This window comes from Candoia aspera, chromosome 10 (genome assembly GCF_035149785.1).
Source record: "Candoia aspera isolate rCanAsp1 chromosome 10, rCanAsp1.hap2, whole genome shotgun sequence".
Lineage (NCBI taxonomy): Eukaryota > Metazoa > Chordata > Lepidosauria > Squamata > Boidae > Candoia > Candoia aspera.
This window is the reverse complement of record NC_086162.1, coordinates 18,879,196-18,951,284: the sequence shown is the minus strand read 5'-3', so window position 1 is coordinate 18,951,284 and position 72,089 is coordinate 18,879,196. Positions and strand designations below refer to the sequence as shown.

The 72,089-nt window shown below is 45.7% G+C and overlaps 1 protein-coding gene across 2 annotated transcripts; it reads right to left on the bottom strand.

The window, feature by feature from the left end:
- Positions 1-21,690: 21,690 nt before the first annotated feature.
- On the bottom strand, positions 21,691-36,809 carry LOC134503254 (uncharacterized). 2 transcript variants are annotated; one of them, XM_063312007.1, is made up of 4 exons: positions 36,678-36,809; positions 34,637-34,672; positions 33,517-33,543; positions 21,691-21,795 (listed from the first exon to the last, which is right to left on the bottom strand). In XM_063312007.1, exons 1-4 carry the CDS (start codon positions 36,750-36,752, stop codon positions 21,706-21,708), a joined length of 228 nt encoding a protein of 75 aa, XP_063168077.1. In that variant the 5' UTR covers positions 36,753-36,809; the 3' UTR covers positions 21,691-21,705. The 2 variants fall into 2 exon arrangements, with proteins under 2 accessions (XP_063168077.1, XP_063168076.1); XM_063312006.1 differs by lacking the exon at positions 21,691-21,795 and adding an exon at positions 32,945-33,049.
- Between the last annotated feature and the right edge of the window lie 35,280 nt (positions 36,810-72,089).

Below are 72,089 nucleotides of genomic sequence, written 5' to 3'. Positions count from 1 at the left end.
TACATCTGGCAATTCTCGCTCCATGAACTGCTGAAGTCTACCTTGCAGGATCTTGAGCATTACCTTACTGGCATGTGAAATGAGTGCCACTGTTCGATAGTTTGAACATTCTTTAGTGTTTCCCTTTTTTGGTATGGGGATATAAGTTGATTTTTTCCAATCTGATGGCCATTCTTGTGTTTTCCAAATTTGCTGGCATATAGCATGCATTACCTGGACAGCATCATCTTGCAAGATTTTGAACAGTTCAGCTAGGATGCCGTTGTCTCCTGTTGCCTTGTTATTAGCAATGCTTCTTAAGGCCCACTCAACCTCACTCTTCAGGATGTCTGGCTCTAGCTCACCGACCACACCATCAAAGCTATCCCCGATATTGTTATCCTTCCTATATAGGTCTTCTGTATATTCTTGCCACCTTTTCTTGATCTCTTCTTCTTCTGTTAGGTCCTTGCCATCTTTGTTTTTGATCATACCCATTTTGGCCTGGAATTTACCTCCGATGTTTCTAATTTTCTGGAAGAGGTCTCGTGTCCTTCCTATTCTATTGTCTTCTTCCACTTCCACACATTGCTTGTTTAAAAATAATTCCTTATCTCTTCTGGCTAACCTCTGGAATTTTGCATTTAATTGGGCATATCTCCCCCTATCACTGTTGCCTTTTGCTTTCCTTCTTTCTTGGGCTACTTCTAGTGTCTCAGCAGACAGCCATTTTGCCTTCTTGGTTTTCTCTTTCTTTGGGATGTATTTTGTTGCCACCTCCTGAACAATGCTGCCAACTTCTGTCCAGAGTTCTTCCGGGACCCTATCTACTAAGTCCAGTCCCTTAAATCGATTCTTCACCTCCACTGCATATTCCTTAGGAATATTAGTGAGCTCATATCTAGCTGATCTGTGGGTCGTCCCTAATCTCTTTAGTCTGATCCTAAATTGTGCAAGAAGAAGTTCGTGATCTGAACTACAGTCAGCTCCAGGTCTTGTTTTTACCGACTGTATAGATGTCCGCCACCTTTGGCTGCAAAGGATGTAATCAATCTGATTTCGGTGTTGTCCATCTGGTGAAGTCCATGTATAAAGCCATCTCTTAGGTTGTTGGAAGAGAGTGTTTGTGATGCAGAGTGAGTTGTCTTGGCAAAATTCTATCAGCCTATGTCCTGCTTCATTTTGTTCACCCAGGCCATACTTACCTGTAATTCGAGGTGTCATTTGACTGCCCACCTTAGCATTCCAGTCTCCTGTGATGAAAATGACATCTCTTTTAGGCGTGTTGTCCAGTAGGTGCTGCAGATCCTCATAGAACTGCTCTACTTCAGCTTCCTCAGCATTTGTGGTTGGGGCGTATATTTGGATCACTGTGATGTTAGATGGCTTGCCCTGAATTCGAATTGAGATCATTCTGTCGTTTTTTGGGTTGTATCCAAGCACTGCTTTAGCCACTTTACGATTAATTATGAAGGCTACTCCATTTCTTCTGTGGTCCTCTTGTCCACAGTAGTAGATCTGGTGGTCATTTGATGTGAAGTGGCCCATTCCAGTCCATTTCAGTTCACTGATGCCCAGAATGTCTATCTTTAATCTTGACATCTCACCAATAACCACATCCAATTTGCCCTGGCTCATAGATCTTACATTCCAGGTTCCAATGGTGTGTTGATCCTTAGAACATCGGATTCGTCGTTCACCACCAGCACCGTCGGCCGCTAGCCATCCTTTCAGCTTTGAGCTAGCTGCGTCATCACGTCTGGGGCTAGTTGAGCTCATCCTCTGTTCTTCCCCAGTAGCATTTTGACCATCTTCCGACCTGGGGGTCTCATCTTCCGATGGTATACCGACATATCTCTGGTTATACTGATCCATTTAGTTTTCATGGCAAGAATACTGGGGTGAGTTGCCATTACCTTCCCCAGGGATCGCATTTAGTCTGACCTCTCTGTCATGACCTTCCTGTCTTGGGTGGCCCTTCACGGTTTAGCTCATGGCATCATTGAAGTGCTCAAGCTCCAGCACCACGACAAGGTAACGATCCTTTGCTGAAGCTGGACCCTGTAGCTCTAATATTTCAGGCCTTTTTTATAATTCCCACCCAAAAGATAATTGGGAGCAGTGAGAAGCCAAACAACCAGAGAGCCAAAATATGTCCAGGGACTCCACTTTCACGGAATCTCTTTAGGACTACTGCAGACCAGCTTGGAGGAATATCGACTTCACTTTAACATACATTTCACTAGAGAGGAGCAAAGAGGAATAGGGCCATCATTGGGTAACTTTCAGAACTGCCAAAATAGAGGCACCCAGCAGAACTCATTGTAGATGCTGATTCTGCCCTCCCCAACTGGTTAAGAGTGGGCAGTTGAGCATCCTGCAATGTTGAACTCCATGTTGTCCTCTCCTGCAACCTCCTCTCCAAGGAAAGCTTCCCTCAGGAGGAATAGATGTGTCATCTCCCATATTCTCAAAATGTTGAATGTTTCTGGAATCCTAGGGCTGAATTTTGACATCTGCTCAAAACTTGGCAGAACATCTGTACATTTGCTGACACATATCCCTAAAAAACCTCCAGAATTCTCATTGTCCTGAAATATAAAATGGACCAAAAACGATGTGAAATTAAGAGTAACCTTGAAGGTTCAATCTTATGTCAGTGAACCCTAGTCCCAATGTCTCTCGAAACTTACTGTAATGGTTGCCTAATCCCACATACTCAGTCTCACAAGCTCGGGCTTAAAGATAACTGATTTATTAAAGGAATAGTTTGCAAATACAGAGAAAGCTGAGAATGAGCAAAAGTGTGCCAAATACAAACTTAAAGCTTTGCCTGTGAGCCAGTCCCGCCCCAATCACCCATCAGTGCGCACCCCCTCCCAGGTGCTAGAAACCGTTACACGCGCCTGGGAAAGTAACCTTGAACAGGAGCACAAACCCAAACACACATTCCAAAGCTTCAAAACATCGGAAAGCAGATGAGTGGAAAAAGCCTGAAAGGGCGAAGGAACACGGGAAAGAAATTGACATGTGAAATGTTACAATGTTAACAGAACATTGAAATGGTGAACATGACATATCCCCCCCCCCCAAAACAAGGTTAGGGAGCTGGTTTGTCAGGATAGGATGAGTGAAAGCGTTGCAGCAGAATAGGTGCGTGCACAACAGGGGCAGCCACCCATTCGGGATGAGAGAAATGTTTCCACTGAATGAGGTATTGTAGAGTAGAGCGCTGGCGGCGAGAGTCCAGGACATCTGTCACCTCAAAATGTTGCTGGTTATCAATGAGGAGAGGAAGTGGTGGAATGGGTTGGGGATGCCAGCGGTCCGATGGCAGGTAGGGCTTGAGTAAACTGCAATGGAAAACAGGATGCAAACGTTTGAGATTGTGAGGCAAATCAAGTTTAAAAGTAACAGGGTTAATTTGAGCAACAATAGGAAAAGGACCCACGAATTTAGGGCCAAGTTTCTTGGAAGGTTGTGGAGACTTGAGAAATTTGGTGGATAGGTAGACCTTATCCCCCACTGCAAAAGAGGGTTCAGGTGAGCGCTTTGCATCCGCGTGACGTTTGTAAGTGGTTTGAGAATGGTGCAGAGCTTGTTGAATGTTGAGCCATGAGTGGTTAAGGGAGTCAGCCCAAGCAGAGAGGGAAGCTGGTAGGGGCTGCGGATGGGGAAGAGGCGTGCCAGCTGTTGCGCGGTGGGTGGTAGATCAACGATAATGTCCATGGAAATGTCCTGCCAGGGCACAGTTGGGGTGGCGACAGGTTGAAGGAGCCCCTGAGGTTTGCCCACTTTGCGCTTTGTGGTTGCACAAACAGGACAAGATGTAACATAGGTTTTTAAGTCTTTGAGCAAAGTTGGCCACCAGAATTGTCGGCGAACAAGGTGAAGCGTTTTTACATATCCAAAATGACCCGCAAGCTTATCATCGTGGCAGCGCTGAAGGATCGTTTTTCGCAAAGCGTCAGGCACGTAGAGACGATCGTTGCGCCAGGCCAAACCATCCATAAAGGTTACAATGTGTTGATTAGATTGCAACCAAGTGTCTGTTTTAAGGTGGAGGAGCAACTGTTGTTGCAAGTCGGATGGAATTGGCAAGCGCGGCGAGCGGGCGGGAGGTGGGGCGGCTGGAGCCGGTGTTTGGAGAGCCCGGGTTTGGCTGCGTGTTACCGCTGCCAAACTCATCTGCCGTTCAGTCCAAACTGTACCTTGGACAATGGGCCCTGGACCCGCATCTTGGGGTCGACGGGAGAGTGCGTCAGCCAAGAAGTTTTTCTTGCCTGGGATAAATTTAGGGGTGAAATCAAAGCGACTGAAGAACTCTGCCCAGCGGAGCTGTTTGGGGCTGAGTTTTCGGGTGGTGCTTAGAGCCTCTAGGTTTTTGTGGTCAGTCCAGACTTCAAAAGGGTTGGAAGTTCCTTCCAATAAGTGTCGCCATGTTTCTAAAGCAGTTTTTACAGCAAAAGCCTCCTTCTCCCAAACATGCCATCGCCTCTCAGTGTCGGTGAATTTGCGTGAGAGGTAAGCACAGGGTTTTAAGGTACCAGAGTTGTCCGATTGAAGCAAGAGTGCTCCGATTGAGAAATCAGAGGCATCCACTTGCACAACGAATGGTTTGGAGGGATCTGGATGCTGTAAAATTGGCTCAGTGGTGAAGATTTGTTTGAGCGCTTCGAACGCCTGTTGACAGGTTGGAGTCCATTTAAGGAGCGCTCCTGGGTTTTTTGAACGGCGGGTATCGCCCTGCGCTTTAGTTTTTAAAAGTTCAGTAAGGGGAAGGGCAATTTCAGCAAAATTTTGGGCAAATGCCTGATAGAAATGTGCGAACCCAAGGAAACTTTGTAATTGCCTCCTGGTACATGGAGGCTCCCACGCTACAATAGCTTCAACTTTTGCAGGGTCCATTTCAATGCCCTTAGCCGAAATTCTGTATCCAAGATAATCAATTTGTGATTGATGGAAGGCACATTTAGACAGTTTAGCATATAACTGGGCTTTTTTCAATTTTGCCAGTACCTGACACACCAATTGAATATGTTCTGACATGTTTTCTGTATAAATCAATACATCATCCAAATACACCAATACTCCTTTAAATAGGTGGTCATGCAAGACCTCATTGATTAGTTGCATAAAGACTCCAGGTGCCCCCGATAAACCAAAGGGTAAGACTTTGTATTGAAAAGCCCCGAGAGGACAGTTAAAAGCTGTTTTCCATTCATCCCCCTCCCTTATGCGTATACGAAAATAGGCTTCTCTCAAATCCAGTTTTGAGAAGATTTTTCCCCTGGCCAGATGTGATAACATGTCTTTGATCAGGGGCAAAGGATATTTATTTAATATTGAGACCGCATTGAGCCCGCGGAAATCGGTACAAAGCCTCAATGACCCATCCTTTTTTGGCCGGAATAGGACAGGAGCTCCCACCGGGGAGTTAGCAGGTTCAATGAAACCTCTGGCTAGGTTTTTGTCAATGAACTCCCTTAGCGTGGCAAGCTCTTTGGGAGACATAGGGTATATTTTCGGTTGGGGTAACTTGACGTTAGGCAAGAATTCAATGGCACAATCTGTTTTGCGGTGGGGTGGCAAGCGATCTGCTTCTTTTTCCCCAAACACCTCCGCTAGATCCTGATATTGACTGGGCAGTCCCTCAAGGGGTTGGAGGGTTTGTATAGTGGTGTGTGCCACCCCTCCACCCTCCATTTCCTCCAGCAGGTCCTTTTCAGGCACCTTGTAAAACCCATCTGCAAAAGTAACAGTTCTGTGTAACCAGTTAATGAAAGGATTTTGTTGTACAAACCAGGGCATGCCTAAAATCACCAAAGGACCCCCCACTGGAGCTACAATGAAAGGTAGTTTTTCCCGATGGGAACCCATTTGTAAGGCAACCAGTCCTGTGGAATGAGTGACTGCTTTTCCCCCCGCCATGGTTCCATCCAATTGGGTGAAAATCATAGGTCTTGGTAAAGGAAAAGTGGGCAGTTCTAGAGCTGCTACAACATCAGGGTGGATAAGGGAACGGGAGCAGCCCGAGTCCAGCATGGCCCAGACTTCCACAGTTTTGGTTTTTGATCCCAGTTTAAGTTTTACAGTCAGTGTAGGAAAATTCCCACTCACCGAATCGTGGTCATGCCCGGTTTCTTCCACCTGCCCAACGGCGCCCTTTAGGGCAGGTGGTAGGCATTTCCCACCAGCTGTTCAAATTGTAAATCCTCGTCCTCGTCTCCAAATGGTAGTTCTTGAGGGTCGAGCTCTGCGATGGCAGCTTTCATTTTCCGTGGTGGGGTGGACGGCTTTACTGGAGGTTTCGCCTGTCGTTCCTCTGGTCGACGTCTAGGGCACGACGTGGCACGATGTCCTTCTTTTCCACATCTGAGGCATTGGCCTTTGGAAAATCGTCATTCCTTTCCTTCTTCCCAGGTTTTGGGTTTGGGGCGGCTGGCAGGTCCGGTCATCCATGCTCCTCTGGCCAGTCTGGATTGTCTAAGTTCTTTAGTATGGGCATAGGTTTGCAGGGCATTTTCTGCGCTGCCTGCCAACTGAATCCATCCGTGTAAGGTTTTAGGGTCGTCTCTTCCCAACGCCCAACGGAGGATTTCTGGTTCTAGCCCTTGCTTGAACATCTCAATGAACGTTGGCTCGGACCAATCTTCCACCTTTCCTGATACGGCTTTAAATTCCAGCGCGTAATTTGCAACGGAAAGGGACCCTTGATAGAGTTTTCTTAGGGCATTTTTCACTGTCTCTTGGGCTAACGGCTCCTCAAAGTGTTGTTTAAGAGCCCATAGAAAGTCATCAAAGTCTTCTAACTCGGTTGCCTCGGCTTGGCATAGTTGCACATACCAATCAGCTGCCCTCCCTCTCAGTTTGTTGGAAATAAAGTTGATTTTGCCATGTTCCAAACGGAAACTTCAGCCCCAATCCTCCATGTAATGCTTGGCATTAGTGATAAAGAAGGAGAGTGTGGTGGGATCCCCATCGAACTTCACCCCAAATGGTGGGAAGTTTCTTACCGGTTCGGCTGGTTGTGGTGGTTCCGTAAACGTCAACGTACGCCGAGCCCCCAGGGGTGGTCGATCTCTGGGCAGCCTTGGCTCTCGTCCTCCCCCCTGGCGGGATGTTCGAGTCCTGCTCCTTCCCCTGGGTGGTAGGGTGCTGGGTCTTGGGTAAGCCAGCTGTGGCAGCTCTTCTTCCCAATCCTCCTGAGTTGGCTCTGCACCCCTGGGGAGATCCTTAAGTATTTTCACTATCAGGTTCATTTTGTCCTCGAGTGCTTTCATGCGCGCCGGTGTGACCGGTTCTTCCATGGGTTGGTTAGTTACCACCACCCTCGGTGACAAGGGGATTTCGGGTTCCCAGGATAGCTGTGGGGACTCCCTCTCCGTGACTCTCTCCACTACAGATTTGTGTTCACTCCGAAGGCTCTCCTGCATGGAGAGCAATAACTCATCTAATTGGACATCCCGCATTTCTCGACGTGCTGCTCTTTGTGCTCTCGAAGTTAGAGCGGGCCAAGCTCTTGCCAACTCCTGCTCTTCCTCACTCCCTTCACTCACGCGAAGCTGTTGGTCAGTCATCGCTAGCGTTCCCTCTTACCCAACGAATAGATGGGGCTAGCGGAAGATGATAAAAATGATTCTCAGCTTTATGTAATGGTTGCCTAATCCCAAATACTCAGTCTCACAAGCTCGGGCTTAAAGATAACTGATTTATTAAAGGAATAGTTTGCAAATACAGAGAAAGCTGAGAATGAGCAAAAGCGCGCCAAATACAAACTTAAAGCTTTGCCTGTGAGCCAGTCCCGCCCCAATCACCCGTCAGTGCGCACCCCCTCCCAGGTGCTAGGAACCGTTACACGCGCCTGGGAAAGTAACCTTGAACAGGAGCGCAAACCCAAACACACATTCCAAAGCTTCAAAACATCGGAAAGCAGATGAGTGGAAAAAGCCTGAAAGGGCGAAGGAACACGGGAAAGAAATTGACATGTGAAACGTTACAATGTTAACAGAACATTGAAATGGTGAACATGACACTTACAAAGCCCCTCGCAACAATGCCCCTTTTGTGGGTAACACTACGAACTGTTTCTGGGACTATAGGGAATCTGCTATCTTGAATCCCAGGACAGTCCCATGATCTAGCTTTGGATTTCAATTTGTGGATATACTGCATACAAAATTTTGCCCCTTCATGTATAGCACATGTACCTTAGGGGCCTTTGTTCCAGCTGTCAGTATACAGCCCTCATCCCATCTTTCTGGGTGGCACCACAACTGCCCTTTCTGCCCTCTCCATTCTGTACGTGATCCTTTGTTGGAATGGCAATCGCCTTTGCCTTCTTCGCTTCACGGGTTTTTGCCCTCTGTTGGTGTGGCTGAACTGGAATTTGCCCTCCATAATATTTCAGCATCCCTTGAAATTTATGCAAATGCCACAGCAGATGCCCTTAGCTGAATACAAGCAGAGGTTACCCCCATTTTTTATTAGCAAGTCAGGGGAGAATTTGTGCTCATGTCAACTCTAGCTGCTGTCCGTACGTTGACCAGCAGAGTAAAATTCTTACTGATGTACAGATAATCCCTGAACAGTCTGCAGATTTTCATATAACTGCACATGCTGATGATGCTTTTTTTTTAAAGTTCTGGCATACTCTTGCTTCCTGGTTACCACATTCTGGGTGGTTAAAAGCTTTATTTGTTATTATATTGTTTTTATTAGTGATTGGCCTCATGTTATGCTGTTGTATTCCACTCCTTCCCACCCTGATGTCTTTTTATACCCAAAGTTTTGCTAATTGTTTTAAGACAAACCATGAGGTTATGTTGATTGATCAACAATCCTCTATTAAGACTTACTTTTTGTCTTTCCGTAATCAGGCTGCTGAACCTCACTGTTCTTCCCAACAGTCTAACCCTTAAAAACACAGCCTCAACAAATCTGTCTGTGACGTATGTGCCCTATATGTTTTGACACTGGGTCACCTATTCTTGCAGGATGATGCTGTCAAGGTAATGTATTGGAAAACACAAGAATGGCCATCAGACTGGAAAAAATCACCTTATATCCCCATACCAAAAAAAGAAAACACTAAAGAATGTTCAAACTATCGAACAGTGGCACTCATTTCACATGCCAGTAAGGTAATGCTCAAGATCCTGCAAGGCAGACTTCAGCAATTCATGGAGCGGGAATTGCCAGATGTACAGGCTGGGTTTAGAAAATGCAGAGGAACTAGGGACCAAATTGCCAATATCCGCTGGATAATGGAAAAAGCCAGGGAGTTTCAGAAAAAAATCTATTTCTGTTTTATTGACTATTCTAAAGCCTTTGACTGTGTGGACCATAACAAATTGTGGCAAGTTCTTAGCGGTATGGGGATACCAAGTCATCTTGTCTGCCTCCTGAGGAATCTGTATAACGACCAAGTAGCGACAGTAAGAACAGACCATGGAACAACGGACTGGTTTAAGATTGGGAAAGGAGTACGGCAGGGCTGTCTACTCTCACCCTACCTATTCAACTTGTACACAGAACACATCATGCGATGTGCTGGGCTTGAGGAATCCACGGCTAGAGTTAAAATCACTGGAAGAAACATTAACAATCTCAGATATGCAGATGATACCACTTTGATGGCTGAAAGCAAAGAGGAACTGAGGAACCTTATGATGAAGGTGAAAGAAAAAAGTGCAAAAGTGTAATGTTTGCCTACTCCAACATACTCAGTCTCACAAGCCCGGGCTTAAAGATAACTGATTTATTAAGGGAATAGTGCGCAGATACAGACAAAGCTGAGAATAAAGCAAAAGCGCGCGAAATACAAATCAAATACTGTTGCTTCAGTCCAACTCCGCCCCACGCCCCATCGTAGCAACCACCCCATGCCAGATGCCACCCAGCGTCATAAACCGGCCTGGGAAAGTAACCTTGAAGAAAGACACCAACCCAAACATGCATTCCAGAGATTACAGCCTCGCAGGGCTGGAAATTTCCAACAGGGAAACACGGAGCAAGAGAGTGACATGTGAAGCGTTACGATGTATGCAGAACATTGAAACGGAGAACATGACATACCGCCCCCCTTAAAAAAAAATTGCTAAGGTTCAGGTTTGGTGGGATAGGCAGCATGAAATTTAGTGACGAGGGTCGGGGACCGCACATCAGGAGTGGCCACCCACTCAGGATGCGCGAAGTGCTTCCATCGGATGAGATACTGCAAAGCAGAGCGTTTGCGACGAGAATCAAGGATGTCCGTAACCTCAAAGTGTTGCTGAGCATCAATCATAATGGGTGGAGGGGGTACTTGTTGAGGATGCCAGCGATCCGACAGGATGAGCGGCTTGAGTAAGCTGCAATGAAAAACAGGATGCAAATGTTTAAGATTATGTGGTAGCTCCAATTTAAAAGTTACAGGATTGATTTGAGCAACAATAGGGAATGGACCAACGAACTTAGGACCAAGCTTCTTGGAAGGTTGGGGGGATTTGATAAATTTCGTGGAAAGGTAGACTTTATCTCCGACTTTAAAGGCAGGTTGGGAGGAACGCTTTGCATTGGTATGTTTCTTATAAGAGGCTTGCGAATGGTGTAAGGCTTGTTGGAATTTCTGCCAAGAGTCGGCCAAGGTTTGAGCCCAATCAGAGAGGGAGGAAGGCAGAGATTGCGGCTGCGGGAGTTCTGGAATTGGGACGAAATCATGGCCGAACACAGCCTTAAAAGGAACCTGCCCAGTGCTCTGATGGACAGCGTTGTTATAAGCCACTTCAGCAAAGGGTAGGAGATCAACCCAATTGTCCTGTTGATAATTTACAAATGCACGGAGATATTGCTCCAAGGTGGAATTGACAGCTTCAGTAGAGCCGTCCGTTTCCGGATGCCACGCCATAGAAAGGGCTTGCTTGGTGCCCACTAGTTTCAAAAAAGCCCGCCAAAACTGTGACGTAAATTGTGAACCTCTGTCACTCACCAAACGGGAGGGGCTCCCGTGGAGGCGGTACACGTGTATGAGGAAGAGTCGTGCCAGCTGCTGCGCGGTGGGAATGGACGCGCAGGGGATGAAATGAGCCTGTTTAGAAAAGAAGTTCTTGACCATCCAAATCACAGTTTTACGTTGACTGGGAGGTAAGTCCACTATAAAGTCCATGGATATTTCCTGCCAAGGGTAGGTTGGGCTAGGCACCGGTTGGAGCAAGCCTTGTGGCTTTCTGACTTTGCGCTTAGTTGCTGCGCAAACTGGGCAGGAAGCTACATAGTCTTTAACATCCTTGAGAAGCGCTGGCCACCAGAATTGCTGTCGGATGAGGTGGAGGGTTTTAAGGTAGCCAAAGTGTCCAGCTAGCTTATCATTGTGGCAGCGCAGAAGGATGGTTTTTCGCAAAGCTGCAGGGACATACAGCCGATTATTCTTCCATGCAAAATCCCCACGAAGGGTAACAGAGTTTAAGTTAGCTTGCAACCATGTATCAGATTTGAGATGGAGAAGAAACTGTTGTTGCAAATCTGAAGAAATTGGCAAGTGTCCCGGAGCGGGAGAGGGAGGAGTGGCTGACTGCTGAGTCGCACGGGTGCGTGTTTGACTGCGCGTCACGGCCGCCAACCCTAATTGTTTTTCGGTCCACACTGTGCCCTGGACAGTTGGCGCAGGGCCAGAATCTTGAGGCCTGCGGGAAAGGGCATCAGCCAGAAAGTTTTTCCTCCCTGGGATAAACTTGAGAGAGAAGTCAAAACGGCTGAAAAATTCGGCCCATCGGAGTTGCTTGGCGCTGAGTTTGCGACTGGTGGTTAAGGCTTCGAGATTTTTATGATCAGTCCAAACCTCAAAAGGGTGAGAAGCTCCCTCCAACAGATGCTGCCAAGTGTCCAAGGCTGCTTTTACAGCAAAAGCCTCTTTTTCCCAAACATGCCATCGCCTCTCTGTGTCAGTGAACTTACGGGACAAATATGCGCAGGGCTTCAAAGTGCCTGACTGATCAGCTTGGAGCAAAAGGGCTCCGATAGAGAAGTCGGAAGCATCGACCTGAACCACAAACGGTTTAGTTGGGTCGGGATGCTTGAGGATGGGTTCAGTGGTGAACAGCTGTTTCAACGTGTCAAAAGCCTGCTGGCAGGCTGGAGTCCATTTAAGGAGCGCGCCTGGATTCTTTGATCGCCGTGTGTCCCCCTGAGCTTTGGTTTTTAATAGGTCAGTGAGGGGGAGGGTGATTTCCGCAAAATTTTGGGCAAATGCCCGATAGAAATTGGCGAAGCCAAGGAAACTTTGTAATTGGCGTCGCGTGCATGGGAGTTCCCAGGTGACAATGGCCTCAACCTTTGCTGGGTCCATTTCAATCCCCCCTTCTGAAATTCGGTAGCCCAGATAATCAATTTGGGACGGATGAAAAGCACATTTAGACAATTTAGCATACAACTCAGCCTTTTGGAGTTTAGCAAGCACTTGATGCACCAAGTGCACATGCTCCACCATGGTTTCAGTATAAATCAATACATCATCCAAATATACTAAAACCCCCTTGAACAGGTGGCCATGCAAGACCTCATTTATAAGCTGCATAAATACCCCAGGTGCTCCTGACAACCCAAAAGGCAACACCTTGTATTGAAACGCTCCCAGAGGACAGTTAAATGCTGTTTTCCACTCGTCCCCTTCCCTTATGCGAATGCGAAAATAGGCCTCCCTTAAATCCAACTTTGAGAAAATCTTGCCTCTGGCCAGATGTGCTAACATGTCTTTTAGGAGGGGCAAAGGATATTTATTTAATATTGACACTGCATTGAGCCCCCGGAAATCTGTACATAGCCTCAAAGAACCATCCTTTTTTGGTCTAAATAAGACTGGTGCCCCTACCGGGGAGTTGGCTGGCTCAATAAAACCCCTGGCCAGATTCTTGTCAATGAACTCCCGCAAGGTGGCCAACTCTTTCGGGGACATGGCATAGATTTTTGGGTTAGGCAACTTTACATTGGGTAACAATTCAATAGCACAATCAGTCTTTCGATGAGGAGGCAGGCGATCTGCCTCCTTTTCGCCAAACACATCTGCGAAGTCTTGGTATTGCGGAGGCAGTCCCTCTAGCGGTTCCAGCGTTTGTACCATGGTGGTGGCTGCCCGCCCCCCTTCATTGTCCTCCAACAAATCCTTTTCTGGCACCTTATAAAATCCATCAGCAAATGTCACAGTTCTATGTAGCCAGTTGATAGCCGGATTTTGCTTGACAAACCAGGGCATCCCCAGGATGACCAATGGGCCCCCCACCGGTGCTATTACAAAGGGCAATTTCTCCCAATGACTCCCCATTTGCAATGCTACCAGTCCCGTGGAGTGGGTTACTGGTTTCCCCCCAGCCATAGTCCCGTCCAGTTGGGTAAAAATCATTGGCCGCTTCAGCGGGAACTTAGGAAGCTCCAGTGCGGCTACGAGATCGGGGTGCATCAGAGATCGTGAGCAACCCAAGTCCAGCATTGCCCAGACTTCCACAGTTCTGGTACTGGAACCTAATTTTACCTTGACCGTCAGGGTAGAAAAATTCCCACTCACTGAATCGTGGTCGCGCCCATCTCCTTCCACCTGCCCTAGGGCGCTGCTCAGGGCAGGTGGCTGGCTTTTCCCGCCGGTTGTTCGAAGTCCAGCTGCTCCTCCTCTCCTCCGAATCAATGCTCGTCAGGGTTGTCCTTCACCCGGGCAGCTCTCATCTTCCTTGGTACGGAAGGGGACTTGCCAGACGACTTTCCAGGTCGCTCCTCTGATCTCTTCCTGGGGCATGCCGCTGCCCAATGTCCTTCTTTCCCACATCGCAAGCATTGCCCCTTCGCAAAACGCCGTTCTTTCTCCTCCTCCCAGCTTTTTGACTTGGGGCGGCTTGGGAATCCCGGGGTTCGGCCACCTTTACTGAACTTTCCTTGCTTCAACTCTTTATTATGGGCGAACGTCTCTAAGGCGTCTTCAGCATTACTGGCCAGTTGAATCCACCCGTACAACGTCTTCGGATCGTCCCGTCCCAATGCCCATCGGAGGACCTCCGTTTCCAGTCCCTGTTTGAACATTTCCACCAGGGTTGACTGGGACCAGTCCTCCACCTTTCCGGCCAGGGCTTTAAACTCCATGGCATAGTCCGCCACGGAGAGGGATCCCTGGGCAAGTTTCCTCAACGCCCGCTTCGCCCGTTCCTGAGCCAAGGGGTCTTCGAAGTGTTGTTTTAATGCCCACAGGAACTCCTCAAACTCCTCTAGCTCTGGCGCTTCGGCTTGGCATAATTGCACATACCAATCTGCTGCCCTCCCCTTTAGCTTATTGGCGATGGCATTGATTTTGCCTGGCTCGGAGCGAAAGCTTTGGCCCCAATCAGCCATATAATTTCTAGCATTGGTAAGGAAGAAGGACAGCTTCGTAGGGTCGCCATCGAACTTTACCATGAAAGGCGGAGGGGCTCTTGCCGCCTCTCTCAGCTCAGTTTGTTCCACAAAAGCCAATGACCGTCTGGCCGCCGCCTGTGACCCTTCCCTGGTCACTCCCGACTCTCTGCCCCTCGCTTGCCAGAAAACCCCAGTCCTACTTCTCCCCCTCGGTGGGGATGGGGACCTTGCTCCCGGATTGGGCCGTCGGGGGGGAATTTCCTCCAGACCCTCCGGCCGGGGCTCCGACCCTCTGGGGTTGCCCCTTAATAGGGCAACGATAATGTCCATCTTTTCCTCCAATGCCCTCATGCGCACAGGGGTGACCGGGGCTTCCAATGGACCCGTAGTCACCACCACCATAGGCGACAACGGGATCTCCGGTTCCCAAGACGCTTGGGGTGATTCGACCTCGAAGTCTCCCTCTTCCCCGGTCCGATAGTCATCCCCTGTAGCGCCGCTCACTTCAGACGGTAAGCCTCGCTCTTCCACCAAGGCACCCCGCTTATCCCATCGGGCTGCCCTCTGAGCTCGGGAGCTCGGGACCGCAAGCACTCTTGTGGTGTCGGGTTGTTCCTCGCCCTCCTCGTACTCTTGCAGTCCGGGTTCTGACAAGGCTAGCGTCCCTTTTCACCAAACGCTTGGATGGGGCTAGCGGAAAGGTTAAAAGTATGATTCTCAGCTTTATGTAATGTTTGCCTACTCCAACATACTCAGTCTCACAAGTCCGGGCTTAAAGATAACTGATTTATTAAGGGAATAGTGCGCAGATACAGACAAAGCTGAGAATAAAGCAAAAGCGCGCGAAATACAAATCAAATACTGTTGCTTCAGTCCAACTCCGCCCCGCACCCCATCGTAGCAACCACCCCATGCCAGATGCCAGCCAGCGTCATAAACTGGCCTGGGAAAGTAACCTTGAAGAAAGACACCAACCCAAACATGCATTCCAGAGATTACAGCCTCGCAGGGCTGGAAATTTCCAACAGGGAAACACGGAGCAAGAGAGTGACATGTGAAGCGTTACGATGTACGCAGAACATTAAAACGGAGAACATCACAAAAAGCTGGCTTGCAGCTAAACCGCAAAAAAACCAAGATTATGGCAACCAGCTTGATTGATAACTGGCAAATAGAGGGAGAAAATGTAGAAGCAGTGAAAGACTTTGTATTCCTAGGTGCGAAGATTACTGCAGATGCTGACTGCAGTCAGGAAATCAGAAGACGCTTAATCCTTGGGAGAAGAGCAATGACAAATCTCGATAAAATAGTTAAGAGCAGAGACATCACACTGACAACAAAGGTCCGCATAGTTAAAGCAATGGTGTTCCCCGTAGTAACATATGGCTGCGAGAGCTGGACCATAAGGAAGGCTGAGCGAAGGAAGATCGATGCTTTTGAACTGTGGTGTTGGAGGAAAATTCTGAGAGTGCCTTGGACTGCAAGAAGATCAAACCAGTCCATCCTCCAGGAAATAAAGCCAGACTGCTCACTTGAGGGAATGATATTAAAGGCAAAACGGAAATACTTTGGCCACCTAATGAGAAGACAGGACACCCTGGAGAAGATGCTGATGCTAGGGAGAGTGGAAGGCAAAAGGAAGAGGGGCCGACCAAGGGCAAGGTGGATGGATGATATTCTAGAGGTGACGGACTCGTCCCTGGGGGAGCTGGGGGTGTTGACGGCTGACAGGAAGCTCTGGCGTGGGCTGGTCCATGAAGTCATGAAGAGGCGGAAGCAACTAAACGAATAAACAACAACAACACCCTCAAAAGGAGGAGTGATAAGACTATTTTAACCAGTTTAATTCATGTATTGATAAACCATTTTTAATCATGTACTGGTTATCACTGAGCACATAGAAATAGCCATGATGTTTTGTCCCTATTGCAAGTGCCTTCACAAGTGGTTGACCTGTTTATTAGGCAGAGGTGGCAGCAAGAGATGAAAACCAGATCATCCGCCTTTTCCTCTCCTTGGAATGTGCTCCCTCCTTCCTGAGAGCCAGCTGCATTACTGTAATCCAGCTTTTCTCAACTTGTTGACCCTGGAGGAACCCTTGAAATATTTTTCAGGCCTCAGGGAACCCCTGCACATTCAGGTTCAAATGTAGGTGAGATGTCACAAAATTATTGTATTCGTTTCACGGGTAGGCCTGGATATATGCATGAACAGTGTTCTTAAACTAAAAATAAAGAATGAAACTGACATCTTTAATGTGAAGTTGCCCACATTTGAAATAATTTTTTAAGTAAATAGTGATCTCCCAAGGAACCCCCAGTGACCTCTCGTGGTACCCTAGGGTTCAATGGAAGACTGGTTGAGAAACCCTGCTGTAGTCTAACACATCACCTGCCCCTTCATAGGCACATTCCATCACAATAATCTGATTTTTGAAACCCTAGAGTCTACTGGCCCATTTCTTTACCAAAGTTTCCTTTGCAATGGTGACCAATATGAGTGGCTTCAGGTTGGCATGTTCCATCTTTCAGAGAGGAACAACATCTTGCCCTCAGGGCTCACTGGAAGACTCAGGATTAAGCTTTGTGTTCAGGTGGACCTGAACTTTTCTTTCTCAACAGAGAGAATCTGCATATTTTTGAGTCACAAATCTAGTAACCAACAGTGCAGGTAAATTGCTTTGCTTGTCTCATGCTATTTCTAACTTTTTTTGATGAAGGAAGGAAGGAATTGAATAGTAATTGATGGGGTGGAGGGAATCTGTGTTTGGTACTTTTTAGAGAGTGTTCTTCCATATGTCTTCATTTCCCTTCCTTTCCTTCAACGTTTCTCTCAGCCCCACAAGGTAGACTAGATCAGGAAACTGACCCCACCCAAAGATGAGAATGGCACTTTAACAGAATCTGGCCAGTCTGCCTGGGTCTCCCCTTCCCTCCCTCTTATGCCCCAGGGAGTGGGGGAGAATGTGGAGGGGGGGAGAGCCCGACTGAGTCATTCTTTAAGGACTTCCCACCGCCCTCGGCTTATCACACCCTTCTTCTGCCTTGTGGTGGTCTTAATGGCTTAATGGCTTCTCCAAGGTCATGGCCTTCAATTTTTGTTTTCTAGATAAACACATTCCTTCAGGAATAGACAGGTTTGGGCCAAAAAACAGTGTTTGATTCAATTTAATTGATTTAGACACTGCCCAACTCCAAGCGACTTGTGACTCTATCAGCATTTGTCCCCAGTCAAATTTTCAGCACTGCCTTGAATAATTTGATGATGATACAAATCCAGTAAATAAATAGATCAAACACATTAAAACCTAAAAATAAATATCAGCTTTCCCTTTCTGTATCTTGGCTTCCTAATATTCAACAGCCAAATGTGGATTTCAGGAAGGGTTCTTTATATTCTTTCCTGCCCCACGATTACTCCTCCTCTTTACCCTTGGTGTTCAATGTAGTTCATCTTGATTTGTGACCCTGCTGCGTGTGTGTGCGCGTCTGTGTGTATGTGTGTGTGTGCATGCAACAAATCCTCTTGTAGAATGTGAAAATGTGAGCAAAAAGGAGTATTTTAGTACTATTATTGTAGGGTTGGTTAGGGAGCAAGTGTGAGGGAATAGTTCTTCTGAACCAAGAAAACATTTCACCTATTTTTAATTAGCACAAGGATAAATAAACATATAAAGCTTGGATAAGTGACTCAATTTTCTTTGTTAAAAAAAATGGAGGGAGGGGAAGAAATCTTAATTTCTCCACTTTGCAAATACAGTCAGTGAGGGAAGATGTTTTTTTAAACATGTAAAACTGATTCTATATAGGCAAGTTATAATTGGTTGTTTAAAAACTAAGCCACTGTTATGTATCTGCTGTGTTATGTGTAGCTGAGGGTTGCTGGTATTTTCAGGTTTTTCTTTGCATCCTTTTTTTATTTCCAGTTTTTTTGCATTTTGCATTTAATTCATTTTTCCAGTTGTTTCTACATTATAGTAATTAAAACAAATTTACAAGAGATGTCACAGACTCAGCGTTCTTGGACTTCTTGCTTGGCCCCACCAAATATCATGCCACTGGAAACATATCAGGTGCATAGAAAGAAAAAAAAATAGGCTGCCATTTGACTTACAGAGGTAGTCCTCGATCAGTGACCTTTTGATGTTATCATGGCGCTGAATGAGGAAATGTATGGCCAGTCCTTGCAGTGTACCATTGTTGCCTAGAAACTCAGGCGCCCCGGGTTTGGCGTGCAGCTGATAGAACCTTGGTCCCTGAATTTGGGAGAGAGACTTACTTTGAACAGTGGTTTCTTGCCTACCCAAAACACGAATCACGCAGCAATTCAGGCAAAAGGGAAAGCATTTATTAAGGGTGGGGGGGAGTCAAGTCCTTTTGTAGGGTACAGAGACAAATGATACACACATGTGGTACATGTGATATGTCAGAAAGCAGCTAAGACCTGGCTCTGCCAGCTGGCCTGGGGTGGGGAGGAGAGGTGTCTTGCCTGGGGTTGGCTGGTGCCTTGAAGCACCCCTTCCATGTGAAGACTGAATGAGATACAGCCATCTGGACTTTCTTTTTATTTATATTATTAATAATACGTAATTTTATAATGTATTTTATATATGTATTGTTTTGCTGTAAACCGCCCAGAGTCCCTCCGGTGGGAGGAGATGGGCGGTGACAAATTTGACAAATAAATAAATAAAATAACCAAACACTGATTGCATGTGAGAATTGAACAATAGAAAACACTGATGCTAGATAACCTTCCACAAGTGGCAAATTTATGGTTTACATCACTCCCTTTCCCAGCCGGGTTTGTATCATCTTAAAACGTCTGAGTATTCAAGGACTTTCAGAATACACTCTCTATTGCTTAGCTGCTGAAAAGGCTAGTTTTTGTGGGTAAAAGAAAGCAAGGGTTTGGGGTAAAAGGAAAACATGGTTTCCTGAACTTCTGTTGAAAGCATGCTAAAATATGGATATCACCTTGATTAAAATGAATGAATACTAAAAATTCCAGGTAACACTGTCATCATGTGGTCATCATTTGAGACCTTCACTGCCAGCGTCCAACAAGCAAAGTGAATGGGGAAGATGGCAGGAGGTCACAAATGGTGATCATCTGATGTTGCACCTAACAACTCTTCAGGATTCACCTAGCAACCACAACTGCAACTGCCAGAACTGCCGTTGTAAGTCAGCATGGTCATGTGACATCATGCTTTATGACTGTGTCACTTGGAAACAGAGTTCCCATGGCAAATTACCGTTTTTAACCAAGGACGACCTGTATTTAAATGTATTTTGATAGTTCTCTGCTGGGTACGCTTTTAATCAAGTAACCCATAACAGGGGTGGAAAGTCTTTGGATCCTGTAGCTCTAATATTTCAGGCCTTTTTTTCCCCAATTCCTACCCAAAGGATAACTGGGACCATTGAGAACCCAAACAACCGGAGAGACTTTTTTTTTTTTACATATACTGTAGATTTTAATTTTGTAAACTGCCCGGAGTCAGCCTGTGTTTGCTGAGTGGCCATATAAATTGGTTAAATAAATAAATAAATATAAATAAATATCTCCAGAGACTCCATTTTCACCTAATCACTTTAGGACTTGGACTTGCTCTCAGATATAAGGACAGAGTTAGTTTAATTCCAAACAAAAGAGAGTCTATTTCAGATTAAAACTAATCCTCTCGGGGTTAATAGATTGAGCCAATTGACACAGTTTCCTCCCCCCTCTAACCCAGCCAAGGCCTAGGAGTTCCCCAAATCTTTGACGGATGGCTTTGTGCCCAGTTCTTTTGGGAAGAAAGCTATGGGTTTAGCTTTTGGATTGATCCACAGGACCCTTTCAATCCACCGGGTTGTAGATGGATTAAGGAGGTAATAAAGTTCACTCTGAGGCACAGCTGTTCTGCAAGGTCATGTCCCTTTATTTGCCAGAAGAAAGCTCTTGTATAGTCAGTATCAGGGAAAGGTTCAACAGCAAGTAAAAAGAACCACCTGAGTCAGCAATGGTATCCTTGGTGAAATCTCTGAGCAGAGGGCATCTGGAACTCTGCTGGTAGGATTTTTCTTGTTTTTACTGTAAAGAAGAAAATAAACATTGTTAACAATTTAAATATCGTCTATTAATAAGCAATCATCACCATCACTCTCAAGAAGAATATCTATACACAAGGGTTACTGGATTCATTTCTCATTGCAACAGTTTGAAGCTGTTGATGCTGGGGACAGATGACCAAGGCTCTTGACTCCACATCTAGAATAAGAATCTATCTATCTATCTAAAGACATATAAATAGAATTTAGAATCTTAATCAGGGAGACTCCTGACCTGTTTCAACATGGAAGTTGTTATATTCTTTGATGTTGTTTCCTGCTCCCTATAAGGGATCTCAGCAGTAGAAAGCAGAATTAAGTCCTTAAGAGAGAGGTTCAGAATATTTTTTTTAATATCTTCAATCATGTCTCATTCTTGGAGACTGCCTGGACAACTCCCTGCACTTTTCTTGGAAAGATTTTTGGAAGTGGTTTGCCATTGCTTTCTTCCTAGGACTGAGAGAATGTGACTGGCCCAAGGTCACCCAGTTGTCTTTCTGCCTAACGCAGGACTAGAACTCACGGTCTCCCGGTTTCTAGCCCAGTGCCTTAACCACTTCACCAAACTGGCTCCCTCAGAATTATACAAGCTTACAAAACCTTCAAAGATAAAACAATGCAGAAGTGGGGGACTTACAGGTGTTCCTCATAGTTGCTGCTGTCCCATCTCTGTGGTCATGTAATCACGACTTGGGTGCTTGGCAACCAGCTCACAATTATGATGTCACAGCATCCCAGGGTCATGTGATCACTTTTTCCAACCTTCATAGCCAGATTCCAACAAGCAAAGACAATGGGGAAGCCAGCAGGAGGCAGGAAATGGTGATCACATGACCTTGTGCCAAACGGCCATGCAGAGTTTGCTTGATGATGGCAACCAGAATTGCTGCAACTGTAATGTGGCATGGTGGTATGATGTCACACTTTATCACTGGGGCACACTTCTCTTTAAAACAAAGCACTGTCTATTAACCATCCACACTCTATTGATCACTAGGAGGAACAGGATTTAGATAGAGACTCGGGTCCCTCAGTGTGCCCTGTTTCTCTTATTCCCCTATCTAGTCTCCAATTACATGACAGGTATGCTGAGACTCTGTTCCTTCCTGCCTTTGTCCCCTAGGCAAGCACACCTTGGCACACCTTCCTCTTGAATCTCCTTGCTCGGATGCAGCCACAGATACCAGGCTTTCTTCCCCCTTCCTATCAATAAGCCTTCCTTCTATTAAAATTACACAACCTGTCTTTTTACTCTGACAGGTTAGATCCTACTTTCTCTCTAGGAAGACCAAACGCATTCTCCAACACTTACGTTATAGTTATTGAAGCTGTTGCCTCCAAACTGGTTGTTATCGAATCCTCCGCTATTCTGAAAATAGAGCAGAAGAGGACGTGTTAGTGATTTGTGGTTCCCAGGGGTCAGTTGTCTTTGAGAAACCACTCTGGACCGGCTTAGAGGAATACCCACTTCATTTACACATGCATTTCGGGAGAGAGGATCACAGAGGAATAGGGCCATCCCTTGGTACCTTTCTGAACTGCCAAAACATAGGCACACAGAAGAACGCATTGTACATGCTGATTCTGCCCTCCCAGCCCAATTAAGAGGGGGCAGTGAAGATGCCATTTATTCGGATCCACTAAAGTGAGCATCTTGCAACTTTGAACTCCATGTTGTCCCCTCTTGCTACTTTCTCTCCAAGGAAAGTTTCACTCAGGAGGAACAGACATGTCATCTCCCATATTCTCGAAACGTTGAACATTTTTTGAATCCTAGCAATGAAATTTGAGTTCTTCTCAAAACTGGTCAGAGCATCTGTACATTTGCACATACATACCCCTCCAAAAGCTCCAGAATTAATGTTCTGAAACAAAAAATGGAAAGAACACAAAGTGAAATCAGAGCCACCTAGAGGTTCAATCTTATGTGGGCAAAAAGTGGTCCCAATGTCTGTCGAATCTTTCAAAGCTACAATGGCTTAATTCCTTGAATAAAGTTGGGGAACACAACAGGAGGGGAAAATGCAATTTGGAATTTTTAAAATAAAACCTGAACTATAATAACAAGAGAGATTGTTTACTTGGGAGTAAATCTAAACCTTTTGTGGTTAATTGACTGAGTTGATTAACCCAGTTTTATTGTTCACATGAGACATACAGGTAGTGCTGGACTTTAACTACAACTGGGATGTTGTGAATTCAGCTTCCCGAGTGGGCATTTTTGCTGGAAAACAGCAAAAACCCTTACAAAACATGGTCACGTGACCTCAGGATGCTGCAACCAGTGATAAATGCAAGCTGGTTGCCAAGTGCCTGAAATGCAATCATGTGACCGTGGGGGGGGGGGGTATGACATTTTGCAATGCTCGGAACCGATTTACAGGCCATAAAGCACCCATTCCAAGGCCGTCATATCTTCAGACCATTGTTAAACAAACAGTCGTATATTGAGGACTACCTGTCTATCATTCCCCGCCATAACTCAGGGAAGCATGTCCTGTGAATGAGTTTCTTCAGTCTATGATAGATCTATTTATCTACCTATTGATTTATATATTTATTTATGAAGTTTATGCCCCGCCCCTCTCAGTACTGAAGTAGCTCTGGGAGGATTACAAATAAAAGTCATAAAAACCATTATAAAACAACAAAAAGCAGGAGAAAATGACGGTAAAAGATAGATGGATTTTTACCTGGTCTTTTTGAGAAAAAAGGAACTGGTTTAGCTTCTGGATTAATCAAAACTAAGGAAATAAACTTAAGGGTTTTTACCCAGCCTTTTGAAAATGTTTTTACCTCCTACAGAGGAATGAATAACACAAATTAGCTCTGGGCTCAGGGACTGGAAACCTCTTAAGGATTTTTGGGTAAAAATGGGGAAAAAATGAACTTGTGATTCATGGTTCCGATTATTATATAGGATTGATTATAAAAAGAAGAGTATAAAAATAATAAAGGCGGGATAGAAAATAAAATTAAATAAATAAGTAAAATAATAAATAAATAAGTAAAATTATGAAGTAACTTGAGAGAGAGAGATGAAAATATGTTTGTACTTATAACTGCTGTAAAGAATATTGGAAGCCACTGCTCTCTGTCTTTTTTCTTTCTTTTCTATTTTTCTTTAACTCTTTTATTTTTAAAGAAGTTTAAATAAATAAACGAATAAACAAAGCATACAATTAGTCTGCGTACTTACTCCATGTACATAACCCTGGCTTCTCTGCCTCCATTCTGCAAAGTAGAATAAACAGCTTTTAGTTTCTTTACCTGAAGAATGGGAAAAAGCACTAACACGATACTCATCTTTTGTGAATATCAGAGAATTTGAAAGGCATGAGAAATGACAGCCTAGGTTGAGCAGGATCCTGCCTGGTTAATCTTTGGAGGGAAATCCCAGATGTAGGCACTGATAAACCATTTCTATATCACATACATTTTAATATCTATTTCTCCTAATTGTATATGAATGCAGTTCTCCTAATAAACATACTTTTTTCCCCATCAATTCCCCAAATGTTTGTGTACATTTCAGTTGCTCATTTTTATATATTTCAGGGGAAAGTCCACTGGCAAAGTGGAGAAAGAGAATCATAGAAGGTAAATGGACTCCAGGTATCTGTTCAGAAATTGTGCATTGGGTTAATTTTCATCATTATTTTTTGGCATTTCCAATAAAAAGGGTTTACATATCAAGAAAGAAGAAAGCCAATCAGGAAAGGTGCTGCACAGCTAGATGAACAAACACCTAAGCCAGAGCAAGGATCATTACTTGGGTCACTGTCAGACATCTTCCTGAGCACGTTTTATTTATTTATTTACAATATTTATCTGACCACCCATATGAAAACCAGAACTCTGGGCAGCTGACACTCATAATATAAAAACAATATCATATCAAAAAAAAAAAAAGGAGAGAAAAGCAAAAGAACGATGAAAACAGAAGCAGAATAACCAATGCTATGACAGATGTGCTACTCAAATCACTCCAGCACCCCTGGTCCTTCTCATCCTTCTTCTTCCTCCCTCTTCTTAGAGCAGTTGACAATTCCTCTCTCCATCCCAAGCACGTCAACACTCCGAGAAGGATTAAGGGGGATGGCATCTTGTGGCTCATTTTCTCTGGCCATTGAGGTAGACAGTCATGCCATCATAGGGGACATCAGGGCAATTATCTTGGGCCTAGTTTAGTAGGATAAATAAGAGCACTTCAAAACCTGAACTAGGCTTTAGTCCCACAAAGTATGAGTGAACCTAATATGATCATCTATTAGTTACTTCAAACTTCTAGGAAAGGAACAGATTACCACCAGTCTATTGCCATGCTGCAAACTCTTAGAAACAGTGGAGCTCAGTAGTAAGGTAAAGGTAAAGGTTTCCCTTGACGTAAAGTCCAGTCGTGTCCGACCCTAGGGGGCGGTGCTCATCTCCGTTTCTAAGCCTTAGAGCTGGCGTTGTCATAGACACTTCCGGGTCATGTGGCAAGCATGACGACTCGGAACGCTGTTACCTTCCCGCCGAAGCGGTACCTATTGATCTACTCACATTTGCATGTTTTCGAACTGCTAGGTGAGCAGGAGCTGGGACGAGCAATGGGAGCTCACCACGCCGCGCGGTTTTGAACTGCCGACCTTCCGATCGGCAGCTCAGCGGTTTAACCCGCAGCGCCACCGCGTCCCTCGGAGCTCAGTAGAGTTGGTTGTAAATGTCAGAATGTTAGTCCTGGAATATTTAATGATAGATCAGTGAAGGTAGAGCTCCAAAGACCTGATTTCTTCAACAAGGGTGTCAATATCGATAACACTCAGTAGACCACAGTTACAGAAAGAGCAGATCAGGTGATCCTTTCTAGTCTGTACTATTTCTATGTGATACGCATGTGATTTCAAGGCTTCCAATGTGTCCAAATATCCAACGTTCTTGTGCCACGTTCCATACACTAATATCTCTGCTGTGAAACACATTGCTCACAAATCTCTCCAAAAGTGTCAACTAGTTCAGCCTATTGATCAAGGGCCATGTTTATGTGGATGGTAGATCACCATCCCCATCACGTTCATACAATGCCTTCTGCCCTTCAGTCAGCCAAGTCCCTCCTTACCTCAGGTGCAGCTCTGGTGCCTCCCAAGCTGAGCAGGCAGAGGGCCAGGAAAATAGCCACCACCTTGACTTGCATCTTGGTGTTGCTTCAGTCTCCCTTTCCGTCTGAAGAAGGGTTGGGGATACGGCCACCTGAAGCCTCTACTTGTACTGGAAGCTATTGTGGGCAGAGCCCACTTTGGTAAACAGTCAATTCCTGGTAATCTCAAGCAATCTGCTTTTGTCAGCTGAACCCAATCATTGATACAAAAAAGGACCAAGCCCTTTCTCCTTTCTTTTCCATCCAACAACCAAGATCCACAAATGTTTTTTACATTATTGCTGACCACACACCCGTTTCCCCTTCATTTATCACCCTGGATTTCTTCTCTAATCATATTTGTACCCTCAGATTATTATGTGTTTCCTGGAGAAACATTGATTTTAAAAGAAATATTAACATATTAAAGATCCCGTTCCTCTTCCTGAAATATCAATATTAAACATCCTGTTCCTGTACCTGAAACAGCAAGGCTGCATCCATTGATTTGAGTTTCGTTCAGTTTCTTCTTTTCCCAATCTTAAGTTTTTTATCCTCCTTCTACCTATATTGGCAGTGGGTTGGGAGTGGGGGGAGGTAGTGGGTTGTTGTTGTTTTTGAGTGAGTAGATATTTGTATTATGTACATGCCAAGCCATACCCCAGAAAGCAGATAAGGGTCAAGACTGAAAGATAGACAGGGTCGGATTTCAAATGGAATAACCTGACCTTTGAAACTCTAGAATTTACTGGCCCTCTTCTTTACCAAAGATTCCGGTGCCAATCTGAATGTTGCATTGTGGGAGTTCCCCACTTTTGGTTTTGGAGTTGGAGATGTTTCATTAATATATTCGGTAACACCGTCAGGTCAGGAGTTTTACAGAGCTGTACTTTGTGGATTGCTGTGGGTTAAATATCCTTCTGCCTTGTCTGCTTATCATATGCTTCTATAGGATGGTTCTTTATTTACTTGCGGTTCCCTTTATTTACCTAAGGTGGGAGGGAAGTTGGTTAGCACACACTGGCAAGGACCCAGCAAGGATTCAAGGGAACCACTTGGAGATAAAGTCCGATGAGAGGTAGGGAAATAACCTTTCAGGAGAATGTCTTGGGCAATGTTGGTCTGAATGTCAACAAAATGAATTGGGAACCTGGAAGGAGATGAAGACCTTGCTGGAGTGCGAGAACAAAGTAGCACTTTCACAATTTATTTATTCTTTCTCTTTATTCCCTCCAGAATAATCATCCCATTTTTCTTGGGTCTGGTACTTTGTTATATGGAGTATTGATTTATTGTAGGTTGTTTTTTAATTCTGTGTATGCCACTCTGACTCATGGTTGAACTGGGTGGCCATAAAAAATTATACTCCAAAGATACTACAGTGCAGGGTCTCCCAACCTGGGTTCCATGGGACCCTAGGTTTCCGCAAAAGGTCACTAGGGCTTCCCTGGGAGACCACAATTTATTTTAAAAATTATATGAAATTCGCGCAAGTTCACGTTACACAGTGCAGGTGAATTGCTTTGCTTTGCTTGTCTCCTGCCTTTTCTAATTTGTATCTTGATGAAGGAAGGGAGGAATTTAATTGTAATTGAGAGGATGCGGGGGGAACTGTCTTTGCTATTTTCCAGAAAGTTTTCCTCCATTTGTCTACATTTCCCCTCCTTTTCTTCACACCTTTCTATCAGCCCCACAAGGCAGACCAGATCAGGAAACCGACTCCAGCCGAAGACGAGAATCGCACTTTCACACAATCTGGCAGGTCTGCCTGGGCTTCCCCTTCCCTCCCTCTTGTGCCCCAGGGAGTGGGGGAGAATGTGGGGGGTGGAGGGGTGGAGAGCCAGACTGAGTCATTCTCTAAGGACTTCCCACCGCCCTTGGCTTCTCACACGCTTCCTCGGCACTTGTGGTTGTCTTCAGGGCTTCTGGATGGCTTCTCCAAGGTCAGGTCCATAGTTCCCTAAACCTTCAATTTTTGTTTTCTAGATAATGGCATTCCTTCAGGAGTAGACAGGTTTGGGTCAAAAAATAGTGTTCAATTCAATCTAATTGAATTAGAGAGCATGCAACACCAACCGACTTGTGACTCTGTCAGCATTTGTCTGCCACCAGTTTTTCAACGGTGCCTTGAATCATTTGATGGCCATACAAATCGAGTAAATAAATGAATCAAACAAATTAAAAAATAAAAATAAACATCAGCTTCCCCTTTCTGTATCTTGGCTTCCTAATATGCAACAGGCAGCTTGGTCTAGTGGTTAAGGAGCTGGGCTAGAAACCAGGAGTCTGGGAGTTCTAGTCTCACCTTAGGCAGGAAAGCCGGCTGGGTGACCTTGGGCCAGTTCCTCTCTCTCAGCCCAGCCCACCTCACAGGGACGTTGTTGTTGTGGGGAAAATAGGAGGGGGAAGCAGTATTAGGTATGTTCGCCGCCATGAGTTATTTATAAAAATAATAATGGTGGGATAAAAAATAAATAAAATAAAAAAATGTAGATTTCAGGAAGGGTTCTTTAAGTTCTCTCATGGCCCAGGATTTCTCCTTCTCTTAACCATTGGTCTTCAGTGTTGTTCTCTCAATGTGTGCCCCTGCACAAATCCTCTCGTGCAATGGGAAAATTTTAGCAAGGAGGGATATTTCAATGCTGATACTGTCGGGTTGGTTAGGGATCAGGTGTGATGGAATCGTTCTTCTGAACCAAGATTTGAACTTTTTTAAGTTAGCACAGGGATAACTGAACATATAAAGCTTGGATTAATGCCTTGATTGTCTTTGTTAAAAAAAATGGAGGGAGGGGAATAAACCTTCGTTTCTCTTCCTTGCAAATACAGTCAGTGTGGGAAGAATTTTTTTTAAGCATTGTAAAACTAATTCTACAGTATATTGGCAAGTTTTAATTTGTTGTTTAAAAACGAAGCCACTGTTATGTATCTATTGTATTATGTGTAGTTGAGGGGAGCTGTTTTTTACAGATTTTTCTTTGCATCCTTTTTTTCTTTCCAGTTTTTTAGCATATATTATTTTGCATTTTATATTTAATTTGTGTTTTCAGTTGTTTCTACATTACAGTAATCAAAACAAATTAGCAAGAGATTTAATGGACTCGGCATCCCTGGACTCCTTTCCTGGCCCCACCAGATATCATGTCTCTGGAAGCATATTAGGTGCAGGGAGGGATAAAAAATATGTAGGCTGTTGTTTGGATTATACAGGTAGTCCTCGACCAGCGACCCTTCGAAGTTATGACAGCCCTGAACGAGGAGACTGACAGCTCGTCCTCGCAGTGTGCCACCATCATGTGATTGTCTTTTGTGACCTTCACTGCTGGCTTCAGACAAGCAAAGTCAATGGGGATGCCAGCCGGAGGTGGCAAATAACGATCATTGGATGTCATTCCTAACGACCGTGCAGGATTTGCATCATAAGCACAACTGCAACTGCCCGGACTGCTGTTGTAAGTCGACATGGTCCTGTGATGTCATGGTTTATGACCACACTGCTTAGCAATGGAGGTCCCGTGCCCAATTACGGTTGTTAAGCGAGGACTACCTGTATTAAATGTTCTCTGATGGTTCTCTGCTGGCTACTCTTTTCTCAAACAACCCATAATTAGGGGTGGAAAGTCTTTGCACCCTGTAGCCCTAATATTTCAGGCCTTTTTTTCAACCCCAACCCACAGGGTAACTGGGAGCAGTGCGAACCCAAACAACCAGAGAGCCACAATATCCCCAGAGACTCCATTTTCACAGAATCACTTTAGGACTTGGACTTGCTCTCAGATGTCAGAATGTCAGGGAAGCACTTGGCATGATAGAATAGACTGGGAGGAGTTAGTTTAATCCCAAACAAAAGAGAGTCTATTTCAGATTAAACCTAATCCTCTCAGGGTTAACTGAGTGAGTCAATTGACACCTGTCAGATCCCCCCGATCAAAGGTTTTACCAAACCCCCTATCGAAGCATCTACCATCATGTTCTTCTGCAAGGAATAGACTCTGCCCTGCCAGATGGGTTGTGTGTGAAGTTGGAGTGTGAAGTGGTTTATTATGGCTATGGCAGACATCAAGGACACGGGGTGGAGATATAGCAGCCAGGTAGGCGCCAGGCTTCGGGGACCTGCGGCGGAATGGTTTGTGCAACTGCACGATGCCACGGCCCCAGAGCTGAACAGCCTGCGAGACTTCGTGAGGGCACTGAGGGAGTGGTTCAAGGACCCACTCGACAAGATGAGGGTGAAGACGGGTATCTAGCAACTTAGGCAAGGGGGAAGAACCATGCCAGAGTATGCCATGGAGTTCAAAGCTCTTGCCGGAAAAGTTATGGACTGCTCAGAAACCACTAAGATTGACTACTTCAAAGGGGGCTTGCAGCCAGAAATCCTCAGATGGGAGCTCTGCCACGGAGACCCCCCCCCACTTTAGAAGAATGGATCTGCCTAGCAGGGGAGGTGGAGAATACCCAATACCAATTCCGTCAGCAACTCTGAGTGCAAACGATGGGAAAGAATACCGTAGCCCCAGGTCAATTTCCCCTCACTCAGCGAAAACTGTTCCTTGACAAGGAGGACCCGAAAGACTGCACAGGGAAAAGTGGCAGCTGTTTCCAATGTGGGAAGGACACCCACAGAGCAGCAGAATGCCCACACGGGGAGTCTGATGCAGCAAAAGGAGGATCCAAACCGGCTAAGACCCCGCCAACCAGACTCAAGGCGGCCACTGCAACAGCGCTAGCCCGAAAGGATCCAGAAGTAAAGTCCCTGATGGACTCCAGCCAAGACTCCGAGCAGGAGGAACTGGAGCTGGTGGGAAACGAATTTCACCTGTTCTAAATCGTGCTGGTGAGCAGGTGTGAATGATTGAATGATCAGGTGCTGACAACACCATTTTCTTCCCGCTCTAACCCAATTAAAGCCTATTAGTTCCCCAAATCTTTGATGGATGGTTTTCTGCCCAATTCTGTTGGGGGGGGGGAAGGTATTCCTTTAGCTTTTAGACTGATCCACAGGACCCTTTTAATCCACTGGGTTGTAGATGGATTAAGGAGGTAACAAAGTTCACTTTGTGGCACAACTGTTCTGCAAGGTCATGTTTATTATTTGTAAGAAGAAGCTTTTATATGTAGTCAGTATCAGGGAAAGGTTCAACACCAAATAAAAAGAATCATTTGGGTCAGCAATGGTATCCTTGGTGAAATCTCTGAGCAGAAGGCATCCTTGAACTCAGTTGGTAGGGGTTTTTTTTACTGTAAAGAAGAAAATAAACATCCTTAACAATTTAAATATCATGAGACTCTCAAGAAGAAATCCTCACCATCACTATCAAGAAGAAGATCTCTGCAGAAGGATTACTGGATTCATTTCTCCTTCATGGAGAAGGAAGCACTTGGCAACATCTGGAGTATCTCATTGATAAGAATAAGAATATGGTGGTTGTGCAGGTGGAAGGGCGTGAAGCTGTTGATGACCAAGGCTCTTGAGTCCATATCGGCTTGGGAACTTCCCATTAGAAGCAGAATTCTAAATCAGGTAGACCCCTGATCTGCTTCAACAAGGAGGTTGTCACATTCCTCTATGCTGCTTCCTGCTCCCCAGCCCGGGTTTCATAACAAAATGAACTCCTTCCTTTTAGGCAAAATCTAAGTTTAGGCTTTCTAAGTTATGACTGATCACAGAGCAGAAAGGGACTTTGTCCAGAATTGGACATTGGCATCTCAGCAGTAGGAAGCTACTTAACAGAATTAAGTCCTTAACAGAGAGGTTTAATTTTGTTTTCATCTGTTCAATTGTGTCTGATTCTTGGAGACTGCCTGGACAAGCCCCTGCACTTGGCAAGATTTTTGAAAATGCTTTGCCATTCCCTTCTTCCGAAGGCTGAGAGACAGCAACTGGCCCAAGGTCACCCAGCTGTCTTTGTGCCTAAGGCAGGACTGGAACTCACGGTCTCCCGGTTTTTAACTGGCTGCCTTAACCGCTACAACAAACTGACTCTCTCATAATTATGCAAGCTTACAAAACCTTCGGAGTTCCAACAGTGCTGAATGTGGGGGATGTACGAGCGTTCCTCGTAGTTGGGGCCCTCACAGCATCTTCTCGGAAAGTGACAGTTTACCACTAGTCTATCTCCATGCTGCAAACTCTTGGAAACAGTGGAGCTCAGCAGAGTTGATTGTGAAGGCAGGAACCGCAGTCCTGGAATATCTAATGTCAGGTCAAGGAAGCTAGGGCTGCAAAGACCTGTTTTCTTCAAAGTGGGTGTCATGTGATCATGATTTGGAAGCTTGGCATACCAGCCTACAAATACAATGGCACAGCATCCCAGCTTTTCTGACCTTCATAGCCAGATTCCAACGATCAAAGCTAATGGGCAAGCCAGCAGGAGGCAGCAAATGTGAATCAAAAGACATTACGCCTAACAACCATGAGGGGTTCACTTGACGACGGCAACCGGAACTGCTGTAACTGTGATCGTCATTTGGCATGGTGACATGATGTCAAACTTTATGACCACGTCGCTTAGCAATGGAGTTGCTGATCCCAATTACCGACAGTAAGCAAGGGCTACCTGTAATATGGCTTATTCTTTGGGAGGAGTGTTTTCTGAAAACACAGTTATTACTGTTGCTTAAACCATATTTATCATGCTCTGTAAACCAAGCCACAGTTTTCAGTCTCTTGTAGGAAAGAAGGGGAAAGTGTGGTTAGTGTGCATTTGGAGAATAAAAGATGTCCTAGAAGTAGTAAAAGAAATGTCCAAACAATTACAAACATGTTAATATAAAGGGGACAATTTTGTGACTGGGGAACACTTTTCTTTCAAACATTGGTCATCCAGAGACCACTGGGGTGTGATCGTGGCCTAGTGACATCACCTGAACAGGCAGGGCTGAAAACAGAGAGTTAACTGACATTCTAGCTGGCAATTATAGTAGCTGACGTCCGCTGCATGTGGAAGGCAACCGCTTGGGGAGTTGTTCTGAATAGTGATTCTCAGCTTTTGAGAGACGAAGAGTTGAAAAAAGGGCTCACAATCAGTTCTGGGACTACAGAAAAGGGCATATTCTGCAGATCTCTGATACCTACTGTTGAAGCTGGGACTTTGCAACACTCTCTCCTAACCATTGACACTCTACTGACCACAAGTAAGAACAGGATCGAGATAGAGACTCGGGTCCCTCTGAGTTTTTTCCCTGTCTATTTCTTACCCTGCCTAGTCTCCATTTATGTGATAGTAATCTGAGAGTCACTTCCTTCCTTTCCTAGACAGGCACACCTAGGCACACGTTCCTCTCAAACCTCCTTGCTTTGAGGTAGCCACAGATACCAGGCTTTTCTTCCCCCTTCCTATCAATAAGCCTTCTTCCTATTAAAATTACACAACCTGTCTTTTTACTCTCTGACAGGTTGGATCCTACTCTCTTTCTAGGAAGACCAAACGCATTCTCCAACACTTACCCCCTTGTTATTGAAGCTGTTGCCTCCAAATTGGTTGCCACCAAATGCTCCGCTATTCTGAAAATAGAGCAGAAGAAGGCATGTTAGTGATTTGTGGTTCCCAGGGGTCAGCTGTCTTTGAGAAATCACTGTAGACCGGCTTTGAGGAATATCCAGTTCATTTACAAACACATTTCAGCAGAGGGGAGCAAGGAGGAATAGGGCCATCACTTGGTACCTAGGAGAACTGCCAAAATAGAGGCACCCAGCAGAACCGACTGTAGATGGTAACTCTGCCCTCCCCACCCAGTTAAAAGTGGGAGTTGAGATGCCATTTTAGCATGTAGACTCGAGTGAGCATCTTGCAACTTTGAACTCCATGTTGTCCTCTCTTGCAACCTCCTGTCCAAGGAAAGTTTCACTCAGGAGGAACAGACGTGTCATCTCCCATATTCTTGAAATGTTGAATGTTTTTGGAATCCTAGCACTGAATTTTGACTTCTGCTCAAACTGGTCAGAGCATCTGTACATTTGCACATACATACCCCTCCAAAAGCTCCAGAATTAACGTTCTGAAACAAAAAAATGGAAAGAACACAAAGTTACAAAACACAGTCACGTGACCTCAGGATGCTGCAACCAGTGATAAATGCAAGCTGGTTGCCAAGTGCCTGAAATGCGATCATGTGACCGTGGGGGGGCGGGGTGGTATGACATTTCGCAATGCTCGGAACTGCTTTACAGGCCATAAAGCACCCATTCCAAGGCCGTCATATCTTCAGACCATTGTTAAACGAACAGTCGTATATTGAGGACTACCTGTCTATCATTCCCCACCATAACTCAGGGAAGCATGTCCTGCGAATGAGTTTCTTCAGTCTTTGATAGATCTATTTATCTACCTATTTATTTATATATTTATTTATGAAGTTTATGCCCCGCCCCTCTCAGTACAGAAGTAGCTCTGGGAGGATTACAAATAGAAGTCATAAAAACCATTATAAAACAACAAAAAGCAGGAGGAATGAAGGTAAAAGATAGATGGATTTTTACCTGGTCTTTTTGAGAAAAAAGGAACCGGTTTAGCTTCTAGATTAATCAAAACTAAGGAAATAAACTTAAGGGTTTTTACTCAGCCTTTTGAGAATGTTTTTACCTCCTACAGAGGAATGAATAACACCTATTAGCTCCGGGCTCAGGGACTGGAAACCTCTTATGGATTTTTGGGTAAAAATGGGGAAAAAATGAACTTGTGATTCATGGTTCCGATGATTATATAGGATTGATTATAAAAAGAAGAGTATAAAAATAATAAAGGCGGGATAGAAAATAAAATTAAATAAATAAGTAAAATAATAAATAAATAAGTAAAATTATGATGTGACTTGAGAGAGAGAGATGAAAATATGTTTGAACTTATAACTGCTGTGAAGAATATTGGAAGCCACTGCTCTCTGTCTTTTTTCTTTCTGTTCTATTTTTCTCTAACTTTTTTCTTTTCTTGCACTTTTTGCTTCCTCTTTGATTTCTTTCTCTCTCTTTTTTTCTGTATATTAGTTTGTATTAAGTTTTAACTTCTTTTTTTTAAAAAGTTTAAATATATATATATATACACACACACACAAACACACATGTTCCAAGCATACAATTAGTCTGCGTACTTACTCCATGTACATAATCCCTGGCTTCTCTGCCTCCATTCTGCAAAGTAGAATAAACAGCTTTTAGTTTCTTTACCTGAAGAATGGGAAAAGCACTAACACGATACTCATCTTTTGTCAATATCAGAGAATTTGAAAGGCATGAGAAATGACAGCCTAGGTTGAGCAGGATCCTGCCTGGTTAATCTTTGGAGGGAAATCCCAGATGTAGGCACTGAAAAACCATTTCTATATCACATACATTTTAATATCTATTTCTCCTAATTGTATATGAATGCAGTTCTCCTAATAAACATACTTTTTTCCCCATCAATTCCCCAAATGTTTGTGTACATTCCAGTTGCTCATTTTTATACATTTCAAGGGAAACTCCACTGGCAAAGTGGAGAAAAAGGAAAATAGAAGGTTAATGGACTCCAGGTATCTGTTCAGAAATTGTGCATTGGGGTAATTTTCATCAAAAAGTGAGAGAGTTTTGGTCAGCACTCCTAGATTAAGTGTGTGATTTCCATACAGAGAGAAACCCATTATTTATTGGCATTTCCAATGAAAAGGGTTTAAATATCCAGAAAGGAGAAGGATCCAATCAGGTAAGTTGCTGCACAGCTAGATGAACAAACATCTAAGCCACAGCAAGGATCATTACTTCGGTCACTGTCAGACATCTTCCTGAGCACTTTTTGTTTATTTATTTAAAATACTTATCTGACCACCCATATAAACACCAGAAGTCTGGGCAGCTCAAGGAAAGGAAGAAACCAAAAAACCAATGCTATTGTTGGAATTATCAGGGGTCGACTCAGCATTGTCTCACAAGCACAGTAAGGGGGTTTCTCTAGTAAAGACATCTCTATTGTGCTTCTGGGATGTCACATGGGTCACCTGATCTCCATTACTCTCTTGGCACCCCGACAAGCAGGAGGTGCTGCAGAATGGAGCTCTCGTCTTTTTCATATCACTTGCACGCAGCCATGTCTATTTCCATAGAAATGTCTACAAAGAACCAGTGATGATTAAATACTTTCTACTATGAATCTACCTGTATCCAGATCTACTGAATAAAAGTAAGCTATCTCTATTTTTATTGCTCTATTTTATTAACTACTATGTGAGGACTGAATTTATTTCTTAATGTAAGTAAGCTTAATGTGCAACTTTTCTTTTGGTTCACACTTCTACTTTGCAAGATGGTTATCTGCTTGAAGTTCTTTTATTAACCTTAAGAAAAAACACCATCAGCTATGACAGAGGTGCTACTTGAATCACTTCAGGACCCCTGGTCCTTCTCATCCTTCTTCTTTCTCCCTCTTCTTAGAGCAGTTGACAATTCCTCTATCCTTCCCAAGCATGTCAACAAACCAAGAAGGATTAATGGGGATGCCATCTTGTGGCTCACCTTCTCTGGCCATTGTGATAGACAATCATGCCATCAAAGAGGACTTCAGGGCAAAAGTACAGGGCTTCCCTTAATAGGATAAATAAGAGCATTTCAAAACCCAAAGTAGGCTTTAGTCTCATCAAGTATGAGTGATCCTAATATGATCATCTATTAATTACTGCAAAATTCTAGGAAAGGAACAGATTACCACTAGCCTATCTCCATGCCGCAAATTCTTAGAAACAGTGAAGCTCAGTAGAGTTGGTTGTAAATGTCAGAATGTTAGTCCTGGAATATTTAATGACAGATCAATGAAGGTCGAGCTCCAAAGACCTGATTTCTTCAACATGGGTGTCAATATCGATAACACTCAGTAGACCACAGTTACAGGAAGAGCAGATCAGGTGATCCTTTCCAGGAGGTACTATTTCTACGTGATATGCATGTGATTTCAAGGCTCCTGCAGTGTCCAAATATCCCCCTGTTCTTGTGCCATGTTCCATACACTAGTCTCTCTGCCGTGAAACACATTGCTCACAAATCTCTCCAAAGTGTCAACTAGTTCAGCCAATGGACCAAGGCCCAGGTTTATGTGGATGGTAGATTGCAATCTCCATCATGTTCATACGATCCCTTCTGCCCTTCAGTCAGCCAAGTCCCTCCTTACCGCAGGTGCAGCACTGGTGCCTCCCAAGGTGAGCAGGCAGAGGGCCAGGAAAACAGCCACCACTTTGACTTGCATCTTGGTGTTGCTTCAGTCTCCCTTTCCGTCTGAAGAAGGGTTGGGGATACGGCCACCTGAAGCCTCTACTTATACTGGAGGTTATTGTGGGCAGAGCCCACTTTGGTAAACAGTCAATTCCTGGTAATCTCAAGCAATCTGCTTTGGTGAGCCCAACCCAGTGATTGATACACAGAAGGACCAAGCCCTTTCTCCCTTTCTTTTCCATCGAAAGATCAAGATACACAAATACTTTTTACCTTATTGCTGACCACACACCCCTTTCCCCTTCGTTTATGACCCTGGATTTCTTCCCTAATCACATTTGCACCGTCAGGGTATTATGTCTTTCCTGCAGGAACATTAACTTTAAGAGAAATATTAACACATTAAACATGCTGTTCCTGTTCCTGAAACATCAACATTAAACATCCTGTTCCTGTTCCTGTTCCTGTTCCTGTCCCTGAAACAGTAAGGCAGCATCTATTTGTTCTGAGTTTCCTTCAGTTTATTCTTTTCCCTATCTAAAGATTTTTATCCTCTTTCTACCTATATTGACACCAGGTGGGGGGATGTTTTTATTTTTGAGATATTTGTATTATGTATATGCATTTTGCTACATTTATCCCAATGTTTATATTTTAGATAAATCAACTTTCCTACAATCAGAAATTAGAAACAAACCAAACATCAAAGTACAATTTTAGAGACTGATATAAAACTGCCAAAGAGATCCATATGAGAATATTAGTCATTTGAACCCCAACTCAATGGCTTATCGTTCCTCCATCTCTGGAGCATTTTGAAAAGAAACTGGAGAGCAAAGGACAGCTTATCGTATCCCATTCTAGAACACATTTATCTTGTCCTCTGCCTGAATTCTCTACAGTGACTTGTTTTTTTCTTATCATGAATTGTAATCCTTGCAGATAATGGGCACGTCTGGAATGAAAATCCTATTATGACAATTCCATGGAAGAACTATTGCTCCAATTTAAATTTCCGAGAATTAGAACTTTGTGGCCACCTGTTCAATGCCATAAATTATATGCTTTAGCATGGGGATGCATGGTTTTCTTTCTCCCCTAGGGCCTCACATATCCTTTGAGTGAAATGCCAAGCCGTGCTCCAGAAAGCAGATAAGGGTCAAGAGGGGACTCCCAGAACGCCCGGGCCCCAAAGGACTTCCCCATTTTCTTCGATGGGAACCCCGCGAAACTGTCGTTCTTCATTACGAATGCCAGGGAGTTCATGGGGCGGCACAGACACTCCTTTAACTCCGAAGCAGACAAGATCGCAGCCGTGGCGATCAAACTACAAGACCGGGTGGCGGACTGGTACATCCAAATGTACGAGTCCAACTCCCTCGCCCTCTCTGACTTCCATGCTTTCATTACGGAGATGAGGCGCTACTTTGAGGACCCACTAGCCAAAGAGAGGGCCAAAAGCGCACTCCAAAGCCTCAAACAGGGCGCACGCACGGTCCCGGACTACGCCCTCGAATTTAAAGCTCTAGCAGGGAAGATCAACGATTGGTCCGAGACCACCCTGCTAGAAATGTTTAAAAGGGGGCTCAACCGTGAAGTACTTCAATGGGCTCTCTACCGGGATGATCCGGAGACTCTGCACGGCTGGATCCACCTCGCGGGGAAAGCAGAACACGCGCACCGCACCTTCCTAATGGCAATGACGGAAGACAAAACCAACACCTACCCAAAGGTATCCGCGCCACACGTGGGGACGGCCGGTCCCACATACCCAAGGAAGAAATTTACTCGCGGGCCCTGTGGGAGGTGTGGGAAAATGGGGCACAAAACGGCAGATTGCTTCTCCAACTGAACCCCAGCGAGCGCTCCTAAACCCGCACCGAAACCCAACCTCAAACCAACCAATCCGCCGGCACCCCCTCACCGCCGAATGACCGGAGCCACAGCGACACCGGACGAAGGCTGGGATGCTTATTGGGGGGGAGAGGACGCCGTAGACCCAGACCAGCCGGCAGGAAATGCTCCCCGCCTGCCCTAAAACGCGCCGCGAGGCAGGTGGTGGGACAGAGGCATGGACCACTTCGACAGAGCGGTGAAAACACCGTAATAATGGCGGCAATCAAGCTCTCTGGGAGCAACGGAGCCACCACGGCCGCGGCACTAGTGGACTCGGGGTGCTCGAAAAACCTGATCCACCCCGACATAGTCACAAAACTCGCCCTACGCTGCCTCCCCCTCCCCACGCCGCTGGCATTTCACCAGCTGGACGGGTCAACAGTGGGAGGGACACCAGCCACGATGCAGACCGAGCCGGTTACCCTACAAATGGGTACCCACACCGAACGAACATCGTTCGTGGTAACCCACATAGGACGGCCCATCGTAGTCTTGGGGATACCATGGCTCGCAACAAACAACCCGCGCATCGACTGGGCGACCCGCACCTTCCGATTCGACGACGGCGAGTACCGGGCGCCAGTCCCAGCGGGCAGGACCAACCCCACGGTAGGACGAGCCGAGGCGGCAACCCAGGACAACACAACCACACCAGAAGACCTACCGGAGCAATACGCTGACTTCTCGGAGGTCTTTGGAGAGGCGGAAGCTGATCAACTACCTCCCCACCGCAAGACGGACTGCAGGACTGACCTGCTGCCCGATGTCCCCTTACCTAGGCCGAAGATTTACTCGATGACCCCGAAGGAGATGGCAACCCTCCGGGAGTTAATCGACAAAAACCTAGAGAGGGGATTCATAGAGCCGGCATGCTCACCGGTCGGAGCACCCGTCCTATTTCGAGAGAAAAAGGACGGCACCCTACGGCTCTGCACCGACTACCGGGGCCTCAATGCAGCTTCCCTATCCAATAAATACCCTTTACCCCTCGTAAAAGACATGCTCGCCCACCTATCCACGGGCAGAGTATTCTCCAAACTGGACCTGCGCGAGGCGTACTACCGAATCCGAATCAGGGAAGGGGACGAATGGAAAACGGCGTTCAACTGCCCCCTAGGCGCCTTTCAGTACAAAGTGCTGCCATTCGGTCTAGCAGGGGCCCCGGGGGTATTCATGCAGCTCATCAATGAGGTTCTGCATGAGCACCTGTTCAAAGGGGTCCTGGTCTATATAGACGACGTCCTTATCTACTCCAAAACGCACGAGGAACACGTGACCCTAGTCAGACAAGTCCTCGACAAGCTAAAACGGGCGAAACTCTATGCCAAACCCTCAAAGTGCGAATTCCATAAAGCACGCCTAGACTACCTGGGGTACCGAATCTCCGGGGAAGGCATAGAGATGAACCCCGCAAAAGTCGAGGCGGTGGTGAACTGGGAACGCCCCCGTAACAGGTGCCAACTCCAGAGCTTCCTCGGCTTCGCGAATTTTTACAGGTCATTCGCCCGGGGGTTCGCGGAGATAGCCCTCCCCCTAACAGACCTCCTCAAGACTAAAGGGGTGGGGGATACACGATGCGCCAAGAACCCGGGCACAGTACTGAATTGGACTCCCGCGTGCCAAACCGCATTCAACAGGCTGAAAGCGCTGTTCACCACGGAGCCAATCCTCGCGCACCCGGACCCAGAACGGCCGTTCGTGGTCCAAGCCGACACCTCAGACTTCTCCCTGGGGGCCATCCTACTCCAAAAAGACCCCACAGGAGTCCTAAAACCATGCGCCTACCTGTCGAAGAAATTCTCTGAGACAGAAAGGCGCTGGCACATCTGGGAGAAGGAAGCCTTCGCGGTGAAATTGGCGTTGGAAACATGGAGGCACCTACTGGAGGGAGCCACCCAACCATTCGAGGTCTGGACTGACCACCGGAACCTCGAGGCCCTCCGAACGCCCAGACGCCTCAGCCCAAAACAGGTCAGATGGGACCAATTCTTCAGCCGCTTCAACTTTCAGCTGAAGTTTATGCCGGGCAAAAAGAACTTCCTAGCTGACGCCCTCTCCCGACTGCCCCAAGACGAGGAGCCCGCCCCAGACATGATCGGGACGGTCCTATCCGCTTCCCAGCTGGGAATGGCGGTGACCACCCGGAGCGGCGCTCAGAAGCAGCCCAACCCCACGGCACAACCGACGGTGGGGCAACCAGTAACCAGACGGCGCCAACCACAACTGCCAGGAGGGATACGCACAGACCTCACCGCCGCCCTCAAAACCGACCCTTGGCTCCTAGCAAACCCCGACAAGGTGACGATGGCACAGGACCTGGCATGGGGGGAAGGCAGAATATATGTCCCAGACTCGCAATGCCAGGCGATCTTGAGCAGATCCCACGACGCTAAGCAAGCGGGACACTTCGGGTTCCTGAAGAACCTGCACCTCACACGACGCCAATTCTGGTGGCCCGCGCTGAGACGGGACGTGAAAGCCTATGTAGCCTCCTGCCCGACATGCGCCAGGGCCAAACGGGCACCAGGTAAGCCCCCAGGACTTTTACAAAAGGTGGCGGAGCCCTCCCGCCCATGGGAGGAAATCTCCATGGATTTCATAGTAGATCTCCCACCCAGCCAGAAGAAAACGGCCATTTGGGTGGTGAAAGACTACTTTTCGAAACAAGCCCACTTCATCCCCTGCTCATCGGTCCCGTCCGCCCAACAACTAGCCAAACTCTTCCTGATACACGTGTACAGGTTACACGGATGTCCCGCACGTGTGGTGACCGACAGGGGCACACAATTCACTTCTAAATTCTGGCGGGCCTTCCTAAAGCTGACGGGGACCCAACAGGCCCTATCCACTGCCTGGCACCCCCAGACGGACGGAGCCACAGAGGTCCTCAATGCCACCCTAGAACAATTCATACGCTCATACACAAACTACCACCAAGACGACTGGGTCGAACTGCTCCCGTTCGCGGAAGTCGCATATAATAACGCCGTCCACACGAGCACGGGGAAAACCCCGTTCGAAGTAGTCTTGGGGCGCGACTTTGTCCCCATACTGGAGCTACCACAACCCCCGGGACCCCAAGTGGATGCTAGTGACTGGGGACGGAAGATTGCGGAATCATGGCCAATAATCACGGCAGCGCTGAAGGAAGCACAGGCGGCCTACAAAGAGCAGGCCAACAAGCACCGGCGCCAGCAACCGATGTTCCAGGCAGGGGATATGGTCTACCTATCCACCAAATTCCTGAAGTCACCGCAACCCTCGAAAAAACTGGGGCCTAAGTATATCGGGCCGCTTCGGGTAACCCAAATAGTGAACCCGGTAGCAATACACCTGGACCTGTGGCACAATCTACGGAGACTCCACCCAGTATTTCACACCAGCCTCCTGAAACCTGCAACCACCTCTCGATGGCACCCGAGCACGCCACCGCCCCCCCCAGTGATGATCGACGGCCAACAACATTTCGACGTAAGAGACATACTCGACTCTCGCCGTCAACGGGGAATATTACACTATCTAGTAAGGTGGAAACACTTCCCCCACCCAGAATGGGTGGCGGCGCAACACGTCAAGGCGCCAGACCTGACCCGGGCATTCCACCAGACGTACCCCGACAAGCCAAAGGGGCAACAAGCCGAACCGGCTCCTGAACACCCTTTTCCCCGCAGGCCCCCCCCCGCCAACCGCGCCCCCAGGGGAAAGGGCCCCCCAAGCCCGCGACTTGGGTAGACCTCCCTTCCCCCGGGACTCACCCTTCCCCCGCCCCGGGCCCACGGGGGAGTGACATTGGTCACCTATGCATGCCTGGGGGGAACGCCCAGGATGCACACATAACAAAGATGACGCACTTGGAAAAAAGATAAGGGCCCTACCTGGAGCTGAAAAGCACCCGACCAGCCACGCCTCTCTCCTCGCCGAACTGCGCCAAACAAGCAGGGTGTGGCCGGAGCATGCGCACGCCCAGGGTGTGGCCGGGGCATGCGCACTGGGAACACACCCTAGATGGACACGAGGTAGAAGGCGGAACAAAGGGAGGGGTGAAATCACTCCGGCGGTAAATTAAAAAAAAAAAAAAAAAACCATTTTGACAGCTCACCTGGAAAAAAACCCGGAAGGCCGGGGGGGGGGGCACTATTCGGACAGGGGGCAGTATGTCATGAGTGCCGTTGAGCTGAAGACATCAGCACAACGGCACAAATGACAATAACGAGGAAACAGAGGAAGGGGCTCAAGATAAGCTTAGCACGCACAACAAAAACCACAGACCCTAGCTGGAGCATGCAGCCATCAAAACACAAAAGAGAGAGAAGAAAGGACAAAGGATAGGCAGATCGCGAGGTGCACCCAAGCTGTTAGCACAAGCGCAACGGAGATCGCCCAGCTGACAGCAATCACCGGCTGAATGAGGAAACCGATGATGGGCGATCCCGGGGCACCTGCTGGGGCCTCGCAACCCTTCACCTACCGGCAAGACAGCATGCAGGACAAAGGGGGGATGACATAACCCAGGGTGAGGGGGCGCTGACCGGCGCGGGGTATTTAAACCCCGCACCGGCACGCGCTCCTCACTCTCAGCTTTTTTCCACAACTGTTACTACGTAAAGAAATAAACCTGAACCTGCTTTCGCATGAATCAGCGTCAGTGTTTTACTCTGCGGTAGGCAGTGCATGACAGTGTGTCTGTGTGAAGTTGGAGTGTGAAGTGGTTTATTATGGCTATGGCGGACATCAAGGACACGGGGTGGAGATATAGCAGGAACACCACCTGGATGGGAGGGGGGGTGACATGGTTTCATGGGAAAGGGGACGAACTAAGGGAATGTAGTTTTTAAAGTCAGGTTTGAGCAGGAACTCTTTATTCGCAGCTCGCCTTCTGTACTGTTCATTAGGCTTCATTAAAACAGTTAAAGGAATCCCAGCCTCCTGTGTGAATGCTCCAATGATCAGGTGCTGACCTGAGGCTGCAAATCCATCTTTTTGAAAACTCTTCCTGAGCAAGTAAATCAGCTGAGAGTTAAGGAATCATGCCTAACACAGAAAGTCTGGGGCTAAGCAGCCATGGCCTTTACCGTCATCGGAGGGGACAGTGCTGTATGCCAAAGTGGAAGAAGGAAAAGTTGAGACAGAGGAGAGCTCGGGGAGTGGGGACAGCGAGTGCGAGATGGAACCCCGGCTCAACGCTATGGAGTTGGAAAGGGCCCTCCGCTCCCTCAATTTCATGAGAGAGCCTCGGACACCGAGCATAATCGTAGAAGAACCACAGACGGGCCCTTCCCAGCCTGGTGCCAGAAAGGAAGAGAGAAGAGCCCCTGCTCCCGTGGAGGCACAAGTAAGGGTGCAGAGTCCGGGGCTGCATGGGACTATACCAGACCACCATGAAACTCCACAAGAAATGCAGAGGCTGGAGGGGAGTCTGTCTGCTGTGGAAGTGGTCTTGCAGCAGGAATCGAGAACCCTGGAGACCATGGCGTACCCCTTGGCAGAGATCTCAACTCAGCTATCCAGAGCGGCGTCGCCGGACTCATGAGGAAGATGCCGTACCCTGACACCAACCCAGGATTTCAAATCCCCAGTGAGGTGCCAGCGGAGTGGAGGCCACCAAGAGAGCCAAGGCGACTGGGGGAGAGCTCTGCCCAGCGGGGCGACACCGACCTTGACCCCAAAGGACATACAAGTTATGTTTGATGGAGATCCATGACAGTTGGCATTCTTCTTGACCAACGTGTCCATATACAAGAAGGAATATGGGACTGACTTTCCCACCGAGTACAGGAAAGTGAGCCAGGTAGGCGCCAGGCTTCGGGGACCTGTGGCGGAATGGTTTGTGCAACTGCACGATGCCATGGCCCCAGAGCTGAACAGCCTGCGAGACTTCGTGAGGGCACTGAGGGACTGGTTCGAGGACCCACTCGACAAGATGAGGGTGAAGACGGGTATCTAGCAACTTAGGCAAGGGGGAGGAACCGTGCCAGAGTATGCCATGGAGTTCAAAGCTCTTGCCGGAAAAGCTATGGACTGCTCGGAAACCACTAAGATTGACTACTTCAAAGGGGGCTTGCAGCCAGAAATCCTCAGATGGGCGCTCTGCTGTGGAGACCCCCCCACTTTAGAAGAATGGATCTGCCTAGCAGGGGAGGTGGAGAATACCCAATACCAATTCCGTCAGCAACTCTGAGCGCAAACGATGGGAAAGAATACCGTAGCCCCGGGTCAATTTCCCCTCACTCAGCGAAAACTGTTCCGTGACAAGGAGGACCCGAAAGACCGCACAGGGAAAAGAGGCAGCTGTTTCCAATGTGGGAAGGACACCCACAGAGCAGCGGAATGCCCACACGGGGAGTCCGATGCAGCGAACGGAGGATCCAAACCGGCTAAGACCCCGCCAACCAGACTCAAGGCGGCCGCTGCAACAGCGCTAGCCCGAAAGGATCCAGAAGTAAAGTCCCTGATGGACTCCAGCCAAGACTCCGAGCAGGAGGAACTGGAGCTGGTGGGAAACGAATTTCACCTGTTCTAAATCGCGCTGGTGAGCAGGTGTGAATGCTCGAATGATCAGGTGCTGACAACACCATTTGCTTCCCCCTCTAACCCAATTAAAGCCTATTAATTCCCCAAATCTTTGATGGATGATTTTGTGCCCAATTCTTTTTGGGGAAAAAAAAGGGTATTCCTTTAGCTTTTAGACTGATCCACAGGACCCTTTTAATCCACTGGGTTGTAGTTGGATTAAGGAGGTAACAAAGTTCACTTTGCGGCACAACTGTTCTGCAAGGTCATGTTTATTATTTGTAAGAAGAAGCTTTTATATGTAGTCAGTAGCAGAGAAAGGTTCAACTGCAAGTAAAAAGAACCATTTGAGTCAGCAATGGTATCCTTGGTGAAATCTCTGAGCAGAGGGCATCTGGAACTCTGCTGGTAGGATTTTTCTTGTTTTTACTGTAAAGAAGAAAATAAACAACAATTTAAATATCATTGTATCTCATTGATAAGAATAAGAATATGGTGGTTGTGCAGGTGGAAGGGCTTGAAGCTGTTGATGACCAAGGCTCTTGAGTCCATATCGGCTTGGGAACTTCCCATTAGAAGCAGAATTCTAAATCAGGTAGACCCCTGATCTGCTTCAACAAGGAGGTTGTCACATTCCTCTATGCTGCTTCCTGCTCCCCAGCCCGGGTTTCATAACGAAATGAACTCCTTCCTTTTAGGCAAAATCTAAGTTTAGGCTTTCTAAGTTATGACTGATCACAGAGCAGAAAGGGACTTTGTCCAGAATTGGACATTGGCATCTCAGGACTGGGAGCTACTTAACAGAATTAAGTCCTTAACAGAGAGGTTTAATTTTGTTTTCATCTGTTCAATTGTGTCTGATTCTTGGAGACTGCCTGGACAAGCCCCTGCACTTGGCAAGATTTTTGAAAATGCTTTGCCATTCCCTTCTTCCGAAGGCTGAGAGACAGCAACTGGCCCAAGGTCACCCAGCTGTCTTTGTGCCTAAGGCAGGACTGGAACTCACGGTCTCCCGGTTTTTAACTGGCTGCCTTAACCGCTACAACAAACTGACTCTCTCATAATTATGCAAGCTTACAAAACCTTCGGAGTTCCCACAGTGCTGAATGTGGGGGATGTACGAGCGTTCCTCGTAGTTGGGGCCCTCACAGCATCTTCTCGGAAAGTGACAGTTTACCACTAGTCTATCTCCATGCTGCAAACTCTTGCAAACAGTGGAGCTCAGCAGAGTTGATTGTGAAGGCAGGAACCGCAGTCCTGGAATATCTAATGTCAGGTCAAGGAAGCTAGGGCTGCAAAGACCTGTTTTCTTCAAAGTGGGTGTCATGTGATCATGATTTGGAAGCTTGGCATACCAGCCTACAAATACGATGGCACAGCATCCCAGCTTTTCTGACCTTCATAGCCAGATTCCAACGATCAAAGACAATGGGCAAGCCAGCAGGAGGCAGCAAATGTGAATCAAAAGACATTACGCCTAACAACCATGAGGGGTTCACTTGACAATGGCAACCGGAACTGCTGTAACTGTGATCGTCGTTTGGCATGGTGACATGATGTCAAACTTTATGATCATGTCGCTTAGCAATGGAGTTGCTGATCCCAATTACCGACAGTAAGCAAGGGCTACCTGTAATATGGCTTATTCTTTGGGAGGAGTGTTTTCTGAAAACATAGTTATTACTCTTGCTTAAACCATATTTATCATGCTCTGTAAACCAAGCCACAGTTTTCAGTCTCTTGTAGGAAAGAAGGGGAAAGTGTGGTTAGTGTGTATTTGGAGAATAAAAGATGTTCTAGAAGTAGTAAAAGAAATGTCCAAACAATTATAAACATGTTAATATAAAGGGGACAATTTTGTGACTAGGGAACACTTTTCTTTCAAACATTGGTCATCCAGAGACCACTGGGGTGTGATCGTGGCCTAGTGACATCACCTGAACAGGCAGGGCTGAAAACAGAGAGTTAACTGACATTCTAGCTGGCAATTGAAAAAAGGGCTCACAATCGGTTCTGGGACTACAGAAAAGGGCATATTCTGCAGATCTCTGATACCTACTGTTGAAGCTGGGACTTTGCAACACTCTCTCCTAACCATTGACACTCTACTGACCACAAGTAAGAACAGGATCGAGATAGAGACTCTGGTCCCTCTGGTTCTTTCCCTGTTTATTTTATTTCCCTGCCTAGTCTCCATTTATGTGATACCTAATCAAAGAGTTTCTTCCTTCCTGCCTTTGCCCCTGAGGCAGGCACACAAAGGCACACCTTCCTCTTCAATCTCCTTGCTCAGATCAAGCTATAGAAACCAGGCTTTTGCTTTTCTTCCCCCTTCCTATCAATAAGCCTTCTTCCTATTAAAATTACACAACCTCTGTTTTTACTCTTTGACAGGTTGGATCCTACTTTCTCTCTAGGAAGGCAAAACACATTCTCCAACACTTACGCCATTGTTATTGAAGCTGCCACCTCCAAACTGGTTGTTATCGAATCCTCCACTATTCTGAAAATAGAGCAGAAGAGGACGTGTTAGTGATTTGTGGTTCCCAGGGGTCAGTTGTCTTTGAGAAACCACTCTAGACCGACTTAGAGGAATACCCACTTCATTTACACATGCATTTCGGGAGAGAGGATCAAAGAGGAATAGGGCCATCCCTTGGTACCTTTCTGAACTGCCAAAACATAGGCACACAGAAGAACGCATTGTAGATGCTGATTCTGCCCTCCCAGCCCAATTAAGAGGGGATGGTGAAGATGCCATTTTATCGGATACACTAAAGTGAGCATCTTGCAACTTTGAACTCCATGTTGTCCTCTCTTGCTACTTTCTCTCCAAGGAAAGTTTCACTCAGGAGGAACAGACATGTCATCTCCCATATTCTCAAAACATTGAACATTTTTTGAATCCTAGCAATGAAATTTGAGTTCTTCTCAAAACTGGTCAGAGCATCTGTACATTTGCACATACATACCCCTCCAAAAGCTCCAGAATTAATGTTCTGAAACAAAAAATGGAAAGAACACAAAGTGAAATCAGAGCCACCTAGAGGTTCAATCTTATGTGGGCAAAAAGTGGTCCCAATGTCTGTCGAATCTTTCAAAGCTACAATGGCTTAATTCCTTGAATAAAGTTGGGGAACACTACAGGAGGGGAAAATGCAATTTGGAATTTTTAAAATAAAACTTCAACAACAATAACAAAAACAACAAGAGAGATTGTTTACTTCGGAGTAAATCTAAACCTTTTGTGGTTAATTGACTGAGTTGATTAACCCACTTTTACTGTTCACATGAGACATACAGGTAGTGCTGGACTTACAACCACAATTGGGATGTTGTGAATTCAGCTTCCCCAGTGGGCATTTTTGCTGGAAAACAGCAAAAACCCTTACAAAACATGGTCACGTGACCTCAGGATGCTGCAACCGGTGATAAATGCAAGCTGGTTGCCAAGTGCCTGAAATGCGATCATGTGACCGTGGGGGGGGGGGGGGGTATGACATTTCGCAATGCTCGGAACTGCTTTACAGGCCATAAAGCACCCATTCCAAGGCCGTCATATCTTCAGACCATTGTTAAATGAACAGTCATATATTGAGGACTACCTGTCTATCATTCCCCGCCATAACTCAGGGAAGCATGTCCTGCCAATGAGTTTCTTCAGTCTTTGATAGATCTATTTATCTACCTATTTATTTATATATTTATTTATGAAGTTTATGCCCCGCCCCTCTCAGTATTGAAGTAGCTCTGGGAGGATTACAAATAAAAGTCATAAAAACCATTATAAAACAACAAAAAGCAGGAGAAAATGACGGTAAAAGATAGATGGATTTTTACCTGGTCTTTTTGAGAAATAAGGAACCAGTTTAGCTTCTGGATTAATCAAAACTAAGGAAATAAACTTAAGGGTTTTTACTCAGCCTTTTGAGAAAGTTTTTACCTCCTACAGAGGAATGAATAACACAAATTAGCTCCAGGCACAGGGACTGGAAACCTCTTATGGATTTTTGGGTAAAAATGGGGAAAAAATGAACTTGTGATTCATGGTTCTGATTATTATATAGGATTGATTATAAAAAGAAGAGTATAAAAATAATAAAGTCAGGATAGAAAATAAAATAAAATAAATAAAATAATAAATAAATAAGTAAAATTATGATGTAACTTGAGAGAGAGAGATGAAACTATGTTTGAACTTATAACTGCTGTGAAGAATATTGGAAGCCACTGCTCTCTGTCTTTTTTCTTTCTGTTCTATATTTCTCTAAGTTTTTTCTTTTCTTGCACTTTTTGCTTCCTCTTTGATTTCTTTCTCTTTCTCTTTTCTTTCTTTATATTAGTTTGTATTAAGTTTTAACTTCTTGTTTTAAAAAGTTGTGAAGAAGAACTGCTGTGAAGAATATTGGAAGCCACTGCTCTCTTTTTTTTTTCTTTTCTATTTTTCTTTAGCTTTTTTATTTTTAAAAAAGTTTAAATACATAAACGAATAAACAAAGCATACAATTAGTCTGCGTACTTACTCCATGTACATAATCCCTGGCTTCTCTGCCTCCATTCTGCAAAGTAGAATAAACAGCTTTTAGTTTCTTTACCTGAAGAATGGGAAAAGCACTAACACGATACTCATCTTTTGTCAATATCAGAGAATTTGAAAGGCATGAGAAATGACAGCCTAGGTTGAGCAGGATCCTGCCTGGTTAATCTTTGGAGGGAAATCCCAGATGTAGGCACTGAAAAACCATTTCTACATCACATACATTTTAATATCTATTTCTCCTAATTGTATATGAATGCAGTTCTCCTAATAAACATACTTTTTTCCCAATCAATTCCCCAAATGTTTGTGTACATTTCAGTTGCTCATTTTTATATATTTCAGGTGAAACTCCACTGGCAAAGTGGAGAAAGAGAATAATAGAAGGTAAATGGACTCCAGGTATCTGTTCAGAAATTGTGCATTGGGTTAATTTTCATCATTATTTTTTGGCATTTCCAATAAAAAGGGTTTACATATCAAGAAAGAAGAAAGCCAGTCAGGAAAGGTGCTGCACAGCTAGATGAACAAACACCTAAGCCAGAGCAAGGATCATTACTTGGGTCACTGTCAGACATCTTCCTGAGCACGTTTTATTTATTTATTTATTTATTTACAATATTTATCTGACCACCCATATGAAAACCAGAACTCTGGGCAGCTGACACTCATAATATAAAAACAATATCATATCAAAAAAAAAAAAAGGAGAGAAAAGCAAAAGAACAATGTAAACAGAAGCAGAATAACCAATGCTATGACAGATGTGCTACTCAAATCACTCCAGCACCCCTGGTCCTTCTCATCCTTCTTCTTCCTCCCTCTTCTTAGAGCAGTTGACAATTCCTCTCTCCATCCCAAGCACGTCAACACTCCGAGAAGGATTAAGGGGGATGGCATCTTGTGGCTCACTTTCTCTGGCCATTGAGGTAGACAGTCATGCCATCATAGGGGACGTCAGGGCAATTATCTTGGGCTTAGCTTAGTAGGATGAATAAGAGCACTTCAAAACCTGAACTAGGCTTTAGTCCCACCAAGTATGAGTGAACGTAATATGATCATCTGTTAGGTACTGGAAACTTCTAGGAAAGGAACAGATTACCACCAGTCTATTGCCATGCTGCAAACTCTTAGAAACAGTGGAGCTCAGTAGAGTTGGTTGTAAATGTCAGAATGTTAGTCCTGGAATATTTAATGATAGATCAGTGAAGGTAGAGCTCCAAAGACCTGATTTCTTCAACATGGGTGTCAATATCGATAACACTCAGTAGACCACAGTTACAGAAAGAGCAGATCAGGTGATCCTTTCTAGGCTGTACTATTTCTATGTGATACCCATGTGATTTCAAGGCTTCCAATGTGTCCAAATATCCCCCCTGTTCTTGTGCCACGTTCCATACACTAATCTCTCTCCTGTGAAACACATTGCTCACAAATCTCTCCAAAAGTGTCAACTAGTTCAGCCTATTGATCAAGGCCCATGTTTATGCAGATGTAGATCACCATCCCAATCATGTTCATACGATCCCTTCTGCCCTTCAGTCAGCCAAGTCCCTCCTTACCTCAGGTGCAGCACTCGTGCCTCCCAAGGTGAGCAGGCAGAGGGCCAGGAAAATAGCCACCACCTTGACTTGCATCTTTGTGTTCCTTCTGTCTCCCTTTCCGTCTGAAGAAGGGTTGGGGATACGGCCACCTGAAGCCTCTACTTATACTGGAAGTTATCATGGGCAGAGCCCACTTTGGTAAACAGTCAATTCCTGGTAATCTCAAGCAATCTGATTCTGTGAGCCCAACCCAGTGATTGATACAAAAAAGGACCAAGCCCTTTCTCCTTTATTTTCCATCCAACAACCAAGTTCTACAAATATTTGTTACCTTATCGCTGACCACACACCCCTTTCCCCTTCATTTATGACCCTGGATTTCTTCTTAATCACATTTGTACCCTCAGATTATTGTGTTTCCTGGAGAAACATTGATTTTAAAAGAAATATTAACACATTAAAGATCCCATTCCTCTTCCTGAAATATCAATATTAAACATCCTGTTCCTATACCTGAAACAGCAAGGCTATGTAATGGTTGCGTACCCCAAACACTCAGACTCAAAAGAGGTTACTTAAATGAAATCTGATTTATTAGGGAAATTATGGCAAATACAGAGAAAGCTGAGAATGAGCAAAAGCACGCGAAAATACAAACTATATCCCCTTGCTTGAGGAGAACCCCTCCCTCGCCCTGCCATATCAACCACCCCTTCCCAGGTGCTGGAAACCATTAATCTCCACCTGGGAAAGCAACCTTGAATCCATGACCTAACCCAAACACATTCCAATACAGCAGCCAAGAGGTAACACCTCAGCAGAGTGGAAATATCCACCCGCTCCTGAGAGTCAGCCCCCTCCAAGGAAATGGCATGCGAGGCATTACGATGTACCAGGGACATTGAAACGGTGAACATGACATACTGCCCCCCCCCCAAAATAGCTAAGGACCTGGTTTGGAAGGGTAAGCATTATGGAATCGACGAACTGGAATAGGAGAAGCAACATCGTGAGCGGCCACCCATTCCGGGTGGGGGAAATGTTTCCAGCGAACTAGGTACTGCAACGTGTTGCGAAGCCAGCGAGAGTCAAGAATTTCTTTTACTTCAAAATGCTGTTGCCTGTCAATCATGATGGGAGGAGGCGGCGGAGGTTGATCATGCCAGCGGTCTGAGCGAGTAAGGGGTTTGAGCAAACTGCAATGAAAGACAGGGTGTAAGCGTTTCAGATTATGTGGCAAGTCCAGTTTAAAAGTCACTGGGTTAATTTGTGCCACAATAGGAAATGGACCCACAAATTTAGGAGCCAATTTTTTCAATGTTTGAGAGGACTTGATGAACTTGGTAGACAGGTACACCATGTCACCCACTTGTAATGAAGGGTGAGGGGCACGCTTCTTATCAGCATGCTGTTTGTAAGCAGACTGTGCATCTGCTAGTGCCTGCTGGATGACCGGCCAAGAGTCCGCCAGCTGCATTGCCCATTCGGATGGTGAAGCAGGTGGGACAGGTGGCTGCGGCAAGTCAGGGATGGGGACAAAATCCCTGCCGTGAACGGTGCGAAAAGGGGTTTGACCGGTGCTTTGATGAACGGCGTTGTTGTAGGCAACCTCAGCAAAGGGAAGGAGGTCAACCCAGTCACCTTGTTGATAATTCACGAAAGCACGCAAATATTGCTCTAGTGTTGAATTTAGCGCCTCTGTGGCCCCATCAGTCTCAGGATGCCACGCTGTGGACAATGCCCAAAAGTTTTAAAAATGCCCGCCAAAACTGAGAGGTGAACTGTGTGCCCCTGTCAGAAATTAAGCGGGAGGGACATCCGTGTAACCTGTACATGTGTACAAGGAATAGGCGGGCTAACTGTCACGCCGAAGGAATGGAGACGCATGGGATGAAATGAGCTTGCTTGGAGAAATAGTCTTTTACTACCCAAATAACAGTTTTTCGTTGGCTGGGAGGTAACCCCACTATGAAATCCATAGAAACCTCCTCCCATGGGCAAGCGGGACTGGCCACTGGTTGCAACAAGCCTTGAGGCTTCCCCACCTTGCGTTTAGACATAGCACAAACAGAACAGGACGCAACATAGTCTTTTACATCCTTGCACAACGCAGGCCACCAAAACTGTCTGCAAACCAGGTGCAAAGTCTTTACAAAGCCAAAATGCCCAGCAACCTTATCATCATGCAAACGGAGTAACACCTCCTTTCGCAAGCCGTCAGGGACACAGAGACGATTGGAGTTCCAAGCGAATCCCCAGTCAAAAGTAACACTGTCTCTATTTGCTAGCAACCAAGTGTCAGTTTTTAGCTCCTTTAGAAACTTTTGTTGCAATTGAGATGAAATGGACAAGGTGCCCTGCGGGGCAGAATCACTGCCGGCAGGCTGCTGTGCACGGGCTTGACTACGGGTCACAGCTGGCATTCCCAGTTGTGGCTGTGTCCACAGCGTACTGACCACCTCTGGCGCTGAGCTGGAGTCCTGGGGCTGCCTGGACAGCGCGTCTGCTAAGAAGTTCTTTTTTCCTGGGATAAACTTCAGTTTGAAATTGAAACGGTTAAAGAACTGAGCCCAGCGAACTTGTTTAGGGCTCAGCTTGCGGGGGGTACTAAGGGCTTCCAAGTTCTTATGGTCAGTCCACACCTCAAATGGATGATTAGCCCCTTCCAGCAAGTGGTGCCAAGAGTCCAAAGCCGCTTTGACTGCAAAAGCCTCCTTTTCCCACACATGCCAACGTCTCTCCGTCTCAGAGAATTTGCACAACAGGTAGGCACATGGCTTTAAACAACCCGCCCCATCTGCTTGCAACAACAGGGCTCCAATAGAATAATCAGAGGCATCTACTTGAACAACAAAAGGCTTGGAGGGGTCAGGGTGTTGTAAAATAGGCTCCTGTGTAAAAGACTCCTTCAGCTTATTGAATGCCTCCTGACAAGCCGGAGTCCATCTAAGCAGCGCGCCTGGGTTTTTTACCCAGTGGGTTTCTCCCACCCCCTTCGTCCGAAGCAAATCTGTCAGGGGCAAAGTTATCTCTGCGAACCCCTTTATGAACAGCCGGTAGTAATTGCTGAACCCCAGGAAACTTTGAAGTTGCCTGCGGGTGCGGGGTCTCTCCCATTCCAGGATGGCCTGGATCTTAGCAGGATCCATCTCTATGCCTTTATCTGAGATCCTGTACCCCAGATAATCAATTTGTGTTTGATGGAATGCACATTTGGACAGTTTGGCATACAACTCAGCTTTCCTTAGCTTGCGAAGCACCTGCTTAACCAATTGTACATGTTCCTCCAGAGTTTCAGTATAAATCAATACATCATCCAAATAGACCAATACCCCTTTAAACAGATGTTCATGTAATACTTCATTGATCAATTGCATAAACACCCCAGGGGCCTCAGCCAAACCAAATGGCAAAACCTTATATTGAAAAGCTCCCAACGGGCAATTGAATGCCATTTTCCATTCATCCTCCTCCCGGGTCCTCACACGGTAATAAGCTTCCCTTAAATCCAGTTTCGAGAAGATTTTCCCCTTAGCCAGATGTGATAACATATCTTTTATCAAGGGCAGAGGATATTTATTTGATATCGAGACCGCATTGAGCCCACAGAAATCGGTACAGAGTCTTAATGTCCCATCTTTCTTCGGGCGGAAGAGAACCGGTGCCCCCACTGGTGAACTAGCTGGTTCAATGAACCTTCTTGCCAAGTTTTTGTCCACAAACTCCCGTAACAAAGTTAGTTCCTTCTGAGTCATTGAGTAAATCTTTGGCTTAGGCAATTGGGTGTTAGGCACCAGCTCAATGGCACAGTCAGTTTTCCGATGGGGGGGAAGTTGATCCGCTTCTTTCTCCCCAAACACATCAGCAAATGCCTAGTATTCCTCCGGTAGACCCTCAAGAGGAGGGGTTGGGTACTGCGGAGTCACAGCTGCCGCTACCCCCACCACCTCCTGTGGGGCTTCATTCCCCTCCGGTGCTTGATAAAATCCGTCCCTAAAGGTTACAGTCCGATAGACCCAATTTATCTGAGGATTTTGCTGGACCAACCATGGGACACCCAAAACCACCAAAGGACCCCCCACCGGAGCTACTACAAATGACAACCCTTCCCGGTGGCTACCCATTTGCAAGGCTACCAAACCGGTGAAATGCGTGACCGGTTTGCCCCCTGCCCTGGATCCGTCCAATTGGGTGAAAACCATGGGTCGTTGCAATGGAAAGGTGGGCAACTCCAAGGCACCCACCACGTCAGGATGCATTAAGCACCGTGAGCACCCAGAATCAATCATCACCCACACTTCTATCGTCTTCATGCGTGATCCCAACTTTACTTTCACAGTGAGAATGCGATAGTTGCCACTCACCGACACAGGCTCGCGCCCCTCCTCTACCACCTGCCCTGTGGCGCCCTTTAGGGCAGGTGGCTGGGGTTTCCCCCCGACTGCAGCAATTCGGGCTCACCCTCGTCCCCGTAAAACGGCACGCTTTCCATCTTGCTGTCAGCCACTGCTGCTTTAATTTTTCTTGGCAGAGATGGGGACTTCGCAGTCGACTTTCCCTGCCGGTCCTCGCCCTTCACCTTCGGGCACGCCGCCACGTGGTGCCCCTCTTTGCCGCAGCGCAGGCACTGCCCCTTCACGTAGTGGCGCTCCTTCTCCTCTTCCCACGAACGTTGTCCGGATCTTCCTAAGGAGCCCGAAGGGCGGGTGGGTTTTCCATCTCACCCTGACTTCGTCGCCCGTCTCTGCGCGAACACCTCGTGGGCATGCTCAGCCTTTCCAGCAAGCTGGATCCACCCGTACAAGCTGTCAGGATCATCTCGTCCCAGTGACCAGCGCAGCACTTTGGTGTTTAGACCATCCTTGAACAACTCTATTATGGTTGCCTGCGACCAGTCTTCCACCTTCCCCGCTAGCGCTTTAAACTCCAGCGCGTAATCAGCCACGGTTCTCGATCCCTGCTTGAGTTCTTTCAAGGCACGCTTTGCCTGCTCCTTAGCCAGTGGATCTTCAAAATGGTGCTGTAGGGCCCAGAGGAATTCGTCGAATTTCTCCAATTCAGGGGCTTCTGACTGGCACATCTGTACATACCAGTCCGCTGCCCTTCCCTTAAGCTTGGTGGCAATGGTGATGATTTTTGCTTTTTCCGAGCGAAAGAGCGACCCCCACTCTTCCATGTAAGCCTTGGCATTCGTCAGAAAGAACAAGAGTTTTGTCAGGTCTCCATCAAACTTGACAGAGAAGTCCCTCAGTCCTCTGCCCGGCGGGCCGTGCCCCCCCACTGGCGGTTCAGCTGCTCTGACAGCTCCCACCCGCCTCTGCTCAGGGACAGGCGGCAGCGCTAGTTTCACCCTGGGAGCCCGGTCCCCCTCTCTCGGGTGAGCTCCCCTTCTCCATTCCGGAGACTGTGTCTGGGAGGAAGGGGTCGAATGCCGCTGGCTTGACCCCTCCCGCACTTCTTTCAGCGAACTCAAGTCCATGCTCATTTTCTGCAGAATGAGCTCCAGGGAGTCCATCTTCGACTTTAGTACCCGAATCCAGTCTGGAGTGGGGGAGTACCCCCTCAGCGGCACCTGTACCACTGTTGGGGACAGCGGGCATCTCTGCCTCCAGGACGAGCACCTCGCCTCCGAGAAGTCCCCACGACTGTCATCCCAGGTGACCAGTTCGCCCGGGGTCATGACCGTGGTCTCAGGCGCGGTTTTCATGCCCACAGCTTCGCCTTCAGACCCCGAACTCACCTCCTCCCAAATCGCTGAGAGTTCTCCCAGGGGGGCTCTGTCGGGTCGCATCATGGTAGAGTCGGGCTCTCCCTCGCTCGACCCATCACTCTCCATGAGTAGCACATTTGGATCGGTCATCGCCAGCACTCTCCCTCACAGGATCGAAAGAACCTTTCTTTTCCTGGATAGGGGCCAGCAGGATTTGAAGTTTTGGATTTCTCAGCTTTATGTAATTGTTGCCTACCCCAAACACTCAGACTCAAAAGAGGTTACTTAAATGAAATCTGATTTATTAGGGAAATTATGGCAAATACAGAGAAAGCTGAGAATGAGCAAAAGCGCGCGAAAATACAAACTAAATCCCCTTGCTTGAGGAGAACCCCTCCCTCGCCCGGCCATATCAACTGCCCCTTCCCAGGTGCTGGAAACCGTTAGCCTCCACCTGGGAAAGCAACCTTGAATCCATGACCTAACCCAAACACATTCCAATACAGCAGCCAAGAGATAACACCTCAGTAGAGTGGAATTCGCAAACCCGCTCTTGAGAGTAACCCCCTCCAAGGAAATGGCATGCGAGGCGTTACAATGTACCAGGCACATTGAAACGGTGAACATGACAGGCTGCATCCATTGATTTGAGTTTCGTTCAGTTTCTTCTTTTCCCTATCTTAAGTTTTTTATCCTCCTTCTCCCTATATGGGCAGTGGGTTGGGAGTGGGGGGAGGTAGTGGGTTGTTGTTGTTGTTTTTGAGTGAGTAGATATTTGTATTATGTACATGCCAAGCCATACCCCAGAAAGCGGATAAGGGTCAAGACCGAGATATAGACAGGGTCGGATTTCAAATGGAATAACCTGATCTTTGAAACTCTAGAATCTACTGGCCCTCTTCTTTACCAAAGATTCCGGTGCCAATCTGAATGTTGCATTGTGGGAGTTCCCCACGTTTGGTTTTGGAGTTGGAGATGTTTCATTAATATATTCGGTAACACCGTCAGGTCAGGAGTTTTATAGAGCTGTACTTGTGGATTGCTGTGGGTTAAATATCCTTCTGCCCTGTCTGCATTGCATATGCTTCTATGGGATGGTTCTTTATTTACTTGCGGTTCCCTTTATTTACTTAAGCTGGGAGGGAAGTTGGTTAGCAGACACTGGCAAGGACCCAGCAAGGATTCAAGGGAACCACTTGGAGATAAAGGCCGATGGGAGGCCAGGCAGAACCTTTCAGGAGAATGTCTTGGGCAATGTTAGTCTGAATGTCAACAAAATAAATTGGGAACCTGGAAGGAGACAAAGACCTTGCTGGAGTGCGAGAACAAAGTAGCGCTTTCACAACTTATTTATTCTTTCTCTTTATTCCCTCCAGAATAGTCATCCCATTTTTCTTGGGTCTGGTACTTTGTTATATGGAGTATTGATTTATTGTAGTTTGTTTTTTAATTCTGTGTATGCCACCCTGACTCATGGTTGAACTGGGCCGCCATACAAATTTATACTACAAAGATACTACAGAGCCGGGTCTCCCAACCTGGGTTCCATGGGACCCTAGGTTTCCGCAACAGGTCACTAGGGCTTCCCTGGGAGACCACAATTTATTTTAAAAATTATATGAAATTCGTGCAAGTTCACGTTACACAGTGCAGGTGAATTGCTTTGCTTTGCTTGTCTCCTGCCTTTTCTAATTTGTATCTTGATGAAGGAAGGAAGGAATTTAATTGTAATTGAGAGGATGCGGGGGGAACTGTGTTTGCTATTTTCGGAAAGTTTTCTTCCATTTGTCTACATTTCCCCTCCTTTTCTTCACACGTTTCTCTCAGCCCCACAAGGCAGACCAGAAAAGGAAACCGACTCCAGCCAAAGACGAGGATCGCACTTTCACACAATCTGGCAGGTCTGCCTGGGCTTCCCCTTCCCTCCCTCTTGTGCCCCAGGGAGTGGGGGAGAATGTGGGGGGTGGAGGGGTGGAGAGCCAGACTGAGTCATTCTCTAAGGACTTCCCACCGCCCTTGGCTTCTCACACGCTTCCTCGGCACTTGTGGTTGTCTTCAGGGCTTCTGGATGGCTTCTCCAAGGTCAGGTCCATAGTTCCCTAAACCTTCAATTTTTGTTTTCTAGATAATGGCATTCCTTCAGGAGTAGACAGGTTTGGGTCAAAAAATAGTGTTCAATTCAATCTAATTGAATTAGAGAGCATGCAACACCAACTGACTTGTGACTCTGTCAGCATTTGTCTGCCACCAGTTTTTCAATGGTGCCTTGAATCATTTGATGGCCATACAAATCGAGTAAATAAATGAATCAAACAAATTAAAAAATAAAAATAAACATCAGCTTCCCCTTTCTGTATCTTGGCTTCCTAATATGCAACAGGCAGCGTGGTCTAGTGGTTAAGGAGCTGGGCTAGACACCAGGAGTCTGGGAGTTCTAGTCCCGCCTTAGGCAGGAAAGCCAGCTGGGTGACCTTGGGCCAGTCCCTCTCTCTCAGCCCAGCCCACTTCACAGGGATGTTGTTGTTGTGGGGAAAATAGGAGGGGGAAGGAGTATTAGGTATGTTCGCCACCTTGAGTTATTTATAAAAACAATAATGGTGGGATAAAAAAATAAATAAAATAAAAAATGTAGATTTCAGGAAGGGTTCTTTAAGTTCTCTCATGGCCCAGGATTTCTCCTTCTCTTAACCATTGGTGTTCAGTGTCGTTCTCTCAATGTGTGTGTGTGCAACAAATCCTCTCGTGGAATGGGAAAATTTTAGCAAAAAGGGATATTTTAATGCTGATACTGTTGGGTTGGTTAGGGATCAGGTGTGATGGAATCGTTCTTCTGAACCAAAATTTGTACTGGTCATTGACCATAATAAAATTGAACTGAACTGATTTGAGCCAAGATTTGACCGTTTTTCAATTAGCAGAAGGATAAATGAACATATAAAACATGGGAAAGTGCCTAGATTGTCTTTGTTAAAAAAAAAAAAAAAAGGAGTGAGGGGAAGAAAACTTCATTTCCCTTTGCAAATACAGTCAGTGTGGGAAGATTTTTTTTTAAGCATCTGTATAACGACCAAGTTATACAGGGACGCGGTGGCGCTGCGGGTTAAACCGCTGAGCTGTCGATCGGAAGGTCGGCAGTTCGAAACCGCGTGGCGGGGTGAGTTCCCGTTGCTCGTCCCAGCTCCTGCTCACCTAGCAGTTCGAAAACATGCAAATGTGAGTAGATCAATAGGTACCGCTTCGGCGGGAAGGTAACGGCGTTCCGAGTCGTCATGCTGGCCACATGACCCGGAAGTGTCTATGACAACGCCGGCTCCAAGGCTTAGAAACGGAGATGAGCACCGCCCCCTAGAGTCGGATTCGACTGGACTTTACGTCAAGGGAAACCTTTACCTTTACCTTTTATAACGACCAAGTAGCAACAGTAAGAACAGACCTTGGAACAACAGACTGGTTTAAGATTGGGAAAGGAGTACGGCAGGACTGTATACTCTCACCCTACCTATTCAACTTGTATGCAGAACACATCATGCGACATGCTTGGCTTGAGGAATCCAAGGCTGGAGTTAAAATTGCTGGGAGAAACATTAACAATCTCAGATATGCAGATGAGACCACTTTGATGGATGAAAGCGAAGAGGAACTGAGGAGCCTTATGATGAAGGTGAAAGAAGAAAGTGCAAAAGCTGGCTTGCAGCTAAACCTCAAAAAAACCAAGATTATGGCAACCAGCTTGATTGATAACTGGCAGATAGAGGGAGAAAATGTAGAAGCAGTGAAAGACTTTGTATTCCTAGGTGCAAAGATTACTGCAGATGCTGACTGCAGTCAGGAAATCAGAAGACGCTTAATCCTTGGGAGAAGAGCAATGACAAATCTCGATCAAATAGTTAAGAGCAGAGACATCACACTGACAACAAAGGCCTGCATAGTTAAAGCAATGGTGTTCCCTGTAGTAACATATGGCTGCGAGAGCTGGACCATAAGGAAGGCTGAGAGAAGGAGGATCGATGCTTTTGAACTGTGGTGTTGGAGGAAAATTCTGAGAGTGCCTTGGACTGCAAGAAGATCAAACCAGTCCATCCTCCAGGAAATAAAGCCAGACTGCTCACTTGAGGGAATGATATTAAAGGCAAAACTGAAATACTTTGGCCACCTAATGAGAAGACAGGACACCCTGGAGAAGATGCTGATGCTAGGGAGAGTGGAGGGCAAAAGGAAGAGGGGCTGACGAAGGGCAAGGTGGATGGATGATATTCTAGAGGTGATGGACCTGTCCCTGGGGGAGCTGGGGGTGTTGACGACCGACAGGAAGCTCTGGCGTGGGCTGGTCCATGAAGTCACAAAGAGTCGGAAGCGACCAAACCAATAAAGAACAACAACAATTGTAAAACTAATTCTACAGTACATTGGCAAGTTTTAACTTGTTTAAAAACGAAGCCACTGTTACGTATCTATTGTATTATGTGTAGTTGAGGGGAGCTGGTTTTTTCAGATTTTTCTTTGCATCCTTTTTTCTTTCCAGTTTTTTAGCACATATTGTTTTGCATTTTATATTTAATTTGTGTTTCCAGTTGTTTCTACATTACAGTAATCAAAACAAATTAGCAAGAGATTTAATGGACTCGGCATCCCTGGACTCCTTTCCTGGCCCCACCAGATATCATGTCTCTGGAAGCATATTAGGTGCAGGGAGGGATAAAAAATATGTAGGCTGTTGTTTGGATTATACAGGTAGTCCTCGACCAGCGACCCTTCGAAGTTATGACAGCCCTGAACGAGGAGACTGACAGCTCGTCCTCGCAGTGTGCCACCATCATGTGATTGTCTTTTGTGACCTTCACTGCTGGCTTCAGACAAGCAAAGTCAATGGGGATGCCGGCAGGAGGTGGCAAATAACGATCATTGGATGTCATTCCTAACGACCGTGCAGGATTTGCATCATAAGCACAACTGCAACTGCCCAGACTGCTGTCGTATGTCGACATGGTCCAGTGATGTCATGCTTTACGACCACACTGCTTAGCAATGGAGGTCCCGTGCCCAATTACGGTTGTTAAGCGAGGACTACCTGTATTAAATGTTCTCTGATGGTTCTCTGCTGGCTACTCTTTTCTCAAACAACCCATAATTAGGGGTGGAAAGTCTTTGCACCCTGTAGCCCTAATATTTCAGGCCTTTTTTTCAACCGCAACCCACAGGGTAACTGGGAGCCGTGAGAACCCAAACAACCCGAGAGCCACAATATCCCCAGAGACTCCATTTTCACAGAATCACTTTAGGACTCGGACTTGCTCTCAGATGTCAGAATGTCAGGGAAGCACTTGGCATGATAGAATAGATTGGGAGGAGTTAGTTTAATCCCAAACAAAAAAGAGTCTATTTCAGATTAAACCTCATCCTCTCGGGGTTAACTGACTGAGTCAATTGACACCTGTCAGATCCCCCCGATCAAAAGTTTTACCAAACCCCTTATTGGAGCATCTTCCATCATTTCCTTCTCCAAGGAATAGACTCTGCATCGCCAGATGGGGTGTGTCTGTGTGAAGTTGGAGTGTGAAGTGGTTTATTATGGCTACGGCGGACATCAAGGACACGGGGTGGAGATATAGCAGGAACACCACCTGGATGGGAGGGGGGGTGACATGGTTTCATGGGAAAGGGGGCGAACTACGGGAATGTAGTTTTTAAAGTTAGGTTTGAGCGGGAACTCTTTATTCGCAGCTTGCCTTCTGTACTGTTCATTAGACTTCATTAAAACAGTTAAAGGAATCCCAGCCTCCTGTGTGAATGCTCCAATGATCAGGTGCTGACCTGAGGCTGCAAATCCATCTTTTTGAAAACTCTTCCTGAGCAAGTAAATCAGCTGAGAGTTAAGGAATCATGCCTAACACGGAAAGTCTGGGGCTAAGCAGCCATGGCCTTTACCGTCATCGGAGGGGACAGTGCTGTATGCCAAAGTGGAAGAAGGAAAAGTTGAGACAGAGGAGAGCTCGGGGAGTGGGGACAGCGAGTGCGAGATGGAACCCCGGCTCAACGCTATGGAGTTGGAAAGGGCCCTCCGCTCCCTCAATTTCATGAGAGAGCCTCGGACACCGAGCGTAATCGTAGAAGAACCACAGACGGGCCCTTCCCAGCCTGGTGCCAGAAAGGAAGAGAGAAGAGCCCCTGCTCCCGTGGAGGCACAAGTAAGGGTGCAGAGTCCGGGGCTGCATGGGACTATACCAGACCACCATGAAACTCCACAAGAAATGCAGAGGCTGGAGGGGAGTCTGTCTGCTGTGGAAGTGGTCTTGCAGCAGGCATCGAGAACCCTGGAGACCATGGCGTACCCCTTGGCAGAGATCTCAACTCAGCTATCCAGAGTGGCGTCGCCGGACACATGAGGAAGATGCCGTACCCTGACACCAACCCAGGATTTCAAATCCCCAGTGAGGCGCCAGCGGAGTGGAGGCCACCAAAAGAGCCAAGGCAACTGGGGGAGAGCTCTGCCCAGCGGGGCAACACCGACCTTGACCCCAAAGGACATACAAGTTATGTTTGATGGAGATCCATGACAGTTGGCATTCTTCTTGACCAACGTGTCCATATACAACAAGGAATATGGGTCTGACTTTCCCACTGAGTACAAGAAAGTGAGCCAGGTAGGCGCCAGGCTTCGGGGACCTGAAGCGGAATGGTTTGTGCAACTGCACGATGCCACGGCCCCAGAGCTGAACAGCCTGCGAGACTTCGTGAGGGCACTGAGGGACTGGTTCGAGGACCCACTCAACAAGATGAGGGTGAAGACGGGTATCTAGCAACTTAGGCAAGGGGGAGAAACCATGCCAGAGTATGCCATGGAGTTCAAAGCTCTTGCCGGAAAAGTTATGGACTGCTCGGAAACCACTAAGATTGACTACTTCAAAGGGGGCTTGCAGCCAGAAATCCTCAGATGGGCGCTCTGCTGTGGAGACCCCCCCACTTTAGAAGAATGGATCTGCCTAGCAGGGGAGGTGGAGAATACCCAATACCAATTCCGTCAGCAACTCTGAGCGCAAACGATGGGAAAGAATACCGTAGCCCCGGGTCAATTTCCCCTCACTCAGCGAAAACTGTTCCGTGACAAGGAGGACCCGAAAGACCGCACAGGGAAAAGAGGCAGCTGTTTCCAATGTGGGAAGGACACCCACAGAGCAGTGGAATGCCCACATGGGGAGTCCGATGCAGCGAAAGGAGGATCCAAACCGGCTAAGACCCCGCCAACCAGACTCAAGGCGGCCGCTGCAACAGCGCTAGCCCGAAAGGATCCAGAAGTAAAGTCCCTGATGGACTCCAGCCAAGACTCCGAGCAGGAGGAACTGGAGCTGGTGGGAAACGAATTTCACCTGTTCTAAATCACGCTGGTGAGCAGGTGTGAATGCTCGAATGATCAGGTGCTGACAACACCATTTGCTTCCCCCTCTAACCCAATTAAAGCCTATTAGTTCCCCAAATCTTTGATGGATGGTTTTCTGCCCAATTCTTTTGGGGAAAAAAAAAAGGTATTCCTTTAGCTTTTAGACTGATCCACAGGACCCTTTTAATCCACTGGGTTGTAGATGGATTAAGGAGGTAACAAAGTTCACTCTGAGGCACAACTGTTCTGCAAGGTCATGTTTATTATTTGTAAGAAGAAGCTTTTATATGTAGTCAGTAGCAGAGAAAGGTTCAACTGCAAGTAAAAAGAACCATTTGAGTCAGCAATGGTATCCTTGGTGAAATCTCTGAGCAGAAGGCATCCTTGAACTCAGTTGGTAGGGGGTTTTTTTACTGTAAAGAAGAAAATAAACATCCTTAACAATTTAAATATCATGAGACTCTCAAGAAGAAATCCTCACCATCACTATCAAGAAGAAGATCTCTGCAGAAGGATTACTGGATTCATTTCTCCTTCATGGAGAAGGAAGCACTTGGCAACATCTGGAGTATCTCATTGATAAGAATAAGAATATGGTGGTTGTGCAGGTGGAAGGGCGTGAAGCTGTTGATGACCAAGGCTCTTGAGTCCATATCGGCTTGGGAACTTCCCATTAGAAGCAGAATTCTAAATCAGGTAGACCCCAGATCTGCTTCAACAAGGAGGTTGTCACATTCCTCTATGCTGCTTCCTGCTCCCCAGCCCGGGTTTCATAACAAAATGAACTCCTTCCTTTTAGGAAAAATCTAAGTTTAGGATTTCTAAGTTATGACTGATCACAGAGCAGAAAGGGACTTTGTCCAGAATTGGACATTGGCATCTCAGCACTGGAAGCTACTTAACAGAATTAAGTCCTTAACAGAGAGGTTTAATTTTGTTTTCATCTGTTCAATTGTGTCTGATTCTTGGAGACTGCCTGGACAAGCCCCTGCACTTGGCAAGATTTTTGAAAATGCTTTGCCATTCCCTTCTTCCGAAGGCTGAGAGACAGCAACTGGCCCAAGGTCACCCAGCTGTCTTTGTGCCTAAGGCAGGACTGGAACTCACGGTCTCCCGGTTTTTAACTGGCTGCCTTAACCGCTACAACAAACTGACTCTCTCATAATTATGCAAGCTTACAAAACCTTCGGAGTTCCAACCGTGCTGAATGTGGGGGATGTACGAGCGTTCCTCGTAGTTGGGGCCCTCACAGCATCTTCTCGGAAAGTGACAGTTTACCACTAGTCTATCTCCATGCTGCAAACTCTTGGAAACAGTGGAGCTCAGCAGAGTTGATTGTGAAGGCAGGAACCTCAGTCCTGGAATATCTAATGTCAGGTCAAGGAAGCTAGGGCTGCAAAGACCTGTTTTCTTTAAAGTGGGTGTCATGTGATCATGATTTGGAAGCTTGGCATACCAGCCTACAAATACAATGGCACAGCATCCCAGCTTTTCTGACCTTCATAGCCAGATTCCAACGATCAAAGACAATGGGCAAGCCAGCAGGAGGCAGCAAATGTGAATCAAAAGACATTACGCCTAACAACCATGAGGGGTTCACTTGACAATGGCAACCGGAACTGCTGTAACTGTGATCGTCATTTGGCATGGTGACATGATGTCAAACTTTATGATCATGTCGCTTAGCAATGGAGTTGCTGATCCCAATTACCGACAGTAAGCAAGGGCTACCTGTAATATGGCTTATTCTTTGGGAGGAGTGTTTTCTGAAAACACAGTTATTACTGTTGCTTAAACCATATTTATCATGCTCTGTAAACCAAGCCACAGTTTTCAGTCTCTTGTAGGAAAGAAGGGGAAAGTGTGGTTAGTGTGCATTTGGAGAATAAAAGATGTCCTAGAAGTAGTAAAAGAAATGTCCAAACAATTACAAACATGTTAATATAAAGGGGACAATTTTGTGACTAGGGAACACTTTTCTTTCAAACATTGGTCATCCAGAGACCACTGGGGTGTGATCGTGGCCTAGTGACATCACCTGAACAGGCAGGGCTGAAAACAGAGAGTTAACTGACATTCTAGCTGGCAATTATAGTAGCTGACGTCCGCTGCATGTGGAAGGCAACCGCTTGGGGAGTTGTTCTGAATTGTGATTCTCAGCTTTTGAGAGACGAAGAGTTGAAAAAAGGGCTCACAATCAGTTCTGAGACTACAGAAAAGGGCATATTCTGCAGATCTCTGATACCTACTGTTGAAGCTGGGACTTTGCAACACTCTCTCCTAACCATTGACACTCTACTGACCACAAGTAAGAACAGGATCGAGATAGAGACTCGGGTCCCTCTGAGTTTTTTCCCTGTCTATTTCTTACCCTGCCTAGTCTCCATTTATGTGATAGTAATCTGAGAGTCACTTCCTTCCTTTCCTAGACAGGCACACCTAGGCACACGTTCCTCTCAAACCTCCTTGCTTTGAGGTAGCCACAGATACCAGGCTTTTCTTCCCCCTTCCTATCAGTAAGCCTTCTATTAAAATTACACAACCTGTCTTTTTACTCTCTGACAGGTTGGATCCTACTCTCTTTCTAGGAAGACCAAACGCATTCTCCAACACTTACGCCATTGTTATTGAAGCTGCCACCTCCAAACTGGTTCTTATCGAATGCTCCGCTATTCTGAAATAGAGCAGAAGAAGGCATGTTAGTGATTTGTGGTTCCCAGGGGTCAGCTATCTTTGAGAAACCACTGTAGACCGGCTTTGAGGAATATCCAGTTCATTTACAAACACATTTCAGCAGAGGGGAGCAAGGAGGAATAGGGCCATCACTTGGTACCTAGGAGAACTGCCAAAATAGAGGCACCCAGCAGAACTGACTGTAGATGGTAACTCTGCCCTCCCCATCCAGTTAAAAGTGGGAGTTGAGATGCCATTTTAGCATGTAGACTGGAGTGAGCATCTTGCAACTTTGAACTCCATGTTGTCCTCTCTTGCAACCTCCTGTCCAAGGAAAGTTTCACTCAGGAGGAACAGACATGTCATCTCCCATATTCTTGAAATGTTGAATGTTTTTGGAATCCTAGCACTGAATTTTGACTTCTGCTCAAACTGGTCAGAGCATCTGTACATTTGCACATACATACCCCTCCAAAAGCTCCAGAATTAACGTTCTGAAATATAAAATGGAGAGAACACAAAGTGAAATAAAGAGCAACCCCAGAGGTTCAATCTTATGTTGGCAAACAGTGGTCCCAATGTCTGCCGAATCTTTCAAAGTTACAATGGCTTAATTCCTTGAATAAAGTTGGGGGAACACAACAGGAAGGGAAAATGCAATTTGGAATTTTTAAAATAAAACTTCAGCAACAACAATAACAACAACAAGAGAGATTGGTTCCTTGGGAGTAGATCTAAACCTTTTGTGGTTAATTGACTGAGTTGATTAACCCACTTTTATTGTTCACATGAGACATACAGGTAGTGCTGGACTTACAACCACAATTGGGATGTTGTGAATTCAGCTTCCCCAGTGGGCGTTTTTGCTGGAAAACAGCAAAAACCCTTACAAAACACGGTCACATGACCTCAGGATGCTACAACCGGTGATAAATGCAAGCTGGTTGCCAAGTGCCTGAAATGCAATCATGTGACCGTGGGGGGGGGTATGACATTTTGCAATGCTTGGAACTGCTTTACAGGCCATAAAGCACCCATTCCAAGGCCGTCATATCTTCAGACCATTGTTAAACGAACAGTCGTATATTGAGGACTACCTGTCTATCATTCCCCGCCATAACTCAGGGAAGGATGTCCTGCGAATGAGTTTCTTCAGTCTTTGATAGATCTATTTATCTACCTATTTATTTATATATTTATTTATAAAGTTTATGCCCCGCCCCTCTCAGTATTGAAGTATGTCTGGGAGGATTACCAATAAAAGTCATAAAAACCATTCTAAAACAACAAAAAGCAGGAGAAAATGAAGGTAAAAGATAGATGGATTTTTACCTGGTCTTTTTGAGAAAAAAGGAACCGGTTTAGCTTCTGGATTAATCAAAACTAAGGAAATAAACTTAAGGGTTTTTACTCAGCATTTTGAGAATGTTTTTACCTCCTACAGAGGAATGAATAACACCTATTAGCTCCGGGCTCAGGGACTGGAAACCTCTTATGGATTTTTGGGTAAAAATGGGGAAAAAATGAACTTGTGATTCATGGTTCCGATGATTATATAGGATTGATTATAAAAAGAAGAGTATAAAAATAATAAAGGCGGGATAGAAAATAAAATTAAATAAATAAGTAAAATAATAAATAAATAAGTAAAATTATGAACTAACTTGAGAGAGAGAGATGAAAATATGTTTGAACTTATAACTGCTGTGAAGAATATTGGAAGCCACTGCTCTCTGTCTTTTTTCTTTCTGTTCTATTTTTCTCTAACTTTTTTCTTTTCTTGCACTTTTTGCTTCCTCTTTGATTTCTTTCTCTCTCTTTTTTTTCTGTGTATTAGTTTGTATTAAGTTTTAACTTCTTTTTTTTAAAAAGTTTAAATATATATATATATACACACACACACAAACACACATGTTCCAAGCATACAATTAGTCTGCATACTTACTCCATGTACATAATCCCTGGCTTCTCTGCCTCCATTCTGCAAAGTAGAATAAACAGCTTTTAGTTTCTTTACCTGAAGAATGGGAAAAAGCACTAACACGATACTCATCTTTTGTCAATATCAGAGAATTTGAAAGGCATGAGAAATGACAGCCTAGGTTGAGCAGGATCCTGCCTGGTTAATCTTTGGAGGGAAATCCCAGATGTAGGCACTGAAAAACCATTTCTATATCACATACATTTTAATATCTATTTCTCCTAATTGTATATGAATGCAGTTCTTCTAATAAACATACTTTTTTCCCCATCAATTCCCCAAATGTTTGTGTACATTCCAGTTGCTCATTTTTATACATTTCAAGGGAAACTCCACTGGCAAAGTGGAGAAAAAGGAAAATAGAAGGTAAATGGACTCCAGGTATCTGTTCAGAAATTGTGCATTGGGGTAATTTTCATCAAAAAGTGAGAGAGTTTTGGTCCGCACTCCTAGATTAAGTGTGTGATTTCCATACAGAGAGAAACCCATTATTTATTGGCATTTCCACTGAAAAGGGTTTAAATATCCAGAAAGGAGAAGGATCCAATCAGGTAAGTTGCTGCACAGCTAGATGAACAAACATCTAAGCCACAGCAAGGATCATTACTTCGGTCACTGTCAGACATCTTCCTGAGCACTTTTTGTTTATTTATTTAAAATACTTATCTGGCCACCCATATAAACACCAGAAGTCTGGGCAGCTCAAGGAAAGGAAGAAACCGAAAAACCAATGCTATTGTTGGAATTATCAGGGGTCGACTCAGCATTGTCTCACAAGCATAGTAAGTGGGTTTCTCTAGTAAAGACATCTCTATTGTGCTTCTGGGATGTCACATGGGTCACCTGATCTCCATTACTCTCTTGGCACCCCGACAAGCAGGAGGTGCTGCAGAATGGAGCTCTCGTCTTTTTCATATCACTTGCACGCAGCCATGTCTATTTCCATAGAAATGTCTACAAAGAACCAGTGATGATTAAATACTTTCTACTATGAATCTACCTGTATCCAGATCTACTGAATAAAAGTAAGCTATCTCTTTTTTTATTGCTCTATTTTATTAACTACTATGTGAGGACTGAATTTATTTCTTAATGTAAGTAAGCTTAATGTGCAACTTTTCTTTTGGTTCACACTTCTACTTTGCAAGATGGTTAGCTGCTTGGAGTTCTTTTATTAACCTTAAAAAAAAAAACTCCATTGGCTATGACAGAGGTGCTACTTGAATCAATTCAGGACCCCTGGTCCTTCTCATCCTTCTTCTTTCTCCCTCTTCTTAGAGCAGTTGACAATTCCTCTATCCTTCCCAAGCATGTCAACAAACCAAGAAGGATTAATGGGGATGCCATCTTGTGGCTCACCTTCTCTGGCCATTGTGATAGACAATCATGCCATCAAAGAGGACTTCAGGGCAAAAGTACAGGGCTTCCCTTAATAGGATAAATAAGAGCATTTCAAAACCCAAAGTAGGCTTTAGTCTCATCAAGTATGAGTGATCCTAATATGATCATCTATTAATTACTGCAAAATTCTAGGAAAGGAACAGATTACCACTAGCCTATCTCCATGCCGCAAACTCTTAGAAACAGTGGAGCTCAGTAGAGTTGGTTGTAAATGTCAGAATGTTAGTCCTGGAATATTTAATAACAGATCAATGAAGGTAGAGCTCCAAAGACCTGATTTCTTCAACATGGGTGTCAATATCGATAACACTCAGTAGACCACAGTTACAGGAAGAGCAGATCAGGTGATCCTTTCCAGGAGGTACTATTTCTACGTGATATGCATGTGATTTCAAGGCTCCCGCGGTGTCCAAATATCCCCCTGTTCTTGTGCCACGTTCCATACACTAGTCTCTCTGCCGTGAAACACATTCCTCACAAATCTCTCCAAAGTGTCAACTATTTCAGCCAATGGACCAAGGACCAGGTTTATGTGGATGGTAGATTGCAATCTCCATCATGTTCATACGATCCCTTTTGCCCTTCAGTCAGCCAAGTCCCTCCTTACCTCAGGTGCAGCACTGGTGCTTCCCAAGGTGAGCAGGCAGAGGGCCAGGAAAAAAGCCACCACTTTGACTTGCATCTTGGTGTTGCTTCAGTCTCTCTTTCCCTCTGAAGAAGGGTTGGGGATACGGCCACCTGAAGCCTCTACTTATACTGGAAGTTATCATGGGCAGAGCCCACTTTGGTAAACAATCAATCCTGGTAATGTCAAGCAATCTGCTTTGGTGAGCCCAACCCAGTGATTGATACACAGAAGGACCAAGCCCTTTCTCCCTTTCTTTTCCATCGAAAGATCAAGGTACACAAATAGTTTTTACCTTATTGCTGACCACACACCCCTTTCCCCTTCGTTTATGACCCTGGATTTCTTCCCTAATCACATTTGCACCGTCAGATTATTATGTCTTTCCTGCAGGAACATTAACTTTAAGAGAAATATTAACACATTAAACATCCTGTTCCTGTTCCTGAAACATCAACATTAAACATCCTGTTCCTGTTCCTGTTCCTGTTCCTGTCCCTGAAACAGTAAGGCAGCATCCATTTGTTCTGAGTTTCCTTCAGTTTATTCTTTTCCCTTTCTAAAGATTTTTATCCTCTTTCTACCTATATTGACACCAGGTGGGGGGATGTTTTTATTTTTGAGATATTTGTATTATGTATATGCATTTTGCTACACTTCTCCCAATGTTTATACTTTAGATAAATCAACTTTCCTACAATCAGAAATTAGAAACAAAGCAAACATCAAAGTACAATTTTAGAGACTGATATAAAACTGCCAAAGAGATCCATATGAGAATATTAGTCATTTGAACCCCAACTCAATGGCTTATCGTTCCTCCATCTCTGGAGCATTTTGAAAAGAAACTGGAGAGCAAATGACAGCTTATCGTATCCCATTCTAGAACACATTTATCTTGTCCTCTGCCTGAATTCTCTACAGTGACTTGTTTTTTTTCTTATCATGAATTGTAATCCTTGCAGATAATGGGCACGTCTGGAATGAAAATCCTATTATGACAATTCCATGGAACAACTATTAGTTCAATTTAAATTTCCGAGAATTAGAACTTTGTGGCCACCTGTTCAATGCCATAAATTATATGCTTTAGCATGGGGATGCATGGGTTTCTTTCTC

What these genes read in the sequence shown, in the direction of transcription:
- LOC134503254 (XM_063312007.1), bottom strand. Translation starts at nt 36,752, where the DNA reads ATGCAAGTCAAAGTGGTGGCTGTTTTCCTGGCCCTCTGCCTGCTCACC. An exon ending in GCACCAGTGCTGCACCTGCG is followed by an intron (nt 34,673 to 36,677) that starts GTAAGGAGGGAC and finishes TCTACTTTGCAG; the next exon opens with AATGGAGGCAGAGAAGCCAG. An exon ending in CCAGGGATTATGTACATGGA is followed by an intron (nt 33,544 to 34,636) that starts GTAAGTACGCAG and finishes TTTTTGTTTCAG; the next exon opens with AACGTTAATTCTGGAGCTTT.